Source organism: Hypomesus nipponensis, chromosome 13 (assembly GCF_054491055.1).
Source record: "Hypomesus nipponensis isolate SF chromosome 13, ASM5449105v1, whole genome shotgun sequence".
NCBI lineage: Eukaryota > Metazoa > Chordata > Actinopteri > Osmeriformes > Osmeridae > Hypomesus > Hypomesus nipponensis.
In genome coordinates, this window is record NC_140373.1 from 17,907,544 (window position 1) to 17,979,632 (window position 72,089).

Genomic DNA, 72,089 nt, shown 5'->3' on the forward strand with positions numbered 1-72,089 from the left:
CCAATGAAACCTCATTTAAGAAAAACGGTCTCATGGTTCAAAATGTATGGGCGTAAACGCACCTCCAACTTTGATGCCTTGGTGGCGCTATAGTGCTTCAGGGATCGACATTAAACTTGGTGACGATAATCAGGAGACCGTTCCAAATCTGTGTGCCAAATTTCAAAACTTTGCACCAATCGGTTCTATAGACTGCCATGACTCCTAGTCCTAAGTATAATAATAAATATAGCTGCAAGCAGCGATGCGGGTTCCTCCACAAAATATTATAAACATGTACACTTTAGAAGATCGAAAGTTGGACAACAAAAGAGCAAAACTACTTCATGTTTGGCCAACAACAAGCTGAATGGGGATTTGAACTCATGAGCATAAGGTTACAAGTCAGTCTCTCTATCCTCTCTGCTACACACCAACTGTTGAGATTGTATGAATAGAAAGGGCAGAGTATTAGCTTTGGTCAGCTTTGGGATAAAGGTTAAGAAACGGTTAACATTTCAAGGTGAAATTGCATGAAATTGTGCATGGTATTTCAGAATGATGTCATCCTATTGAACTAAACAGATAATCAAAATGATAACAGGCCAAAAGATAATGGCTGGATTCCAACCTACTACCTTATACTTCACAGGTCACCATCCCAGCCCATTGAGCTATTCTCAGTGTTGAATATTGTCATGTTCAGTTACTGTATTAAAAAGTAAGCTGTTTCTCCTGTGGTAAGCGTTGTTAGATTCAGCCAAAGTTGAAACTGCTTACATTTCCTATGAAAATGGGACAACGGGATGACTGGGTTGCTGCTGTAAAGAATAACGTTTTTTTAAAAGGTTGTTTGGAGTGCCATAACTTGTCATGGAAGGGAATTTAAAATCATGCCTAGCATCAGTGGGGATGTGTCCTGGCTTAGGTTACTGAAATGAATTTGTGCAACAGACAAGGGATCCACCTGAACACTCAATTTACTTCATTAGAGATAACCATTAGGGTTATCTCTACCATGCGTAGACTACAAGTAACTAGCTACTGTGGTGAACCTGACTTGTTTTGCAGTGGTTTACATAGTCACACTAAATAGATGATTGGAGTGTTGTGATGGGCTCAACTAAACACGCATTGCTATGTTTTACAACCGGAGGATTTATCTGAAGACTAGAAACCGTTTTGTCAGAATAAAAAATAAAAAACTATGCCTCTGACTGGTTTTGAACCTACAACATCTCAGCCAATTGAGCCATTCCCAGGCATGGAATACACAAAGTTCAATAACTGGATAATTAAAAAAAGCTGTTTCTCCAATGGCGAGCATTGGCAGAGTTGGTCCAAACAGCTGTAATTCAGTCATATTTTGACATATCAAGATGAAACTTTGCATGGTACTTCAGACGCATGTCACCTTAAAGCTTATTAGGTTTGAACCATCCTTCAAAAATACATTTGATTTAGTGACACAGACATATTGAGGAAATGTGGACATTTACATAAATACACCCATTTCAGCCATTTTGTACTTGATTCAATTGCCTTAAGTAACGTTTTTAAATACGTCAATGATACATATCTGTACCAAATTTCAAGTCAATTTCACCTTTAGTTCAAGAGAAGAGGAATTTTGAAGGTTTTCCCAAATTATCACAGTACAGGAAAATCCATCATGACGGACCTTATGGGTCCTTGAGGCTTTTTTGTTCCTCATGAAAAATGAGGCATGCACACCAAGTTTCAGAAGAATTGGAGCAATGGGGTGGAAATGCCATCACTTTGAAAATTGGACTTTTGGGCGTGGCCTGTGGCGCCCCCTATGGTCCGATGTGGCCCATATTTGGTGTGGGGGTACGCACTTGGATGTAGTATCGATGTGCCAAATTAGAATATTTATGACCGGGGACTTTTTGAGATATTGGGGCGCAAGGAGAAGAAAAATAATAATAAGAATACCAACAATAACAATAGGTTCCCTCCTACCGGAGGAACCTAATAAAACTGACAATTCCAATAGGTGCCACAAACTAACTAACTAACAAAAACAATAGGTTTCCTCCTACCGGAGAAACAAACATTAAATACTAAATATTGATGAAAATAAAACAAATAGATGTAATTGAAAAACCATATGCCTGCTAGCATCTCTAAAGTTCCAACATTCCACACGAAAGGTTCTCTAGCAAAAGCAATGTCCAATGCCTTTGTCTAGTAGTTATTCACCTCCTAATTAACACCGGTGAGGCCATACCAATTAATCATTCCAGGTGTCAATAATCAGTTCTGCCAGCAGGGTCATAGGCTCAACCTTTAATTCAAAGAAAATCTATCTAAAGTACAAATGGCTCCTACACAACCAAAGCTAGTTTTTGTATCCTTCCTGGTTGCTGCAAAGGGATGGAAAACGAGGATGTTCCCATTACTGTTACACTCATTTCTGTTCATTTTTAGCCCTTAGGGGAGAGAGAGAGATATGAGGAGATGAGGAGGGAGGAGAACTCTGTACACCCAGACAGATCAGAGGGTCCTAGCACTGTTAGCTGTGTTTGCCCCAGAGCCACTGAATGAACATCTAACATCAACATCTACTCACACACAAACACACACACTCCAACACACACTCATTCTAGCAGAATTGTGTGTGTGTCTGAAAGTATATGAAGACAGTTTGATGTGCTGCAGGTGAGCTTTAATTGGCCCTGTGTCTTTTTTGTCAGCTGATTAGATGTGTGTTTAAGAAAGGCAGATGAAATAGACAGTTGATTCTAGCGACCTGTCACATCCCCAGCAGGCTTGGAGAGGGGGGCTTAAGGAAGGAGGGTGGGGGCCGGCTGATGTGATTGAGCTAATAAGCTCTAATAAAGATGTGGAGATGTCTGTCTGTCTGTCAGCCAGCCAGTATGTTCAAAGTGGGTATCAAAGTTCACATGGCCTGCGCCCAGTTATTTATTTTAAGAAGCTATTATGCTGATATATTTAAATACATTCATAATTAGACAACCTCAGTTTAGTGTGGACTGTGGCTCACACATCATGTTTTGCAGATTCCAGTTGTACCAACAGAAAGAGCGGATCAACAGTAAAAGTAGACAGCAGTGGCTTCTTAGCAGAGTGTATGAATCAAACACTGCACTTCTGTCGAGCCATTATGCCTGAAAGGGAGCAAGCTTTGAGTGATAGTTGAAACCGTATATTGGTTAGAGTATAGCGAAATGAGGGCAAGAGTTCACAAGATACTGTACATCTAGAACAGTAATACACCCACGCGCACGCGCACGCACACTCACAAACACACAGACATGGTGAAATCCCTCCTGGACTATAGAGCCACTCCTCCACTCCCATTTCATTTCATTTGCAGCCCTGCCCTGTCCTGCCTTGAGGGGTTTGAGGACAGAGAGGAGATGGGAGGAGATATGTCAGGTATGTGGAGCGTGACGCTATTTAAATGGTGCAGAGTCTTCCATACAGCCCTAACCAAGACCATCAGACAGAATGCGGGGGAAGTTGCATGGAACTCTTTTTTGTCATATTACACATCTACCCCCTTTAGCAACCACAACTGCAGCCTCCGCGCTCCAGATACACACACACATCTGAACACAAACACAGAAGCAGTGTATTCCCACTATGGTAACAACACTGGAATAAGAAGATTGTCAGGATGCATACACACATTTAAATACCAGGAATCTATGTCTGTCTGTATTAGTGATTTGTTCATTCTGAACGAATCTTTATTATGACTCGGGAGTAACGAGTAGTCTCAGAGAGTGATTTGTTCATTTTCCCGTGGCCGCACATCAGGACTGTTGAGGCTCAGGCCCTCATGTGCGTACACTTGCAAACGTAGCGTTATCAGCACCATGGCCAACCCGGAGAAAGCGCACGCTGTGATACTTCAGCTTATGGGCCCTATCTTGCACCCAGCGCAATTGACTTAGTCAACGACGCAAGTGTCATTCCTAGTTTGCACTCGACGCAAAGCCGACTTTTCCCTCCACAGACGCACATCGAAATGACTTTGCGCTCCCGTGGGCGGTTCAGCGAAAAAGGAGCCGTGTTCCGGCGCAAACGTTCCCTGGTGCTATCTTGCAGTTTCCGAAAAACAATTCCGCTACTGACCAGGAAAAATGTTGTCTAAAGTCCATGGCACATTATTCAGATGCTATTTTAAGGGCGCAAGCTTGGTCCGTGCGCACGGCTGGCGAGGCCAGGGTCTTCTTTCTGCGAAGCTATGTTACATTGTTTTGATTTATGGCGTGTTACATTTCTTCAATGATTATAAAAAGATTTTCATAAGAAATGTCTATGTATGTGAACTTTATTTGTAACAACTGTGGCAATTTCCTCCCGTGACTGTTTAACCGAAGCTAATTAGGTTAGATTTCTTCTCCCATGCCCATCAGAATCCGGTTTATTCGCCATGAAGCTTATGTTACACAAATACTCGATTTACTGTGGCAGGAAGGTGCAAACAATAAACGGGTATAAATTAAGTACATTAGTTAAACTAATTCTAAGAACTCAACAATTTAAAAATATAACAATTAAAAAAATAAAATATGTGTAAAAATAATAATAATAATTTGAATGAACAGCATGAGCTGGCAATTTAGTGCAATGAGAAAACTGCTCTGCCTTTCCCATACAATGTCATTTCTCTATCTTTTACGGCTCTGACGAGAACGTCGGTCTCCTCCTGTGAACCTCCTGGTGTGCCCCTGCCAATCCGCCGTTATAATAGCAAATCGTCATGGAGCAAGCGCTGCTCTTTAAGGGGAATGTGAGATTATGCTCTGATGGGTTTATTGCACGTTACGCCCAAACCACACCCATTAGTAATGTACTTCAGACCAACCCTTTTTAGATTTGCGCCAGGCGCAAAGTCATTTATCCCGCGGGCAAAATAACAACCAAGCTGAAGTCACGCCCACAAAGTTACTTGCGCTTTGCGTTTTGATACTTGCGTTTCAGATCGTCAAAATAGGGGGGTATGTCGTATTTACCAAACCTGCAGTTCATCGGGTAAGCAGTGCCTTTCTCCGCCCACTATAACGTAAATTGCGAACATTTAAACGTGCAACTGATTTGGACTCCTCTCTTTCTATCATGGATCAGCCACCAAAACAGCGAAAACAAAGATTTTGTAATACCTAGTCTTGTCTGTTAAAACGCGCTATTAACGACGTTAACGCAAACCCATTTTAACTTTAATTTTTAATTTTTTTATCGTGAGATGAAGTTTCTTTTTGGCCAAGCAAACTTTGTAGTTTTTTTTTCACATGCTGTTGCAACAAACTACAACACCACACGGGATCTAACTAGACCGGAAACAAAACAACAGGCGCCGCACAAACTTGTTTGGGCTTGCCAGCCGGCCAAAGAGTAGTATCAGAGCCTGTTTAATATTAGACATTCTCTGATAGTAGGCTAACGTTACTTTTTGAGTGGATGGTGAGCGCGAGACGCCAAAATGGATGCCAATAAGATTCTGAATGGAAAGGTTACTTAAAAAAAGTTGCCAAATGGTTCCATTGACAAGACCAAAGTCATCTGTGTGTTCTGTCGTTGTGAACTGAGCTATCATCACAGCACATCCAGTCTGAAATACCACTTGATGGCCAAGCAGAAATCAATGTTGTTTTCAATTTAAAAAAAAACATTTGCACCAAGCAATCCGATACACTTTTCCATGTTGATAAGAGCATTAATGAGAAAAAATAATGGGACAAAAAGAATTGCAATTAATCGCAAGTTAACTATGACATTAATGCGATTAATCGCGATTAAATATTTTAATGGCCCTTTGCTAAATGAAGTATCATACTGTGCTTGTATAACACAGGGATCACTGAGTACAATTCAGGCAATTAAAAGATACTAAAGCATTTCCATGTTACGGTCCCTCGCTTCTTTCTGCTCCATCTGTGCTGCCTTAGGTTTCTTCAGTCAGGTTTCTCAAATCAGCAAGAAGACATGTTCCTGAGCAACCCAGCACATCGGAGATGAAAACTGGGATACCTGTCAGTCTAGCCCTGGGTTCCTACCCCTGGGTTCCCTCCACCCCCTCTCTCTCTCTGCCACCCTCTCCCTCCCTCCCTCCCTCCCTCCCTCCCTCCCTCCCTCCCTCCCTCCCTCCCTCCCTCCCTCCCTCCCTCCCTCCCTCCCTCCCTCCCTCCCTCCCTCCCTCCCTCCCTCCCCCTTTTCTTCACTTCCTCTTGCTCCTACTCCTCGACCTCCTCTCTTTCCCCTCCCTCTCGCTCCCGTCTCTCTTCCCCTATGCCTCTCCTCCCTCCCCTTTACTCTCTCTCCATTCCCCTGTCCCTCCCTCACTCTTTCTCCTCCCTCCTCCCCTCTCTCCCCTCCCTCTTCCCCTCTCCCTCCTCCCTCCCTCTTCCTATCTCTCTTCCTCGTGTGTAAGTCTCCTCTCCTGGTCTCTCATTATTTGGAAGTCCCAGGGTTGGGCTTCCTTTCATTTAGTTCACTCCATGTGTGTGTCTATCTCGTTCTCTGTCTTTCTGTCTGGCTCCCCCCTTCCTCCTGACTCTCACTTGACATGTAACATGGACTGCAAATGGCTCACCATCCTGAACTCTGACAATTATGCTAAGACCTGTTTCCTGTGCCCCACAAATAAAGAAACCAGAAATATTACATTAGATTGAGTGAGAAATAGAAAATGAGAGCGAAAGAAAGAGACAGGGAGGGTATTAAGCAGTTTCACTCCGGAGAATGTGATCCTGCCTCTTAGGGTTAGTGGTGGTTAGTGAGGGCAGCTGCGATAGGTGGTGGGTTGTATTTATTCATTTAGCAGGTGCTTTCGGTCTCTCAGCTTTACAATCTGGGTTCACCATTGTGAGAACTTGATGACCTTCAGCCTAAATGTAGGCCTCTGTGGGAACAATAGCAATACAAATGTTAGAGAAATGAAAACTGATGCAAAGATGAAGTGTAATTGTGGACACAAGCGTAAAGAAAATCCCAGATATGTTTAAAGTAGCACAGTAAATAATAAGTATGCTTCCTATGTCAACCACACATCATGCCATGATTTATTAGGACATAAATATTGATCCACTGAAAATGCCCAATCGTGTGCGTGTGTGTAGGTGTACGCGTGTGTGCGTGTGTATTTGGGTGAATGAAGTCTGAAGGTCAGAGAGTCCCAGTCCACACTGGGTTGTGATCGTTTCTCTGATTGGAAAGGAGATTTTCACTGGCTGCTTCCATCATACTGATTTCCTCTGGGGTTAGAACTAACCTGGACTCATCTTGGGGTGTACTCTGGGTGTGTCCTATCACCCTGCTGATGCTGAGGCGAATCAGAGCTGCACCAATATAAGGTTTTAGCTGTTGTTATGCTCGGATTCACATTATGAGGCCATTGTTATTGTTTTTGCAGAACCCACACAGGGTCAACATATCTAATTTAGCTCTAATAACTGTGAGACTGTACGTGTGGACTCCCCAGGTCCGGCAGGATGAGAAGAAGAAGCAGCTCATTTGGACAGGCGAGAGAGGAGCTGGAGAGAGAGGAGCTGGAGAGAGGAGCTGGAGAGAGAGGAGCTGGAGAGAGAGGAGCTGGAGAGAGGAGCTGGAGAGAGGAGCTGGAGAGAGAGGAGCTGGAGAGAGGAGCTGGAGAGAGAGGAGCTGGAGAGAGAGGAGCTGGAGAGAGAGGAGCTGGAGAGAGAGGAGCTGGAGAGAGAGGAGCTGGAGAGAGGAGCTGGAGAGAGAGGAGCTGGAGAGAGAGGAGCTGGAGAGAGAGGAGCTGGAGAGAGGAGCTGGAGAGAGGAGCTGGAGAGAGGAGCTGGAGAGAGGAGCTGGAGAGAGAGGAGCTGGAGAGAGTGGAGCTGGAGAGAGAGGAGCTGGAGAGAGAGGAGCTGGAGAGAGAGGAGCTGGAGAGAGGAGCTGGAGAGAGAGGAGCTGGAGAGAGGAGCTGGAGAGAGAGGAGCTGGAGAGAGAGGAGCTGGAGAGAGGAGTTTCAGAGAGAGAGGAGCTGGAGAGAGGACTTTCAGAGAGAGAGGAGCTGGAGAGAGAAGTTTCAGAGAGAGGTTAGAGAGAAAGGAGTTGGAGAGAAAGGAGTTGGAGAGAGAGGAGAGACTGTCTGGCTGTTACGTGATACTGTAAGTCGGATTTGATTGGCTACTCAGTTGGGGAGCCATATTGGGGGGTGAGACTGGTTAATTAGAGGGCTATGGGCTTGGCTCTATCAGGCTACTGACTACAGCTTTATAGGTGAGAGTGTCTTATTGTCAGGCTGTGCCCCGGTGGTAAAGCTGGCCTTGGCCCTTGTCTGTGTGTTTGTGTGTGTGTGTACATTCAGGCACATGGACAATATGTGTGTGTCTGTGTGTGTGTCCATGCATGTACGTGTGCCCATGCGTGTGTGTGTGTGAATCTGTGTGTGTTTGTGTCAGTGTGTGTGTGCATGTATGTCAATCTGTGTGCTGTTTATGTCTATGCATGGGTGTGTCCATGCGTGTTTGAGTCTGTGTGTGTGTGTCCGTGTGTGTGTGCCGGCCCTGTGACAGGGAGGTGTGGGCTTTGTTAATTTGCTGAGCTGATCAGTGCCAGATCCCCTCAGGTGCTCCTTGTCACCTTGGAAGGACAAGGAGACAAGTGACAGTGTGTGTGTGTATTAGAGGCTCTAACACAACACAATCCTCATATCTACTCTGTTGTTTCCATGAGGTTTGGAGGCGTTCCGTGAGCAGAGCTGCTGTGGTGTTCTGCGTCCCTGACAGCACTCATGATGTATGGCCCGTGGCCGCGCCGAGGTATGGAGCCCACAAAACGCAGAAGCACGGCTCAAATTGGTCCTGAAACTCATTCAGAAACTGGTGAGCCACAGAATTGAATCCCTTGGCCTAATATGTGATCGGTGACAGTCTGAGAGAGATTAAATATCTTAGGTTGCTGTTGGTTGTGTGTCTGGAAAATATCAGATCAGAGTCAGCAGAACGTCATAATCCTTCGAAACATCTACATTCCGTGGGATTCACAAAGGTAAAAATGGTCATTTTGCATGAAGTATTAGATAAAATGGCATCTGAAATGAGAAGACAAATTCAAAACTCCATTTACCACCACAAGCAGTGTAGTTTCACAAGTTGTGTTGATCTGTCTCATTATGTAAAATACTTTCTTAGGCTGCGTTCACACTTGACTCCTTTTTTCTGAAAAAAGCGCTGCCTTCAGCGCCTTTTGAGTGCCTTTTGAGCGTCTTTTGAGGGCCTTTGAGCGCCTTTTGAACGCCTTTTCAGAAAAGCGCTTGGTGACATCAAGCGCCTTTTTCTAACGAGAATTTTGTAACCTGAACGGGAATCATATAGTCTAGCGATACATTATTATCCGTTATTTTCCGTTGGTTACTTATCGACAGCTAGCTACTATGGCCAATAAAATGCCGTTACTTGCTTTAGCTTTGGCGTTTGAGGAGCCGTAGCCCTAGCCATAGCCTGATAACTTAGGTAGGATACTCGGGAAGGTACACTCGTACCTACTCTCCACGTCCTGATTGGTCAGCTGTCAAAAAGGCGCTTGACGTCACCCAGCTTTTTTCTGAAAAGTTGAGAAAATTGAACTCAAAAAGGCGTAGGGCTCAGCGCTTTTTTGGAAGTTTTTAAAAGGCAGCCGCTTTAAAAAAAGGTGTCTGCCTTTTTCGTTTGCCCATAGGGTTGCATGTAAAAAGGCGCTGAACAGCGCTTTTTTCTAAAAAAAAGAAGTCAAGTGTGAACGTGGCCTTAGTTAGTTTGATGTAGCCTGAAAACCAGAACTCTAAACTTTGCAAAGTCTGAGAAGTAAGTTCTTAATTCTTAGTTCTTACTTGAAGTTTCATGTGTGCAGCATGCTGGTCTCCCCAACTATGGTTGGACCCTTTTGATCCTAATATACACAGAAACCAGATTCAGATCTAAGTCTTGAAATCTTCACAAATGGAATAATGAACTCATTCTCATTCCTGCTGTTGGGACAATTGAGAGACAGTCTGGAGGTTGCCAAGGTAATTAGCGTTCCCACAGGCAGATCCAATCAGGAAAGACATGGATTGGATTCTCAGGGTTCTTTCAACAATTCGTTTGGTGGTGTTTTGGAATGTTTCTGCTTGCACACCTGCAATCACAGCCCCCCTTCTGTGATGCAGTGGTTGTTTTTTTATCTTGTATTATTTCTTGTCTTTATCTTTACTTGATTAAAAAAAGTAATATTCCGTCCGATTCACTTTGTGACAAGGAAGGTTTATATCAGTTAAAAATAAACGACAGACTCATTTACTTGTATCCCCACCTTTGTGTGCTCCTGAGCTACCTGCATTCAGCAAAGTCTAATCCTCTCCATCTCTCCTCCTTCCCCTTCATATCTCCATATCCTTTCCTCCCACCTGCTCTCTCCTTCCATCCTAGAATATCTGAGGAGCTCATCTAGCTCCCTCCTACTCACCCATCTCCTACATCTTCCCTCTCTCAAACCTCACTCCACCTCTCTGTTCTCATCCTTCCTCCGTCAATCACCCCCCGTACCCCCCCATTCCCCTCTCATCTTTGTCTCAAGGTGACTCTGAGCGTCTGGAGCCGTTTTACGACATGGGCCGCAATTTATTCACAGCCAGGAGTGTGATGAGACTGGACTATGCACCTCAGATGACAATTGTGTGTCTGTGTTGTGTGTGAAAGGGTATAGATGTAACCTGAGAGGTTCACTGTGTTCCAGGTTATACAAATTTGAGCATGATGATTGATAAAATGTATAAACAATTATATTTAAGGTGTGACACGTTTAGTGTGACAGAGGTGTGTGTTTGTATGTGCGTGACTATATCGCTCTGCATGATTGACATGCCTGCTTCCTGGGTGGTCCTGACTAGTTTAATGACTATTTAACCCTGATTGGGACACAGGCACTCTAAACAAGTCTTATCCCTTTCTCTCCCTCCATGTTTCCCCTCTTTCCTTGTTCCGTCCATTTGGCCCTCTCCTTCATCATCCCATATTCTACTCCTATCTTTACACCCTAATGTGCTCCTGGGCTGTTATGTGACCCGTGTCTGCGTGTGCGCGTGTGTGTATGTGTGCATGTATGTACTTGTTTGTGTGTGTGTATGCATGTGTGTACGTGTGTGTGATTGTGTGTGTTTGTAACTGGTCCCAGGTGCTCCATTGATGTATTCATATGCACCAGTCCTATCATTCATCATCCTGCTAGACAGCTCTGCCACTTCATCAATCTCCCACCTCCCCATACACGCCAAACACACACACATTGATACTATATACACTAACAAATTTGTTTTTTTTCACACCATTTTTTGTAAAGAGAAAGTATTGAGACTAAAGTAGGAAAATGACTCAGGCCCTCGTATGTAAATTTGCAAACGTAGCGTTATCAGTGTCATGGCCAACCCACCGATAGCGTACACTGTGATACTTTAGTTTACGTCGTATTTACCAAACCTGCAGTTCATCGGGTAAGCAGCACCTTTCTCTGCCCACTATAGCGTAAATTGCGAGCAATTAAACGCACAATTGAATGGACCTCCTTCTCTCTTTCTATCGTGGATCAGCCACCAAAGTCAAAACAGCGAAAACAAAGATTTAGTGATAACGAAATTGATGTGCTTATTCATGAGGTAACAGCAAATTTAAATATTATACAACTTTGACGAAAGATTCCGTTGATCTATTTTTGTTGGATGATAACGAAACCATTGATTCTACTCTTCTTCAAACTGACAAAAGTAAAGCCCAATTTATACTTAGGTTGCAGACACTTTTGAAAAGGTCGCCGACAGAAATGGCGTCAGGGTCGTCACTTTTAACCGTCGCTTGAAAGTGTCGCCTACCAGGAGAAATTTCTACTGGTGCTGATGTCGTCACATAGTGTCGCGCAAGTGTGATTGGATAGTTAGACGGCACGCGTGTTGACTGCATTGTTTTGAATTTTTAGTGAACGCTCAACAGCTGTTTAAGATGGAAGCAATATAGCAGAGATTGGCAGAGCAAGTTAGAACATATCCACACCTTTATAATGCCTCTCAAAATTAGCTACAGCCATTTTCTCCGATCGATCACCTAGGGTAAAGCATAAACAATGTAACCATAGCTACGAATGTAACAGTAAAATGATTCAGTTTACGTCACGCAAACCTTGAGCACAGGCGACTGTTTCCCGAAGTACAGTATAAATGCAGCAGCCTGAGCGACACTTTTTTTTTTCTTCGTCTGCGACCATTTCAAAAGTGTCGGCGACATAAGTATAAACTAGGCTTAACGATTGTGCGATTTGCAATAGTTCTTACTTGTGACATATTGTTATGTTGTGATCTAAATTGTTGATGTTTGATTTTAGTTTACAAATGATTTATTAACCTAACCCGCAGACTGCCTGTCGCGGAAACTGAAAATGGCAAATTGCGCTTTTTGTGTCATGCACATGCATTCACGGGAGGGTCAAGGGGGAAGTGGGAGTTTCCCATAAAGAGATGGGAGGGGATGCGTTAAGTGCGCCTAATTATGTATTCCGCGGTATGTACAAAAACCGCCTGCGAAAGCACACCTCTATTTTGCGATGAAAATTTTACACTTTATACAAGCAGGCGTAAACCAGGATGCGCATATGCCTCCTGGTGAAATCACACTTTTTGAATTGAGTGAACACAAAATCATTAAGTGTTACAGATTAAGCAGTCATGCAATATTACAGTTACTGGAAGAAATCAAAGATTACATCAAATCTCCGACTCAGCATTCACATTCCATTCCAGCAGTTGTTAAACTCCTCGCTACATTACAAATATTGGCTTCAGGATCATTTCAAACAGTCATGCTGTTTCGACTTTGGTGGCTGATCCATGATAGAAAGAGAGGAGGCCCTTTCAATTGTGCGTTTAAATGCTTGCAATTTGCGGTATAGTGGGCGGAGACAGGCGCTGATTACCCGATGACTTGCATGTTTTGTAAATACGACGTAAACTGAAGTATCACAGCGTGGGCAATCTTTGGTTGGGCATTGTGCTAATAACGCTACATTTGCGAATGTACGTTCATGAGGCCCTCTGTCTCTCTCTCCCTTCCCCTCCCCACGCGCTCTACACAGCCATTGTGTAGCTCGCTCTCATTAGAATCTAGGCCTACTGTACTAACCCATAACTTATCTGGTATTTGTTCATTAAAATTAAATTTTCTTAAATAAATAATTGTGTATTGTCATGGCTGACCGGTGAGGGAGTTGGACTATGAATCAGAAGGTTGTTAGTTCGATACCCGGCCGTGCCAAATGACATTGTGTCCTTGGGCAAGGCACTTCACCTTACTTGTCTCGGGGAGAATGTCCCTGTACTTCCTGTAAGTCGCTCTGGACAAGAGCGTCTGCTAAATGACTAAATGACTAAATGTGTATAATACTCGTGTATCTTTCACATTATCTCATCTGCTCTACTTTCATATAATTCACTACTTAAGATTAGACTGATTATTACGAAGGCAATTGTTCAATAAGGTTTCCTCAGTCCCTTTAAAACACATCCTGAGGTGGGGTCCTGTCAACTAAATACTTTATTATAGATTAAGTATTTCTTATCTTAAACGTGTAAACCCCGCTACATTTGCATAATTTCTTCCTTCAAACATTTCTTTCCGTCAACACATGTTGTACTCCCATCTCTCCACTCTGTTCTACCCAGCTAGTGTCCTACTTCATGATCATAAACATTCCCCCACCAGCCAAGTTTACAGGCTTGGTTCTGTTGGATAGATGGGTGAAAAAGAGAGAGAGGAGAGAGACACACACCAACTTATATTCGTCCAAAAGGCTCTTTAATTGGTCCAAGTGATTAATTACAGAGTGGAAGAACCAGGTAATACAGATACTAGAATAGCTTTCAATTACCTCCTTTAAAATCCAATCATTAAACAGGGAGGGCGGGGGGACGGAGGGAGGGAAAGGAAAAGAAGAGTAGAGAGAGAGAGATATTGATGAAGATAGAGGAAAGGAAGATCTAGAAATAATAGAGAATCAGAAGTAGACCTACTGTATAGTATATAGACAGAAACACCAAACGAGAGCTTGTGGCTCGACATCTCTGTCAGTTAGAAAAGAGGAAGCAGAGGCAGAAGAGAATACAAATATCACTCTGGAATAGATAAATATACTATAACACAGAAATCAACATCAAATGACACATCTAATCGATATATTCTCCATATATAGTATTTAGAATACATAGAAATATATTGTGAAGCCCTATATGACAATGTGCTGCTGTTCATGTATGACCACCTCCCTCACCAGGTCAGCCTCTACTGTAGGTAACCTGTCAGCCTCTACAGTAGGTAACCTGTCAGCCTCTACAGTAGGTAACCTGTCAGCCTCTACTGTAGGTAACCTGTCAGCCTCTACTGTAGGTAACCTGTCAGCCTCTTCTGTAGATAACCTGTCAGCCTCTACTGTAGGTAACCTGTCAGCCTCTACTGTAGGTAACCTGTCAGTCTCTACTGTAAGTAACCTGTCAGCCTCTACTGTAGGTAACCTGTCAGTCTCTACTGTAAGTAACCCGTCAGCCTCTACAGTAGGTAACCCGTCAGCCTCTACTGTAGGTAACCTGTCGGCCTCTACTGTAGGTAACTTGTCGGCCTCTACTGTAGGTAACCTCTCAGCCTCTACTGTAGGTAACCTGTCAGCCTCTACTGTAGGTAACTTGTCGGCCTCTACAGTAGGTAACCTGCCAGCCTCTACTGTAGGTAGCCTGGCAGTCTCTACTGTAGATAACCTGTCAGCCTCTACTGTAGGTAACTTGCCAGCCTCTACTGTAGGTAACCTGCCAGTCTCTACTGTAGATAACCTGCCAGCCTCTACTGTAGGTAACTTGTCGGCCTCTACTGTAGGTAACCCGTCAGCCTCTAGTGTAGGTAACCTGTCAGCCTCTACTGTAGGTAACCTGTCAGTCTCTACTGTAAGTAACCTGGGGGAGAACGTTTCAGTCAATCAGCTTTCCAAAGACACACACACCCCACAACTAGAACTGCTTTATTGCACTAAACAATATATCAATATATGACTCTATTCAAGTCCCAAGCTGTGAACTATCACAGTAGCTGCCCACATACACACACACTCTAACTCACACCCACTCTAACTCACACACACTCTAACTCACACACACTCTAACTCACACACACACACACACACACACACACACACACACACACACACACACACACACACACACACACACACACAAACACACACACAGGTTCAGACTGGAGAGGGGCTGCTCAGACAGCCCTCGTCTACAAACCAGACTTCTAAGATGTCTGTCTGGCATCATGACCATTGGAACATCACCATATTGCCATCGGATTGACTAGTAAATCTTGTGCACTTCATTGATAGAAAATACATGAACAAGTTTTTGTGTAAGCAGCAACAACACAATCTACTCTACAATCTTTTCACAAGTCCACTCCAGACTGAGGAAGTGTCCCACCGCGGGCTGGTCCTGCTGTCTCTCAGAATTCAGCCTGGGCTCCTGGTCTGGGCCCTTTGGTAGCAGACATCTCAGCGAGGTGACTGTGTGCGCAGTTATAAGGTGGAGTCAACAAACAGATCATCGCCCTCGATAAAGTCTTGTGTTTCCAGTGCCCCCCCCTCCCAAACACCCCCTTCCCAGAAGCCGTGATGTGTCATACATAAATAAGAGGTGTAGTGGTTGAGATGTTTTCCTTTAGTTAAACCTCAGACTCCAGACTGGAGACTCTGCCCCAAGACCTGAGCAGACAAGGACTGTCCTGGGGCCTCCCGGTCACCCCCTGCCCTGGCTGGGCCTCCAGTCCTGGCCTTGAGCCCTGGTAAACTCCATAGGCTCCATATAGGCTGTCCTGGTACAGCAGCCCTCGCTGGCCCCCACAGTGCCCACCTGCACATGCCAGCAGCTGGCACACCGGGCTGGAGCTGGGCTGGCCAGCGGGGGCCTGAGTGTGTGGCTGCAGGTCCAGGGGGCTGTGGTAGAGGGGTAGGCCAGGGTAGGAGCTCAAGTAGTGGGCGTACTGTCTGCTGAGCAGGCTGGTTGCTCTCTGGACCACCCCTAGGCCCTGTCCTGCCCCACCCCCCTGCCGTACTGCCTCCCCATAGGTGGGGAGGTGGGTGGAGTGGGAGTAGCGTAGCCTCTGAGCCTTGCGGCCCCGTCCGTTGCCCCGCCTCTGGTCCTGTCTTAAATGCAGGTAGGCGTGGTCTCGTGGGTAAAACAGGTTGTTGTGGTTGTGGGCGGGGCTATAGGTTTTCGTGGGTGTGGTTTGAGCCAGCATGCAAGGGAAAAGATCTGGTAGGGTGGAAGGTGATTGGCTTGAGGGGGACAGGGGGGAGGGGTCTCATGGTGCTGGTGGATGCGCTCGCTGCCCCAGGTAGCTCTCAGGAAGGAGGCCCGGCGGTGGAGCCTGCGTCTGCCAGCCAGCACCAAGTCCTCCATGGGCCAGGAGCTACAGCTCTCTCCCCCAGGACAGAGCACCTCTCCTGGGTAGATGAGGTCAGCACTGGGACCCGGGCTGTGGTTCTCAAAGAGGTGGTTGGCTCTGAGCTCGGCCAGACACACAGTGGACTTGGGGGATTTTTCCTTGTCCCGGTGCTTTTTCCTCTCCCTGCCCGGCTCCTCGGACTGGAAGCTTCTGGACCTCCGCTTCCTCCTGGAGGGCCCGTCTTGGAGAGGCAGGTGCTGGGGGGAGAGGGAGGAGGCATAGATGTCAGGCAGCTGCAGCTCACTGTAGGGCACGAAGGAGGAGCTTGGTGGGGGCTGGGCGTCCGCGTACAGCCTCCCTGTTGTCTGGTAGAGGTGGGGCTTGGGGTGGGGCGGGGGGTCTGGGGAGGCCAGGTGTGGGCTGCTGAGGCTGGACATGGGGAGCGTCCGGTTGTACAGGAAGGAGCTGGAGCGGGCAGGGAGGGTGTAGCGCAGGGGCGTGGGCCTGGCCAGCCCCCTCTGCTGCTTCAGGGAGGTCACGGTCGTTAGCGGCTGGGGGCTGGAGTAGGGCAAAGTCAGTGAATGCTGGGGGATGGGGGAAGGGTCCTCTGTGACGTAAGCAAACCCCCCTGGCACGGTCTCCGTGGTGACCTGGGGAACACGGAGGGGAATGCTGCTGCCGTGGCGACTCCAGTGTTCTATGGCCTTGGTGGCGTTGTCCAGTGAGTTCTCTACATTAGCTGTGGAGACCAGGTCCTTGGCAGTCCGAAGCATCTTTAGCATGTTAGCCTGGGCATAGTTGGCGGTGAGGTCGGGGTTGGGCAGGTTAGAAGAGTGACCTGGATCCTCCACTCCATTGAAACAACTGTAGACACCCTGAGAATGAAGGAGAGACCATCTTTCAGTTTAAACAATGAACCTTGCTGAATGTGTTGCTTTTAGGGCTATGAATACAATTCAAAAGTTACATTACAACTGAAGAAAACACATTCCTCACCTAAAAGCATGTTTTACTGTGTGTGCTCTAGCTAAACACAAACATCCCAGACAGAGAGACACAGAGGAAACGTTCTCTAACTCGTCAGACAAACAGAACTGGGTCCCCCGACTGTGTCACTCACGGATGGCTGAAAACCTGACAAAGCTAAATTTAATTTGGCCCATGGGGCCAACCATAAGGATTAATTATCAGATTGTCATTTAACTGCTAATCTGATAAGCAAGGCACAATGGTGTAATTACACAGGCTGAAGCAGGAGGATGGTAGGTGGGTAAATTGTGTTGTTGACTCTATATCCACTTCATTGGCCATGCAGGCAGTCTCTCCCCCCTCCTCTCTCCAACCACACACACCGCAAACAAATTGGGTGTTGATTTACGCTAATGTTGGACTGGAATTAGAATCTTCGCTCACACTCATTAAATGGCTGCTTTTTGCAGATTTTAATTCAGTCATCTAAATGATGTACTGGATAAACATCGATAGCTGTCTGTGCTTTTTAATTGGATGCATTTCGAAGTCAGACCTATAATTTAGGAATACAATGTAAATGACAAACAGTATCTTATTATTTTTATAATTATAAGAATATGATTGCATTTGCATTTACATAGACTTTCTAAGAATAAGATATTTTTTCATTTAACACTGTATTACTTGTTACAATCATAATTACTTGCAACACATTAAATAAATAAATAATGCAAATTATGAAGTTATTTAATGGATCATTATAACATATTATTTGAAGCCTGCTTGTACTACAATAAGTTTAACAGTGTCACTGGACTAGACATCATGCTAGGATATCAGGTTTAACTGTGTCACTACACCAGACATCATGCTAGGATATCAGGTTTAACTGTGTCACTAGACTAGACATCATGCTAGGATATCAGGTTTAACTGTGTCACTACACCAGACATCATGCTAGGATATCAGGTTTAACTGAGGACAGGCCGTCACTGGCAGGTTAACACGCAAGACAGAAACATCTTTTTATCTAACATCGTCTGATGGTATGGGTGACATACCAGTTTGATCACAGATATTATTTTGATCACAGATATACAGTTTGAAACCAAATCTATTCCGCTACTAAGATAGATAGACTAGAGGACATTTTCACCCTGGACCTCTCTTCCTGTGCAGAGTTTGAAAGACCTCTTTAGAAAGACCTCTCAGTGTGTTCATAAACCTTTTCTATCTTTCCACCTCCTTTGTCATGGTGACAAAAGAGACGAGAGGTTCAGATACTGTGTTAACATCAGTGTTATGTTTCTAAACCCTGACCATGTGTTTAATGTTGTGACCAATGACTGGGACCACAACAAACAAACGGAAAAGGAAAGATTGTGATGACAATGGCTACCAGCCAGCAAATGAAAACAATCACCCACTCAATCAATGAACCAATCAAGCTCTGTCAGCTCACCCTGCTGATAGCCAGTAGGACGTCTAGTTTGGGGGACTTGTGGAGGGAGTGTCGTAGTTTCCAGTAGAGCAGGTGCTCCCAGGAGAACACCAGCAGGCTGAGGCCCATGGCCACCAGCAGCATGTAGAACACTCCTGCCATGTTGTCGATGTCCAGCTTGCTGCTCATCACCTCGTTCTTCTCATTCTGACAGATCCCAGACAACCACACCGTCTCCAGGCGCTGTGTGTCTCCTGGGGGAGGGACAGGGGAGGGAGAGAGAGAGAGGGGAGAGAGAGAGAGAGAGAGAGAGAGAGAGAGAGAGAGAGAGAGAGAGAGAGAGAGAGAGAGAGAGAAAGAAGGAAAGGGGGAGGAGAGGAGGAGGAGAGACGAGATGCTGGGTGTGACAGACACAGGGCTTTGGACTCACATTCAGGTGGTCAAGTAGTTGTTATGAAAGTGTGTGTATTCCTTTCCTGCTGGGTCCTAGAGGAGGTGCAGCTGGCCTGGTGGACCTGACCTGCTGTGACAGGACTCCTCAGGGAGTCTGGCCATCACACATGAATCTAGCATAATACATCTGATTCAACCTTTATTTATACACGTTGTTCTCATTGAGAAAAATCTGATTTTGTGATACAAATTTTCATACAAATACATCATACATAGAGAAACACAAAATATCATTAGTAAAACAGCTGTGTCCTAAAGGCAGTGACATTCTTCTATGGTAGTAACATCGGTCAGCTGTTTAAATTCTACCAATGTCACCAGATCCTCCAGCTCTGTAGGTCACACAAGTAGATGATCTGACAATTTAAATTTATATTCAATAACTCATAAAAAATGATGTATTTAAACAATGAGTAACGGTGCAGACATTTAGATCAAAAGGATATTCACTTGATCCACATTGACTGTGCAATACGAGTGTGTGTGTGCATGTGTGTGTTTGAGTGTTCTCATATTCCTACCTGCTAACTACCTCCTGCTGGACTAGAGGATATTAACTATTCTGTAAGCTCCCTCCCCTGGTACTGCTGTCTACTATCTGGATCCAGTCCAGCTCATGGTGTGTGTGAGTATGTTAGTGTGTCTCAGCCCACCATCTCCTAGGAACTGCAGCAGGGCCAAATCTATGGGCCGTTTCCAGCGTGAGTCCTTCTGGAGTGCAATGCCGTAACCGGTGGTAGCGAAGACCTTTCCACTGCCTATGGTGACCAGCTTACAGCCCTCGTCCTTCCCAGCCATGTAGTTCAACACTGCTGCGTCATAGATGAAGGCATCCAGCTTCCTGGATGACAGAGGGAGGGGAGGTTTGACATGACAGCAACAACTTCAACTCAGCCCTGTCTGGGGTGTGGTGGTATCATGGAAGCTGATTGGGATTCAAGAAGTGTTACAGTGAATGTGGTGTTTAGTGTGGCCAGGTGTGTACCCTGTTTTAAGGCTGTTGAGGGCCTCCTCCACCCCCTTCTGGTTGTACTTGACCATGTGTGTGTGCATGTCTGGGTAGTTACTGCGGATATTCCTCTCTGTGCTCCCGTTAGGCACCGTTCCAAACCGGAACGGAGGATAATGTTCCTGCGGCTTCTGGAACTGGAACATTCAACAAAGAAGATCCCATGAATTAGACACTTTCAAACTAATGTAACTAAACTGCTTTAATCCATTCAGTTTAATTTAACCGAATGGCAATCAACTCAGTTCAATTTGATTCCATTTGCTTTTGGTTGTGAATGTCAAGCCATTTTTAACAATCATGTACCTTTCAATTATGTCAATGTAGTTGAAGTCATGACCACATGAAACAGTCCATAGTCATGTACATGTAGAGAGCTGAGAAGGAAATCTTTAAAGAGAAGCACTGAATCTTGAAAATCAATTTAACTGTAAATAAATGCAAATGTTTCTTGCTTCCAGTATTGACCTTTAAAGCCCATCAGGATGAACATGGGTGAGTGGGTGTTTAGAGCACATGTCCACACACGCAGTTCATCACAGAAATGATCCATGTTTTTAAACAAATCGAATCGTAAAGAATCCTATTGGACCCAAGGTTGTGTTTCTGCTTGAAGGAGGGTGTTTTTAGCCAACATATCAATAGATTTCCAGTTCAGTTCCTGTTGGCTCAGAAAGCCCTGAGTCGGAGTTGATACAGTTCTGACACTAATCCAGCCATTCTGGTTTGGAGGGTTTGGAAATCCTTGCCTAAGTTATGTTCAAGGTCAGCGAATAATGAGATGCTTGTTTTGTAAGGTATTTCAGTGAGTGTGGAGAGAATGTGTTCAAAAAACAAAATACCTAATGTACATGTTATATGTATGACAACCCCACCGTCAAGGTTATGGTTAGGGCTGGGGCTAGGAGGCAGGAAGATTAAAAGTACATTTCCAATATAACAACAAAGCAATCACACAGAGCACTCTTACTTCCTACTTGAGTGTATTTTAAACAGTCAGTGAGTTTGGCCATGTTTGTAATGGACTAAAAAGTTGAGAAAAGCTTTTGTAACCTTGCAGACAGCTGGATTTGTGAGATCACGACCACATGAGAATCCATCCTGCCAAGCTCTTCTCTGGTTCAAACCAGTCAGCGTCCTCTAAGAATCTACTGGCATCTACGGGCGACGTTGAAGTTAACCCGTGATAGACGGTGATAGACAGATGGTTCATCCAATCACACCACAAGTATTTTTTTTTAAGTGCCTGCCTTTTCACAAACGTTTTCCAAGGACGACTTCCCAGATATATGTGTAAGAAACCATATGGCGAGTTAGGTCAAAACCTTTGGGTCCATATGGATGATTAAGACCAGTCAGAGCACAGATATTTCCAAACTGTTTCCCAGCAGCCTATCAGTGTGATCTGTATTCAGTACTTCACATCACATATGCAAAGATCTTCTGGCAAGAGTGCAAACAAAACCCCGGGAAAACAGAAGCACAAAGCTTTCACTTCTCACTGCTGCTCACACTCAAATCACTTTTTTAATTAAAGCCAAATTAATGAGTAATGGAAAGGCAATTGGACAATCACATTGCAGTTTTCTGCATGCTTCTGAATGGTTGCACAAAAGGAATACATCTTATTTTAGTGAGCTGGTCTGTGGTCCATTGCAAAGCTACTTGTTTCAGTCACAAAACACAGAGAATTTGATTGGTTGCATCATAGTTACATCGTTAATGCTAATGATTGTGGAAGCTAGTTGTTGTTTTGTTATGTTCTATATCTTAATATGATGACTGACACTCAAGGAACATGGGGGAGAGCAGGAGAAAACAAAACACAAGGCTCAAAAAGGGCACAGTTGCCATCTACACAATTATCTGAAAATTAACATTGCATAACTAGTTGTGTGTATTCCAGTTTCAAGCTACCTCAACATCTAGGCACTCATGAATATATAGTTCACACTGGATTTCTTACCTTCTTGTCAGAGAGTCCTGACACTGTGTCTATGTACTGTTCCTGGATCATGAAGGCGGCAAGGTTGGCGGTGTAGGAAGCCAGGAAGATGACAGCGAAGAAGGCCCAGACCAGCACCATGATCTTACTGGTGGTGCCCTTGGGGTTCTCTATGGGCACAGAGTTGTTGAACACGATGCCCCACAGTAGCCATACCGACTTGCCAATGGTGAAGGTGGGGCCATCAGGAGCTGGGAGGGGAGGAGGTTCACAATAACCTGAAATACTGTAGTGGCTCAGCACATGAAACCTAAGATTAAATATTCTGCTAAACATAACAAGTTATCTCTCTTTCTTTAGCCTATTATTAGTTATTATTCTCCCAATTGTAAAAGCTGTTCGTCAACAAAAACTTCTGTCAGCTTTACAGCTTGTGGCCTGTTTCTGCTTCTTTTTGTGGTGTGCTATATCAGAGAGCCATCAATCACAATCTGATCTGACTAGCTACTGGCGCTACAGTAATTAAAACTGGGGAAGTGACCTTTCAGACACGGAGATGTGGCTTGCTCGTGCTGCATGGCATGCTGGGATTGATTAGCTTCATCTGCTGGAAATTGTTCTGGAACTCTTTGATTGTCACAGGAGCAGTGGTAACATTGGAGCCAAAACATATTTCATTCTGACCTTCTGAGAGTTTATTCAAGAACTCCTACAAGCGAAAAGTAAATGTCTGTGGACATGACCTTGTGTTAGTGAGAGGACATCAGCCAGGGTGTGTAGAATAGAGGGTTCACTCTCACCACCAGCTAGACAGCCTGGAGCACCAAAGTAAGCCACCTCTACCAGGCCAGACAGAAAGCAGACAGGTGCAAGACTCACCTTTGGCACTGACCAGACTACGGTTGTAGCCCACGGGACTGCAGTACTCAAACACGAACACAGTCACAGCCACGACGGTCAGACACATAACGAACATCATGACCCAGACTGCAGGGCTGTAGGGCTCTGCAAGGAACATGACGTAACAGGGGATGGAGTTAAGCCAGCTCTGATATACTCAGGCACATAATACATCATTTGAGAAACAAAGGTTATTCTTAAACTGTGCCTGATCAATTGTAGTTGGTATTCTGGTAAGAAAGTAAGGTAACACTTAAGATCCAAGTGTTTTTTAACCTTATATGTTAATAGTAGTACTAAGGCTACGACTAAGGCCGAATACCAATACTGTTACCCCTTACCCCTAGTCCTTAATTTTGCACGTTCACGTGACAGTAAGTGGTGTCTCTTTTTGATACTCTTTTTGATTTTTTCTTTTTGATTGAGGGGTAGGGCTAAGACATACACCCCTTCAAGACAGAAAGAATGAAAGTTGTACTTGAACCATTTGGAGTACATGCATGATTGTGGTCTCTTTTGAAAGGTGACACTCTGAAGTTCTTTACCCTGTTGTCAGGACCCCTGTCAGTCCTACTGGTGTTGAGTAATAAAAGCTTGAACACAAGGAAATTGAAAGTTTCTATTTCCGCCTAGATTTTGTTTTGAAAACAGAGGACTGAAGAGGCCCAGAAATGGTAGATATTAGCTGGAAGACAGAATTGGACCACAGTTTGAAGCCTTACCCAATTCAAGTCAAAAGTCAAACATAATCCCACAATATATTCATATTTGACACATGTTTTTATAAGAGTACATCCAGGCGTTTTCTAAAAGGGCCTTTTGGAGACTCCAAAATGACCCTTTGTAACCAAGGTCAAATACTTCAGATAAAAAGTAGGGCTGTCAAAGTTTGCGTTAGTTTAACGTGACGGCTCGGTTGACAAAACGAAGGCTGTGTGTACTGATTGTCAGGCTGAGTTTCAATATCACCGGAGTACTTCCAGCCTAAACTATCGCATGCAAGCAAAGCACACAGCTAGCAGCTGCGGTAGCGGTAGCATCAGCAGCAGCAGGGTTCGCTCCGGTAATATATGGCAATATAACACTCGCAAAAGAAGCGAGCAGCTGACTGGGTTCAACAAGATAGAAACTGTGTTCAATATTAAGGTCAATCTGTGGTTTCTTAAGTATATTAAGTATGTTTGAGTGAGATTTGAATATTATGGAGCAGGATATCATAGTAGGCTACCTATGGGCTAACACGTCTTAAATGTATTTTATATTCCAGAATAAGTCAAATTTTGTGGATGTTTATTATACAGCAGTATAGTTTGTGAGTGAATAAAACTCCCTCACAATTTAAGTTGTGTTCCATCTGAACTTGGACATTATCATCCAGTTAGGCCTATCTGAAGTTAAGTACACCCTTTTAATGTTATTTCCACTAAAACATAATTTATTGGGGTAACATTTTAACAGATTAAATATAATTAATAATTTTGCGATTAATTGCAATTAATCATATGAAAATGCGATAAATCACGATTCAATATTTTAATCGCTTGACAGCCCAAATAAAAAGGTATTATTTTTCATAATTGTTATCTCTAATGAAAGGTGGTACTTAGAACTATCATATAATATAGCTAAATCCCCCATTAGTATTGCCGAAACACAAAAACTGAAGCATGAACACTTTGGAGTGCTTTATCTGATTTAGCAGGATTGACGCACAAAAAACCCTACTTGTGTCATCCATATGGTGCCTGGGATTTTATTTTGAAGGGTCCACAGATACCAAGCATGTTGGGTATTAGCATTTGCAACATTTTCTTAGCTACAAGGCTAATAAGCTCATTTCAGAGCCAGTCAAAGCCAGTTTGATAAATGTGTTTAGAACGAGTGTGTGTGTGGGGGGGGCTTTAGAGGGCTGTCAACAGGGCATGGAAGCCCCTATTGAGTCAAACAAGGTGTCAATCGAAAGGGCAGAGTGTAGCGGCCATCTTGACACCCTGCAATCGTAAATATTCGAATAATCTCTTTCCATGAGCGATAGTGTGTGAGAGAGTGCAAACATGTAATAGGCGAAAGCAGACTGAAGCAACAACATTGTGGCTATGTGTGGATATAATTAATTGTTTTGGAAGAACTACTCAACATGGTTAGATAGTTTGGACCGTTGGGAATGTAACCAGACCATGTTTTTTGGGATCTTTTGCATACCTACCACGCTGAACCTTTTAGGGCGAGTAGAGTCGCTTTTGCTTTGTTTACATATTTGTGACTGGATAAAGACGTTCGTTAAACTTGCTGTTGCGTCTTGATCTTGAAATGGATTACAGCAATGCAAGCACGAGAATCGTAGCTTTCCAATGATGTACAGCATTTGTAGCAGTCTAAAAATATATTTTTTTGTATTGAGTGCACAGTAACTGTCGGTACTGGCACGCGGGCCTCTCAGGAACGGCCACAGGTTAAAACCAAGTGTTTTCGGAAGCTTACTTGAAACCAAGGGGTATGTGAATACTGCGCAACCTGCAACAATGGCTTCCAGATCAGCCAGAGACTCCCATAAATGTAACATTTTAAGCTTAAATAATTGATTAAAAAATTACGACAGTCTTGTTTTGTGTTCTACACAATCAGTCCTGTACATATATATTTGCAACCACGTTTTTTAAAAACCCTAATTTGCTACGTTAACGTTACATTGCTGATTTGCCCAACAGTCCCGCATTTTTCTGATTAGCCTTGAATGGACTCCATGCATGTCGACAGTTTTAACTAAACTCCATCAGCGAATTATGTTTGATATCAGTGCATAACACTACTTGCTTTGGAGACATTGACGTAACCGTAACCAAGTGGTGTCTCATTTCATAGGGCTAGCCCTTACCTCTCTCAATACAATTAAACGACATGGCAGTTCCAATGTACAATACTATGTAGTTACATAGTAGTAATGCAATCTTAATGTAAAGTGTTGTTACATTTGAGAGTTGACATGCTTAACTCTGTCTGTTAGCATGTTTAGGAGGGGAATCCAATATACATTTTTTGTGAATGGTTCTGGATGAGTGATTTAAACCAGCATGTCTGCAAATCCCCCCCAAAATAATATAATATTTGCAAAGGACAATTTTGAAAGAGGACATTTTACCCATCTGTTCCTCAAAATTGTCCTTGTCAACCTTTTATTTAAAAAGGAGAGGAAAAGGTGCAGTGGTCAATTTTCTTTCCAGAGTTGTATATCTCTAATCTGTCAACTTGAACAATAGATAAATAGTAATATATATATATATATATATATATATATATATATATATATATATTACTATTAGTGCTGTCAAACGATAAAAATATCGGGATTATTCGCATAGTTAACTCACAATTAATTGCAATTAATTGCACATTTTAATCTATTCTAAATGTCCATTTATTTATTTTTGTCCTATAATTTTTTCTCATTTTGATGCTCTTATCAACATGGAAAAGTGAATCGGATTGCTTAGTGCAAATGTTTTTTTTAAATTGAAAACAACGTTGCAATCGCCTTTGACGAGGGGGCAGAGAATTCGCATCAGCTGCGTGCTTGGCCAGCAAGTGGTATTTCAGACTGGACTTGCTGCGATGACAGCTCAGTTCACAACAACAAAACACACAGATCACTATGGTCTTGTCAATGGAACCATTTGGCAACTTTTTAAAAGTAAATGTTCCATTCAGAATTTTGTTGGCATCCATTTCGCCGTCTTGCCATCCACTCAAAACATAATGTTAGCCTACTACTCTTTAGCGGCTCGCAAGCACAAACAAGTGTGTGCTGCGTGCCTGCTGTTTTGTTTCTGGTCTAGCTAGATCCGGTGTGGTGTTGTAGTTTTTCTAACGTCAGTAGTTGCTGCAACAGCATGTGATAAAAACAACAAAGTTTGCTTGGCCAAAAGGAACGTTAATCGCGTGATAAAAAAAATTACGCAGTTAAAATCGGTTTGCGTTAACGCCGTTAATAACGCGTTAAACTGACAGCATTAGTGCTGTCAAACGATTAAAATATTTAATCGCGATTAATCGCATTAATGTCATAGTTAACTCGCGATTAATCTCAATTAATCACACATTTTTATCTATTCTAAATGTCCCTTGATTTCTTCTTGTCCCATAATTTTTTTTCATTTTAATGCCCTTATCAACATGGAAAAGTGGATCGGATTGCTTGGTGCAAATGTTTTTTTTAATTAAAAACAACATTGCAATCGCTTGGCTTTGATGAGGGTAAATTCGCATCAGCTGTATGCTTGGCCATCAAGTGGTATTTCAGACTCGACGTGCTGCAATGATAGCTCAGTTCACAACAACAAAACACACAGATAATTTTGGTCTTGTCAATGGAACCGTTTGGCATCTTAAAAAGTAACCTTTCCATTCAGAATCTTATTGGCATCCAGTTTGACGTCTTGCGCTCGCCATCCACTCAAAACATAATGTTAGCCTACTACTCAAGCCGACTCGCAATAGCCCAAACAAGTCTGTGTGGTCGGCCTGTTGTTTTGTTTCTGGTCTAGCTAGATAGGGAGTCAGATGGCTGAGCGGTTAGGGAATAGGGCTAGTAATCAGAAGGTTGCTGGTTTGATTCCCAGCGGTGAAAAAATGACGTTGCGTCTATGAGAAAGTCACTTCACCATACTGGCCTCGGGGTAGGTCCCTGTACTTACTGTAAGTCGCTCTGGATAAGAGCGTCGGCTAAATGCATAAATGTAAATGTTTAACTGACAGAACTAATTCATATTATTTGTTTTCTTTTTTTTCCCACCCCTAAGGATTCCTTAATATTTGGACCACATAGACAACGTCAGTGTCAAAAGATTTGTTGCTTGTATTGGGATTTAAGTTCTGTTGCATGGTTTAGGCTTGAATTATGTTTTTGTGGCAAAAAGTGCCTTGTGTGCACCAGGGGACCTCAGTGCTAGCCTTAAGTCACAACATCAGAACATATTAGCAACGACGCATAGATACGCCGTTCTTTTCGTGAGCAAATAGTTATTTAGCACTAGCATTGCTTCCTGCATATACCTACAGCTGGCAGCTGTGCTCTGTTTTGCTCCTAGATTCAGACCTAACCCCTGAAAATTGTAGAGCTAGGTAACTACTGACTTTTGCTGCGTGGGAATCGCAGGAGCTGTAGGTCATGTAGCGAGGCCCCACTAAGAGTGAATATAGCACTCGAGCCCAGACTCTTAGGAGACAGTAAGAGAGGAAAACATGTACGAATAGGGACTTACATATGAGTAACGACTTGTTCACCTGTTATACGTTCTAATGTATCAGTGCACTGACCATTGAGACCCGTTAAGGAATCAATTCTGTGCATTCTATATCTGTACTGTCCAGCTACTGTTTTTTAGCATGAGTCTTCACTCATGCTATCATATTCATATTATCATGAACTGATTGTGTGATCCGGGCAGCTCGACTAATAAACCCAAAGTCAACTCCTTTCCATTGTCGTGCCTACTTCCAACCTCCTCTCTGACAGAGAATTTAACCAATCACAGTCGAAGCACTTACAAAAAATACAGGGTGTTGATATTCACAGCCTGGAAACATACCCACCTGCAACCGATGCAAGCCCACCCCGCAATCCCCACAAATTGCACCCTCTCTAGTTTTTCTTGAACTTGCTGTCAGGTTTTTGTGTTTTCTCATTCAATTGAGTTGTTCAAAATGTTGTTCTGACAGGGGATTTAGTTGTTATCTGTCTACCCTGGGATGAAACTTTAATCAGAACTTTCCTGGAGCGTCTCTGGACCACAGAGACAGAGCTGCTTAGTAAAGTAGGCCACAAGACTGGAGAGGCCCAGGGAGGCTCGCTCTCCTCGGAGTCTGCAGGGAGGTCTGTATGGCTGAGAGGCTGGGCCCCTGCAGGTAGACGCCAGCCTAGCGCACACCTGAAACCTGAAACCCGACCCTCCCAAGGGAGAGGCTCACCTGATCTCAGAGCCACGGATGGGGGACATGTGAGGACAAAGAAAGACAGAAGGAGGTTTTCGTACCAAGAAAGGCAGAAGGGGACACTGTGCCGTTGCTACGGGCGACCATCACGCTGATGCCAGTCTCCACAAAGGGCACAGAAAAGTCAATGATCTCAGAGCGCTCTTCGTTGATGGTGAGAGAGCCGATGGCCATGTCCGCCCGCCTGTAAAACACCTGATGAGGCAAGACGGACGGAGAAAACAGAAATGGAGGATTATGAAGAGGAAGGCAGGAAAATTGCCATTTTCATTTCCCTCTCTAGCACATCTAAGAACATGAGGAGATACTTGTAACACCTTATGTTTTTCCAATTTTACTGCAGTCTGTCTTTGTGTGGCAGATTTTGGGAACATTTGCTTCTGAATAGACACACACAAACACACACACACTTGCAAGCACACCCACACCCACAGAGAAGAGCCTCTGGGCTGGACTGCAGGCAGACAGAGTTAGTCTCCAGAGGAGAACCTGCACTGGGCCCTGTGGACGCAGCTGTGTTTCATGTGTGTCTGTGTTAGTGTGAGCTTCCACAATGTGTGCAGGCATGTCCCACATACTGCTACAGTAATCTAGTCAGAGCCCGGAACCTGCTGCCCTGTTTTGCTGCTGCCACCGTGCTCCTCACCTCTCCTATCATGCCGTTCCAGGTTCCCCTGACCATCTTGCCGTGCTTGCCGTTGGTGACCAGGTAGAGGTCGTAGGAGAACTTGATGGTCTTGGAGAGCTTCTTCAGGGTGTCGATGCAGAAGCCTTTACAGCAGAGCTTAGTGTAGGGTTCAGAGTGACCCACGATACTGTAGGGAGGGACAAATACACACACACACACACACTTTACAGCAGAGCTTAGTGTAGGGTTCAGAGTGACCCACGATACTGTAGGGAGGGACAAACACACACACACACACACACTTTACAGCAGAGCTTAGTGTAGGGTTCAGAGTGACCCACGATACTGTAGGGAGGGACAAACACACACACACACACACACTATCATAGTTCTGTGTCTGCAACCAATGCTAGATTGTTTTGAAGAACAGGCATCGCCAGGATGCCTGAGGACGTAGTTCCTGTGCAGCGTTAGGTGGAACAGCACGGGCCGTTGGTTAGGAACAGGAAAGAACAGCTACAGAAACAATGTGTGGGGATCCACCCCACTGACTGAGGAGGTGTAGGGCCACAACACAGTCAACAGGCATGAGGAGAGAGATACAGTGATTGTGAAACAGGAAGAGCAGAGAGAGATGTAGAAGGTGGGGTGGAGCTTGAAAGAAAAGAGAAATGGCTACTGACAAGAGATAGACTAGCTCTGAAGGAGACAGACAGGCAGTAGAAAACGAGGAAGGAAACAATTCTGGAGAGAAAGAAAGAGACAGAGAGAGGGAGAGAAAGAGAGAGAAAAAGGAGAGACGGAGAGAGAGATACAAAGAGCGACAGAGAGAGGGAGAGAGAGAGACGGTTATATTGTTGAGAGTGAAAACGAGTCCCATCCTCCCTCGTCTCACCAGCTGTGAGATTGTGTGGAGGGTTAAGAGCTTTCAGTCATCTGTGAGGGACTGAGCATACACACATGCATAGAAGCACACACGCATACACTGCCATTTAGTAGCAACACCAGTCAGTTGACGGAAAGTGTTTTTCTGCAATTCATTACAGCATGCAAAGAGACACAATGTAACCACCATGGCAACATCATAGACACTTCATAGACAAGGCACCAAGAGGAGAACACACACACATGCTTGCACCCCTGAGGGTTCGCAGCGACTGTGACACCACATGTTCCTCCAAACATCCAAGAAGCAGAGCAGCATGGAGGGACAGGTCCTGAGGGAGTCACGGATGAGGAGAGACAGAGTCACTCTGGAGCGAGAACAACGCCAGCTAACGACAGGAAACATCAACAAGCCAACAAGTCAAAGGTTTTGGATTGGATTGTTTTTAGGGGAAAATTATCACACAATATTCTGTTGAAAATGACCCCGTAGAAATAATGGAAGTAGTAATGATGTCTGCTGAGCAATCAGCCCATCTGGCCCACCCCGGTCCTTTTCCCAGTCAGCCAGTGGGTGCTGCTAGGAATGAGTCCTGCCTGGTGCTCCAGTCTCTGGCTTCAGAGGTCTTCCCATGTCCACAGAGCAGTTTAAACGAGCAGGGCAAAAATTGTTCCATTACGCTAAACATCTGCTTCATGGAGAAACTGTATAGCTAAAACTGACAGATTCAATTTGAAGTTTGTTCACTCTCTGCCTGCTCACTCTCACCCTTTCCCCTCTTCTCTTTAGGTTGCTTCTCTCTCTCCTCCTACCTGATCTTTCTCTCTCAGTTTGCTGGGGTTGCAGGACCGAGTGATGAGAGGAATAAAGTAAAAAGAGAGGGGGGGGGGGGGTGGAGTGTACGCTGTTTCTATCTTGACATGATATATGTGCCAGAGTTGGAGATATAAATCTTATTTACAAGCAATCAATGTCCCGTCGCACTCAACAACAACACACGTCGTTGTCTGTGATTAATATGCCAACCGTGTCATTTGCTGTATAAAGAGGGTGCATTAACCATGAACACACACACACATGTCCCCAGTACAGACGTAGACAAGCCATGCTCTGTAAATCAATGCATGATATAATGCCCCAGATATGTATTTAGCAGCACGTGTTTTGACAGGATAATTGTGAAATGATTATTTTCGTCTTAATGGCTGTGAGGTGTGTGACGCAGCAGGTGTGTTATGAGAGTGTGTTTAGAGGGTCAAACGGCAGCTTCTGAAACTGTTCAGTCTGCGCAGTACCAGCAGATCAATGTGCCCTGCCTCTACATCAAAATGACATTGTTTACTTGTTAAAATGCAAACAAGTGTTTGTGTGTTTGAGTCCTATTATGGGCCTCTTTGTGGCCCACATAAAAAAAATGTGTGTGTGTGTATGAGAGTGGGTGTCTCTGTGTCTGAGTGAGTGTGTGTCTGCGAGAAAGTGTGTGTGTGTATGAGAGTGAGTCTGTGTATGCGAGTGGGTGTAAATTGGCTGCATTTCTATTACCTTAGCGGCACTCAAAGCGCTTCACATTTTTGCTTTCATTCACCCATTCACACTCACACTTACACATACTGAGGGCAGCGAGCTGCCGTGCAAGGCGCCGCTCTGCCCATCGGGAGCAACTTGCTCAAGGATACTTTGGCACATGGCCTGGGAGGAGTCGGGGATCGAACCGCCAAGCTTGTGATTAACAGACAACCCTCTGTACCCCCTGAGCCACAGCCACCCTGGTATGTGTCTGAGAGAGTGTGTGTGTGCCTGAGAGAGAGAGTGTGTGTGTGTGTGTGTATGAGAGTGTGTGGTGTGTCTGAGAGAGAGAGTGTGTGTGTGTGCGTGTGTGTGTATGAGATGTGTGTGTGTATGAGAGTGTGTGTGTCTGAGAGTGTGTGTGTGTCTGACAGAGTGTGTGTCTCAGAGAAAGATTTTGTGTATGAGAAAGAGAATGTTTGTGTATGAGAGTGTGTGTGTGTTTGCGAGAGAGTGTGTGTGTGTATGAGAGTGTGTATGTGTATGAGAGAGACATTGTGCATGTGTGAGAGTGTGTGTGTGTGTTTGAGAGAGTGTGTGTGTGTGTATGAAAGAGTCTTTGTGCGTCTGAGAGAGATATTGTGAGTGTGTGAGTGTGTGTGTGTGTGTGTTTGAGAGAGTGTGTGTTTGAGAGAGTGTGTGTGCGTATGATACCTCTCTGTGCGGTTAGACTGGCGTCGGCAGGGTACGGTGTTGCGTACGCAGGTGCCAGTGTCGGGGTCCACGTTCTCCACGATGACGAAGGGCCGCTCCTCCAGAGTGGCGACTGTCAGGTGCCGGTCATCCGACACGGGCTCCAGAAAGCTGCCGTAGCGCGGCCACACAGGGTAGCGCACCTGGAGGATGCCCCGGGAGTACGTCCCCACCTGCAGAAGAACAAGGGGGGGTTACTGACCCAGAGAGGGTGATTGTCCCAGGGAATTACTGACCCATGGAGTGACTGACCCAGAGAGTGACTGACCCAGAGAGTGACTGACCCAGAGAGGGTGACTGAGGACTGTGGGAGGGGGGGTATGGAATGAATCATCCCACCCATAAAGTAACAGGAAGAAATAGAACAACAGAGAGAGTAAGAGAGCGGGGTGAGACAGAGGAAGAGAAGAGAGATGGGAAAAGAAAGAAAGACAGGGGGAGAGGAGTGAGAGAGGAAAAGAATGGAAGAGACAGAAAGAGGAGTGAGAGAGGAAAAGAATGGAAGAGACAGAAAGAGGAGTGAGAGAGAGAAAGAATGGAAGAGACAGAAAGAGGAGTGACAGAGGAAAAGAATGGAAGAGACAGAAAGAGGAGTGAGAGAGAGAAAGAATGGAAGAGACAGAAAGAGGAGTGAGAGAGAGAAAGAGAGGGTGGGGGGGGCAGGCCTGAAGAGCAGGGGATGGAGAAATAACAGAAGACATTGGGTGCCAATGTGAGTGTGTGTGAAACAGACAGCGCTCCAGGAGGAGGTGGAGGTAAGGGGGGGAGGAGGGCCATGGATGAAAGGTGGGAACCAGAGGGACACAACATCCTGCTGAGTCACCCCAGCGCTCAGACTCAGACGCCGGCTGATCCAGCTAATCCTCCCGCAGCTTGTGGGAGCGAGGTGGCTGCTCCCTCCCAGCCTGGCTGGGCCTCTCCCTGCAGCGCTGTCTGACTGCACTACCCTCGACGCACTGGGATGAAAACAACACACAACCATGTCAGCCACCCAGGGCTCTGGGAGGCTCAGGGCTCCGAAGCTGGTCCCTGTTGAAATCCAGTTTACACTTCTCCTGAAGACTATGTGATGATGCTCTGATGATTGACACCATCCATAAACTGTTTGCAGAATGTCAAGTACAGCTTCTGATATATTCAATAACTGGTGAGGGTGAGTGGGTGGGTTAATTGATATGTAATTTACAATTTGTTGATAGTTTGAGTGTACTTCGAGCATTCATAGATAATCTCCAGATTGACTTCAAATAAAAGAAATACCAACATTGACTGTTCTTATTAAAATCCAGGATTTGTTATCTTCTCCTCCCTCTCTAACCCTTTTTCCCTCCCCTCCCTTCCATCTCTGTCATCATCCTCTCTCTTCTCTCCTTCACCTCTCTAAGAGGAGATCCATTGAATTCCCTCTGCTGGTGTAGGAAGAAAGAGATTTGAGAGAGAACTCCGATAAGGAAAACCATGTTGAACTGTCAAAGTGTCGCTGGGGGAGAAGGACTTTGAAAAGAGCACGCCACAGCACAACCGATCTGCCTAATGAATGAGCTAGACACAGGCAGGTGGGGCAGGAGGAGGTGGGGGAGATGAGGAGAGGTGGGGGAGATGAGGGAGATGAGGGGAGGTGGGGGGAGAGATGGGGGGAGGTGGGGGGAGAGATGGGGGGAGGTGGGGGGAGAGATGGGGGGAGGTGGGGGGAGAGATGGGGGGAGGTGGGGGGGAGATGGGGGGAGGTGGGGGAGAGATGGGGGGAGGTGGGGGGAGAGATGGGGGGAGGTGGGGGGAGGTGGGGGGAGAGATGGGGGGAGGTGGGGGGAGAGATGGGGGGAGGTGGGGGGAGGTGGGGGGAGAGATGGGGGGAGGTGGGGGGAGAGATGGGGGGAGGTGGGGGGAGAGATGGGGGGAGGTGGGGGAGATGGGGGAGAGGAACAAAGAGAAGGTGATAACAGAGAGAGAAAGAGGATAGACAAGAAGAAAGGAGACAGAGACTTCATCTGGTCAGAAACTGTTAAACTGAGCCAAGTCTCTCTCGTCAACTGTGTCACGTCCACTGACCCCTGTCCCAGTCTGGAACACACTGTCAACTCTGCAACATGACAACATCAAACTGACCCACAGAAGTCAAGATGGAGTTTTGTGGTCCTTGTCTGCAGAATTTAAAGAAACTTCACAAAGAGAATAAGCATGCACACCATAACACCACACACACACACACACACACACACACACACACACACACACCTGCCAGGCAGTTCTAGTGATAAAGTAGCCTAGCTGTGTGAGGGCAGGAATAAATGAGTTCAATAGAAGCAGTGAGATTAGGCTCCAGCCTTCCTCTGTAGGATCACACTTCAACATACCCTTGGGTGTGTATGTGTGTTTATTTGTGTGTGTGAGAGAGAGAGAGTTTGTGTGTGTACGTATCTTGGGAGCTTTTGTCCTTACTACAAGGGCAAAAGGGTGAACAAGACAGAGGTGGAGAGACCATAAGATAAGATTAACCACTTGTTACAACAGACAGACCACAACAATTATGTTATCCTCTTTTCACACCAGGCTAACAACACAGATAAACACAGGAGAGCCTTTGGTTCGATTAGGTTCAACTGATGTGAGGTATTAAATGGCTTGAAAAGACAAAGTAGTTCAAGAGACTTCAACATGTCACAGACACTGCTCTGCTGTCACAGACACTGCTCTGCTGTAACAGACACTGCTCTGCTGTCACAGACACTGCTCTGCTGTAACAGACACTGCTCTGCCGTCACAGACACTGCTCTGCTGTAACAGACACTGCTCTGCTGTCACAGACACTGCTCTGCTGTAACAGACACTGCTCTGCCGTCACAGACACTGCTCTGCTGTAACAGACACTGCTCTGCTGTCACAGACACTGCTCTGCTGTAACAGACACTGCTCTGCTGTCACAGACACTGCTCTGCTGTAACAGACACTGCGCTGCTGTCACAGACACTGCTCTGCTGTAACAGACACTGCTCTGTTGTCACAGACACTGCTCTGCTGTCACAGACACTGCTCTGCTGTAACAGACACTGCTCTGTTGTCACAGACACTGCTCTGCTGTCACAGACACTGCTCTGCTGTCACAGACACTGCTCTGTTGTCACAGACACTGCTCTGCTGTCACAGACACTGCTCTGCTGTCACAGACACTGCTCTGTTGTCACAGACACTGCTCTGCTGTCACAGACACTGCTCTGTTGTCACAGACACTGCTCTGCTGTCACACATACTGCTCTGTGGAACACTGTGGGAATCCTTCACAATTAGTTTCTTGTTTGTAGGCATGATGGCGGAAGTGCATAAACCTTGAAATCAATTGATCTCAGTTGGTCCCAATATCACGCAACATTGCACACGCAGCATCACACACGCAGCATCGTACAAAACCCATGAAAATGACATTTTTTCACAATTGTTTTCTTGTGACAGTCATCCTTTTTTCAAAACTGTAAACACAAAACCAAATCTTCAATCCGCTAATTAACACTAGGGCGGAGTAACACTCAAACTAAGGGCGGAAGAGGCCGATTGCCCAACGAGGATCTGGTCAAAAATGAACGTCATATAATAAACGCCGTAGCATTAATTCGAAATACGATATCAGAGGAAGGAAGTTTTATGTTAGTTTAGGAGAACATATGTCTAAGACATGAAAACTGCTACGGGGTTGCTCAAGAAAGCTGCTCAGGTCCATTACTTTTTTCTCTTTATATGTTACCACTCGGCGACATAATCAGAGAACATAACACAGATTTCCATAGCTATGCGGCAAGGGTGTAGCCAGAATAATATTTTTGGGTAGGCCTACAAAAATATGGATAGGTATCTTTTCAGTTTTTTCTTCTTATTGGGTGTGCTCACCAGTGATGTGTCGTTCGTGAACAATTCGTTCATTTTGAACGAATCATTAGTACGTCTCGGGAGTAACGAGTAGGCCTAGTCTCAGAGAGCGATTCGTTCATTTTCTTGTGGCCAAGAAAAAAAAAGTAAAAATAACTTAACCTATAATTATTACTTGTAAACGGATATCATTTACGTCTTACTAAATCTAGTCACGCAAAAGTGAAGGAGGTAAACAAATCCTTTCTGTTTCCTCTTCTGAGCCTATGCAGGTCACATGAAAAATTATCCAAAGAACTGGATCTGAAGACCCAGTCAAAATGAACGAATCGTTTCTGTTTTTGCAAGCGACCAGTACTATGCAGGTCACGTGAAAAATGATCCGAAGACTCCGGCAGATGAACGAATCATTGATCCGAAGACCCGGCTATCAGAAGAACGAAACATTAGGTGCATTCGACATGGACTGCGGCTGCATGAAACGACCCGCGAGAGTAGCCGCTTGCAGTCGGGTAGGAGTTGAAAACGGCTCTGTGAAGTCGGACATTCCAGCTTCTCGTGGTTTGCTGAGTTGATGTCAGTCATGGCCGATCAAGCGCTGTTTGCTTACCTTATTTTATTTATAATTAAACTTAGTCTTTCCGTTAGTGAAGAGGATGACTAAAACCTTTTTCTTCAACACATTTTTAATTCAATTAACTTTTTTGAGCGTTAGCGAAACTGAAGGTGTCCGAATATTACAAAACACGCGTCAAAGTTGTCGTGTGAGTCTGGCCAATCATGAAATAGCTGTGTCGTCACTTGAAACCGTGCAGTTGCTCTTGAGAAAATTCGCTCGGCTACACAGCCGGCAGTTCTGGTATCAATCTCACGGTACTTTGATGGCGACGTCACAGTGACGTATCCTCTGCGCCGTCTCAAGTTGGACAAAAGTCGAACCAGAATTCACTGTCTCAAGTCAGCCGCCTGCAACCGGCTGCAGCGCCGCATGAAGTCGGGTCATGTCGAATCTATTCGGTGACGTGAATGATATTCGTTCACAAGTAATAATTACAGGTTTTGTTATTTTCACTTTTTTTGTCCTTTACTTATATTTCAGTGCAGCGTAATTGTTTTCCGTGATAATTAAATGCTAGTGTGATAATAAATTACCATTTAAAATCATACAAACTGTCATGATACATTATTTTAAGAGCGCATTTTCCTGTATGTATGTATGTATGTACCCTATTCAATGACAGCAGTGATCCAAGCAAGGCACGGACAATTTTTTTCCAAGGGTGTGTTCTTCATGTTCGTATGCTTCATCTTTTGGTTAACCGCTACCCCCAATGTTTTTGGTGCTAACTGTTAATGATCATTGACCTATACACACTTTTGTAAATCTCCTCTTGGAAGTCGCTTTCGATAAAAGCGTCTGCTAAATGAATACCTGTAAATGTAAATATTCTGCCCTGTAATGTGTTCAGGTTTGTTGTTACTTCATGCACGTCACTACATTTAAGCTTGTGCTTTCTTTTTCCCGTAAGAAGATCCATGACAGATACATGCGGGCCCATTGTTTGCTCTTTTACAGGCGCGCTAATTACACTAATAGGCGGAGTATATGCGCTGATTGCCTGATGAGTTTCAGGTTTGATAAATACTATGCAAAATGAGGAACCATAGCGGGCGCTATTACCAAATCTCAAAAACACAGGCAGCGTAAACTGCGCCGTTGTTAGTAAATGAGGGCCTGTGTGTTTTGATTCTCTTGAAGACTGCGGCTTGTATTTTGTTGAGTTACATTGTTTTTTTGTTTTTTTAAATTACTTTTATCACTTGGGATAACAGGGATAAAAACACCAGACACCAAACATACACACACTGTTTGTGACATTCTCTTTCAGTCATGCACGCATTCATACACAAATAGGTACCATACACTACCTTGTCCCACTGTCTTTCTCTGTCCAGAGCGATGACGACCATGGATGGGTTGGCGAGGAAGCCGTGATTGTTAAATGACAGGTCTTTTCTCTCCCAAGTTACGTTCAGCATGTGTCTGTAAGACACCCACAGACAGACACACCCATGGTGAACTGAGCATCCTGTAATTAAGGTGGCAGAGATCCCCTGGGAGTCTGATATAACCTGGAAACGTCTGGAAGCTCATTAGCACATGACAGAACAGTTGACTGATAGCAAGGAGGTAGTTCCTAGAGACAAAAAGAGAGAGGAAGAGAGCGAGGAAGAAAGAGGGAAAGAGAGGAAGAAAGAGTAAGAGAGAAAGGGCTGTCTCTCAGATGTGTGATGGCAGGAAGAAGTAATATAGGTCACATGATTCAGATTTCACAACTGATGGAATAGAGTACGGTGTCAAGTATTCAAATGATTGTCTCTGAGCTGTGTTTTGTGTTCTCAGCAAGAGCCAACATGAACAGTGTGTATGTGTGCTGTACGTGCACTTTCACACACTCACCTGAAAAGTGTGTTGTTGTTGGTGTGTTTGGTTACTTTGTTACAGTCACTGTGGCCCTCAGCCACAACTCCTTGCTGCTTCCTGAAGCTCTCTGCCCCTTTGACCACGATGGCCACGCCTTCCCTGACCCTCTGCCGCAGACTTTTCCTCCAGTTGTCGGTGATGACGCCAATCACCCCCACTGGGAAGCTTATTGGTGGAAGTCTGTCAGGGTTGCCCACAGCCAAGCTGGGCAGGATCCAGATGTAGCCAGGACCCAGGAGGCCCACCTCCCCAGCCTGGAAGAACAGGTACTGGGCCTCCTCGTAGGAGCAGTAGGCCAGCAGGACCTGGGAGTCCACCTGCAGTAGACACCGTCACAACCTCATTCAGACCCAAAGACCCACATGCAGACCTGTAGCCTGAACCTCAAACCATCACAACCATATACATACTTATAGATCAATGTACATACTCAAAGCCTGAACCCAGTGTTTCCCCAATATGTATCTGAAATGTGACAACTGCTGCTGAATAGCAGGCTTCATTTGATTTCTAACATTTCTTAAATACAACTCTATTAATGTATTACTAACGTTATTACTTTTGCATATTCAGGTCAAATCACACACCTGTGATTTGGAATACAGTTACACACGCAGCCGATATATGCCAGCCGGCAATCGCTGATACTGAAGAGGCTACTGTGACAGGACACATTTCACAAGTGTAAATAACCCTATCATAAATAAAATAGTCCTATCCCAATTGTATAAAACACCAACCAAATAGGATGTAATTTAAAACTACTGTAAATAATAATAAGAAAGACAGACATTTTCTCTGCTCATTCTTGAACACAAATATAGCCTACTGTATGTACTGTATGTGCCCAATGGCAGTGTTTCAAGAAACACCAAGGGTATGGCATTATTCTCTCTGGTCATACAAGAACAGCATTTCCTAGTAACAGAACCATAAAACCATATTATATCTAAACAAAATATATTCAAAAAACTCCACCATTAAAGAATGCAGTCCACAGACTTACAGACAACAACAATACAAAAGCAATAAGGGAGTAGGTTTGATTTCAGCTTGGGTTGGGGCAGTCAATAGTTACAAAAGTGCAAATACTGTTTTATTTTGCTTTATGTAATATAAACATTACATTGGACTCATTGTTATTCTGTGCAGTCAGACCTCAGTTTGTAAATTTGCTTTGTTTACTGTGCAATTCAGTGGGCAAGTGAGCTGTGATATTTGACAGAGTTAAAGCATTAGACTGCTTGATGCTAACTAAAACTCACAGTAAACATTAAAATAGCATTTAAAAAAAACCCACATCTTGCCTTTTGTCACAGTGCAGTTTTTATTCCATAGTAATAGTGTAACTTTTGCAATAATGTACAGGCCTCCATCTGGGTAGAGGATTGAGGGTAGGTGAGATTGTTATTGGATTTTATATGCTCATGTGATTTTAAAAAAAACTTTTACTTTCCCAAAACACCAGTAAAGAACTACATTACCCCTAATCCTGAAGCGGGATCCAATCAGAGAAGTCACAGTTAAGATTGTAACAGCAGTGCTCATCATGAGACCTCCCGCGACCATGAATTGTCCCTATTAAGAACATTCCAATAATCATTTCTGTTCTTCAAAAATACAAATATGATCTCTAACGAGCATCATCATGAGCTGTTTATATGCCCTGTTTTGTCTGAACACCAGGGTATGGTGATACTACAGATACTAGAGGCCACAGTCTGCTCTGCCCTTCACTCCGCCCCCCTGCTAAGGATGGCATGAGAGAAGGGCAGAGCCGCCCCCCTGCTTTCTGGTTCCGGTGTCCTATAATGTTTTGCTACCCATCAGAACATACTACCACCAGGTATTGTGCTCTGATGTTAGGATCCTCCCCCCCCCGGCCGAAACAAAGTGCTAACCCTTACCCCATATTTCGGAGCAGGTTAATGTAATAGTCTAATAGCTAATGTAATATTGCTCATATTTTTGTCCTATTTCCCCTACATAAATACAGTTAGGCTACTTAATGACACCTTACAGTCATAAAGTAGGTTCTAAATGGAATAAAGGCTGCCAATTAATAATTGACGTAACAACTTATTGTAAATGGTCAGTAGTCTAGCCTATCGATTAAGGGGCCACTCGAAAGTATGTACACTGCCTGCTTCATTTGCTTTTGATAGGCTAAGGATTTCAGTAGCTAATAATAACAATATACCCATTATTTATTAATTTACACTACTTCAGCATAATAATGCACTTAAAATACAAACGTGAGCAAGGGTAGCAATTGCTATCGAATTGACATGTGCAATTTCGCTAGGACGGGAAAAATAGCCTACAAACAACGAAAATCACCAGTTAACTTATTTTAGCACATTTGGCGTCCTCGGCGCCATGTATGAACAGCAACCCCCCCCCCCCCCCCCCCCCCCCCCGGGGCGCCTCCCAACCGCAACACGGATATGTGACTTGGCGCCCTCTGCTGGTGGTGCGGGACGATTAATTATTGGATGAACTTTGGAATTTGCCGCCCCCCTCTTGATGCCCCCATGGACTAATACAATAACAGCCTTAAATTATCTGACAACATAAGTTATACGACTTAGCTCTACAGTTCTCAAGGACGCACACGCGCAAGCTCAACTGCGCTGTGAAGCGCGTGTCTGTGCTATCCTCCGATACACTCAAATTTTGTACATCCCTATTTCTGATACCGTGGCGGCAGAAATTTAGCCGTGGCGGGCTGCCACGGAAAAATAAACATAGCGGAAACACTGGCAGCACAATCTGATGAGGAAGCAACAAATGAAACCTGCAGGCGTGGCCTGGAGTGCATGAAAACACACCAACAACATTAGTACAAAGCCTTGGTTACTACAACTCCATCTTAGGGGGAAGACTGCTGAACCTCAAACTTTCACAACCATAGAGAGTACACACCCATAGCCTGAACCTCAGACCATCAGAGCCATAGAGAGTACACACCCATAGCCTGAACCTCAGACCATCAGAGCCATAGAGAGTACACACCCATAGCCTGAACCTCAGACCATCAGAGCCATACACTTACTCAGCTTTTGATAATGATAACCAAACAAGAGAGGTAAGCGGTATGATGAGAGAAGCTAGCCAGATAAGTCAAAGCTGAACAAATTATTAGTTAACCATGAAGTTAGACCCTTTTTACATTTATGGCAACAAGAAGGCAATAAACATGTGAGTTTGAGTAACCAGACATGAGTTTGAGTAACCAGACGTGAGTTTGAGTAGCCAGACATGTGGTACAGAATGCAGCCTACCTGCTGGAGCATGCGCTTGGTCCGCAGGTCGTTGGCACCTACAGACATCTCCAGGGTCAGGACGTCCTGCAACTCCCACAGGAAGTAGGAAGTGTCCGTGTAGGAGCGTACATAATCCACAAAGGTGTCGTATCCCGGCAACAGGCTGGTGATCACCACAAACTGGCCCCAGTCGTACTCTTCCATCACCTTCAACAGAAGAACACCATGACACTGATCGCATTGAAAGTGTGCTAAAACTTAATAGTTTAAACGTAATAGCGTAATAGTTTGATAACGTAATAGTTACGTAATAGTAATAGTTTAATGTAAAGGTGCATATTCTGATTAACTCATGTGCTTGTGATAATCATAATGAGCAAAGTGGCCAATTTAATTGTCGCCACAGGCAACACATTTCAGTGTAGCAGTGACTGGACCGTGTCCTACACAAGGGCCCTGTGTGAAAACCTACTGGACCTCCCACGCAACAGGGATTCTATCACATTTGAATAGGTATGGAACTCTCCAGTCGTGGTCATGTAGCAGTACTCTACCTTACACTACTAACCTGACCTTCCCTGTGACACAGACTGTTCCTTGGCATTAAGCACAGGAACACTGTTCCAACTGTCCCTTACGGTCCTTGATTATCTGTAGCTTACTATAGGCATTTTTGTATGTTGTTTTGGATAAAAAGTATTTACTGAATGTAGAAATGTATATGTATTTTAGGTTTTTCTTTTTTTAGATCTTTTGTCATTAGGCATGCAATTTTTTGTCCAAAAGTCTTTGTCCAAAACCATCTTTTTCTCAACGTTGCACTTTTATGTAGCCGCAAAAATGCAGCAGACAAACATTTTGACAATATTCATGAAAATTCTTGAGTGCCTAAGACTTTTGAACATATACTGTGAATCAATTTGTTTCCAAACCATATTTTAAAATCACCTTTAAATACCCAAGTCTGCAGATGCAGATGACTGAACTGAAATGGTGCTATGGTCAACCTGACGTGGTCCAGAGTGGGTGGCTGAAGCCTCCCACACACTTCAATTCAATCTCTCACATGGGGACACTGTTTCCCCTCGTATATATTATCTCCCCTACATGATTGTTGGGTATTCTTATATGCAATCATCTCGACTAGAGTTATTTTGACATACATGTGGATTAATGATCAGGCCTTCAGGATATAGCTGTAGACTTGCTGTAAATGTGAGTCGATCTCGGATGAGATGCCTCCAGGATTCACACACGACCTGAAGGCTACACACAGCCATGTTTAAACTGCACGGCAGCTGCCCCACAGCTACACTAGCGACACTGCACTTAATCCAACAAGTGAGGGATGCAAGGAGGTAGAGAGTAGATGTGGGGGCACCTTGAACATGCAGGTGATCTGCTGCTCCAGGGAGGCTCCCATCTGCAGGAACGTGGATCCTTCAGCCTGAGGAGAGACCAGGAAGAGGCAGACAGGGTTGAGGGAGAGACCAGGAGGAGGGAGACAGGGTTGGAGGAGAGACCAGGAGGAAGGAGACAGGGTTAGAGGAGACACCAGGAGGAGGGAGACAGAGTTAAGGGGAGGGACCAGGAGGAGACAGACAGGGTTGAGGGAGAGACCAGGAGGAGGGAGACAGGGTTGAGGGAGAGACCAGGAGGAGGGAGACAGGGTTGAGGGAGAGACCAGGAGGAGGGAGACAGGGTTGGAGGAGAGACCAGGAGGAGGGAGACAGGGTTGGAGGAGAGACCAGGAGGAGGGAGACAGGGTTGGAGGAGAGACCAGGAGGAAGGAGACAGGGTTGGAGGAGAGACCAGGAGGAGGGAGACAGGGTTGAGGGAGAGACCAGGAGGAGGGAGACAGGGTTGGAGGAAAGACCAGGAGGAGGGAGACAGGGTTGGGGGAGAGACCAGGAGGAGACAGACAGGGTTGGAGGAGAGACCAGGAGGAGACAGACAGGGTTGGAGGAGAGACCAGGAGGAGGGAGACAGGGTTGGAGGAGAGACCAGGAGGAGGGTAACAGGGTTGAGGGAGAGACCAGGAGGAGGGAGACAGGGTTGGAGGAGAGACCAGGAGGAGACAGACAGGGTTGAGGGAGAGACCAGGAGGAGGGAGACAGAGTTGAGGGTGAGACCAGGAGGAGGGAGACAGTGTTGGAGGAGAGACCAGGAGGAGACAGACAGGGTTGAGGGAGAGACCAGGAGGAGGGAGACAGGGTTGGAGGAGAGACCAGGAGGAGGGAGACAGGGTTGGAGGAGAGACCAGGAGGAGGGAGACAGGGTTGAGGGAGAGACCAGGAGGAGGGAGACAGGGTTGGAGGAGAGACCAGGAGGAGGGAGACAGAGTTGGGGGATGGACAGAAGAGGTGGTCAAAAGCAGATATAATATGATAACATCTAAGTGGTATGGGTTTTAAGATTCTGGAGCAGCAGTGCTCATACTCAACAAGATACTTCTGCTAAAGTCTGCTACACATACTGCACACTATAGGAGATATAGACTATATACTCCACACTGTAGGAGAAATAGACAATACACTGCACACTAAAAGGGATATAGACTATAAACTCCACCCTACAGGAGATATAGACTATATACTCCACCCTACAGGAGATATAGACTATATACTCCACCCTACAGGAGATATAGACTATATACTCCACCCTACAGGAGATATAGACTATATACTCCACCCTACAGGAGATTTAGACTATATACTCCACCCTACAGGAGATATAGACTATATACTCCACCCTACAGGAGATATAGACTATATACTCCACCCTACAGGAGATATAGACTATATACTCCACCCTACAGGAGATATAGACTATATACTCCACCCTACAGGAGATATAGACTATATACTCCACCCTACAGGAGATATAGACTATATACTCCACCCTACAGGAGATATAGACTATATACTCCACCCTACAGGAGATATAGACTATATACTCCACACCCCATCACACAGATCCTCTTCTGTTGGTTTCTTCACTGGGAGACACATCAATGCTCAAGTACTGCTAACCCTTTTACTTTTGTGATTGTGTGTGTGTGTTTTTTGTATTTCGAAAATAACTAGAAATAACAATGTATTGAGCATGACAGACAGAGCTATGAGCTGAACTTGTGTCCTTGAAATAACCTGCAAGAATCAAAGTAGGCTAAGGGCAAAAATAAGCACAGAAAAACTGACACAGAGAGAAGGAAAGGAGAGGAGGACATCAGAGATGGAGAAAGAGAAACAGAAAGGAATACAAAGGGGGGCAGGGGAGGTACTCTGGGATGTTTTCCCAGTCTGGAGTCTAGACACCTCCAGAGACCTATCCCAGTCTGGAGTCTAGACACCTCCAGAGACCTATCCCAGTCTGGAGTCTAGACACCTCCAGAGACCTATCCCAGTCTGGAGTCTAGACACCTCCAGAGACCTGCATGACACAAGAGCACCACAGCAACCTCTCACTTTCTCTCTCTCGATTCTTTTCAGTCTTTCTTTCTCTCTCTCACTCTGTTTCTCTCTCTCTCATGCTTTTCTCTCTCAATCCTTTCATTCTCTTTTTCTCTCTCATTCAGCAGCACGGACATACACTTTTTTGTCTGAACTGTCTCTTTACTATTGCTGCTGAGCGGGCATTACCAGCCAGTAGCATCTCGACCAGCTCTTTACCACTGTTGAATAGCAAGCTTTATAAGCTTGTTAAATGTCTCTTGGGTTCTATAATGCTGTTTGTGTCCTATAGTGTTTCAGGTAATTTAGGCCCATTTAGGCATGTAAGTATAGGCCTCAAACCAATATTTTGCTTTAAAATGCTTAGGGCCTCATTTACTAAGAGGATTACGCCCATTTCAGTCGTGAAATAGCGGGTAAAGACATAACACCGTATTTACAAAGGCAGCACACTTGAGTAAAAACGCAGATTACCGCTGCTGGAAGGGTATAAGGGAAAGGGGGTGTAGCTCCTGTTCACTTTTTCTTTTCTTTTCCTCAAATCACCCATGGTGGCAGTAACATCATGCGCGCAGATGGCACTGGGGACGGGGGGACATGTCCCCCCCAGATTCCTAGTGACCCCGATCCGTCCCCACCACTCTCCTTACGTAAGGCCACAAGCATCAGGTAATAACTGCGCAATAAAGGCGATATTAGCGATATATTAGCGTGTGTAACATTGTTAGCGTGCATTAGCGTGTGTAAGGTTGTTAGCATGTATTAGCAGGTAGAGGCACTTGTAAGGTTTCTGATGGTGGTGCCCATATCTTCTGCGGAGGCAGAGCACAGTTTCAGTGCGTTGCGCAGATTGAAAACATGGTTGCAATCAACCATGACACAAAAAAAGCTCAATGGCATTGCTGTGTGCCATATTCTCCAAGTCGTAGCCTACTTGACAAACTGGACAGACAAGATATTGCCCAGCAATATCTTCAGGGAAATGAAAGGAGGAGAGATGTTTTTGGGACCTACTGAGTTGCTTCTAGAGAGTACATTTGTTTGGCAGCAGAGAGATTTTTTTTAAATCAATTTTGTTTATTATTGGAAAACATTTACAATGAAAAGTCATACTTGCAGAGGGAATTCCGAATATTTAATTTGAAGTTTACATTCTATTTCACATTTCATGGTATGTAGGCTATACTTATTTGTATTTATTTAAATCTGTTTAAGTGTTTATACTTCCGTGTTCATACACATTGTTATATTTGTAATCATTTACATCCTGGTTAGATCAGCAAATGTTTAAATAAACCTTTGCAGAGGGCAGTTTTGGTGCGTGATTGACAAACTAATGTTTATTGCAGCTTCAGTATATATACATATATATTACACAAAATTGAGTTGGAACCATTTGCTGACAGCTTGGTCCCCCCCAGTTCAAAAATTCCATCTGTACCCCTGAGTAACATGCAGGCAATTTTTCCTGCCGTAACGGCGCGCTAATTAACTCTAAAGGTCGCTGATTGCCCGACGAGGATCTGGTTTGATAAATACCACGCAAAATGCGGAAAAACGCTGTCCGCTATTTGCTGTTGGGCAAAGGCGCAAATTAAGCTGCGGTCGCAATGTTAGTAAATGAGGCCCTTTGTGTGTGTTTTTTATGTATATACTCTTAATGCACACAATATTGGTCTTTATTTTATTTATTCATTTTTGGATAATGTATTATGTTTCTTATGATGTAGAATTCATCCATGTGTGTGCTTTATAATATGTTGGCACTTCACATTCTCCAGGAGTGTGCTGGATCGTCTCATTTCAGAGAGGTCAGGGAAGAATTTTACAGTACTCCTATATTGGCCCAAATGGGTGATCTGGTGGTTTGCTTCCCTCTGGAAAATAAGTGTCAAACATCAGTGTTTATATCCCCTCCCCCTTCTTCCCCTCTGTGTTGTGTTGAATATCTGTCTCAGTCCTTTTCATTTTGTCTCTCTCTCTCTCCCTTTCTCGATCCCTTTAATTCTCTTTCTGCCTTTCCTATCCTGTCACTTACTCGTTCCCATAGGAGTAATCTACACACTCACAAATAATCTCACAAGGGCATACATTTGCTATGAACATTGATGGAACACTTTTCAGCCTTTTCACTTTAAGTGAATGTTTAAGAGGCATTTGAAGATTGATTTGTTTTGGTACAGAAAGACAATGTTAGCATCCACTTAGCCAACCTCCTGAAGAGCCAACCTCCCCACACCAAGCTTTACTTGTTTACATTTAAATGTAAAAGTTATTAAGGCAGCTGAAAAGTTAACGTAGCCTTGGTGTGAAGAGTTGCCTTCAGGTAAGACACTGGACCTTCCTATGTTCAGTAGCTCGCCTCACTCACTCAGCAAGCTGCAACAAAACTGAAACTCCTCCTACCTTCCCAATCAGAAGGAGCAGCAGAGCGTTCTTTGGTTCCTGATTGGTTCAAAGTGTGAGCAAACAGAAATATCACCCACTGATCAAGATAGTTGGGGACATCTCTCTCTGTCTCTCTTCTGTTTGGTTTCCCACAATTCAGTGAGCTTCATCTCCCTCCGCCCTAAAGCTGAGGCCCCAGAGGACACACGCTGCTCTGCTCCAGTGTCACTGCTCTCCTTCTCTTTACTCTCCCTCTCCCCAGGCCTTTGAAGTGTGACACACACAGACGTAATTAGCTGCCCCAGTGCAGGGGTGGGGATGTGACAGGATATGGTGGAGATGGTTACAGCTCACACACTCCTAAATCCCTCTATGGGCTAACCCACTCCAGAGAGATGGGAGCCTGGAGGAGGGTCACACACGTGTGCGCACACACACAATCACATAGGTTTGTTTTTCAATCCTAGTGGGGCCCGACTATTCACTCTAGATCTAAATCATGGCATCTCTAACCACTAACCCCTACCTAGCTGTAAAACTCCCTGAAACAAAGGGAAAAGGGCCCCACAAGGTCAAGTTGTTCATGTTTCACTATACCTAGGTAGGGTAGTTAAAGACAAGAACACACATTCAAAACCAAAAACAGTTCCATGTGGTCAAATAAGGTTTGTGAGAAGCCTCAAAAGGACATTCAAATAAATTGGGTGGGTAGATTATAATGACTGGGGTGTGTAAATTATGGTGACTGGGATGGGTAGATTATAATGAGTGGGGTGGGTATATTATAGTAACTGGGATAGGTAGATTACAATGACTGGGGTGGGTAGTTTATAGTGATTTGAGTGGTATATTATAGCGACTGGGGTGGGTAGATTACAGTGATTTGGGTGGTAGATTAAAGTGACTGAAGAGGAGAGATTATTGTAACTGGGGTGGGTATATTATAGTTACATAGGTGGGTAGATTACAGTAAGTGAGATGAGTAGATTACAGTAGAGATGTAGATATATTATATTTACTGGGTATGGGAAGATTACAGTGGAGATGTAGGTAGATTATTGAAGACATCTTTATCAGGGTTTTTCTTCATCTTTTGCTTCATCGTATCTGTTTATTTTGCTTTTGATCTTGAATCAACAACAGCTATGATATTTCGACTGGTTAGTAATTAATAGATGGCTGACAATAGCCATCTCCCCTTCCTTACTGATCATTAATATTTTAAAACTGATTATATTTTATCAGCTTCCTTAACCAATCCCAAAGTAATCTCTGAGCCATTGGAAATGAACTCTATATTTTACATGGTGGTCTGTGTCTGTACCACTGTAAATGGCAGATTGAAATGGGTAATTCTGTGATCGTTTGTGAAGACTTGCTTGATATTATCTCTATGGTTTTTGACCGGGATGTTTAGAGAGTTTTGGGAAATAAATTCCCACTGTGGGCTGTTGGTGACCTGGTTTGTGGAATTCTGGGTGTGATTTCTGGACTGTGTGGCCAAGCAAGGGAGAGGGAGAGGGAGAAACAGGTTGTGTGTGGACACAGCCTGACCCAGATACACACACTCACGGATCATTGGGCTTTCAGTTGGATCAGTTTATCTCATTGCATCACACACATATTTTATCAGACTCTGGGTTTATTAAATATCCCGATATTACAAAATGAGCCACAATGAAACCAAGCCACAAGCAACAATTTGGGGTTGGAATCATATCAAAATGAATCCACACAGAAACAGCATAATAATTGCTAGTGTACGGACGTTTCTCATGTGCACACAGTGAGTGTTCACTGGTTGTTCACTGTTGTGAGGATTCTCCCCTGTGGGAGGGAACTTTCCCTCAGTGCGTCCTGGTGTCGACCAGCATCAGTCCCATGGCACCACGTCTGCATACAGCACTGTCTAATGATCCCCCAGCAAACAGCCATGAGTCACTGCCAGCCATGTGCACAGGCACACAGACACACACAACATTACCTCGGAAAAAAGTACTTGTTTTTCCACTCGCTCTCATTTTCATTTGCTTGAAACGTCCATAACCTGATGTAAGATACACAGTTCCTTTTCTCTCCTCAACCTTTTCATCTTTGTGTCAACCTCCCATCCTTTCTCCTGTGAAGCACAGATCACTGACAGACACCATAAATAGGAACCTCAGATGTGCTTCAGCTTCCTTTTGAAAACACAGCATCAAACGTGCTCATCACATCATCAACATCATCACCATCTTCCTCCCTCCTCACCATCCTCATTCTCATCATCAGTCTATTGATAATCAAGCACTATTGAGGCCTTTCATCCTTTAATAGGAAGACACATGTTTCCCACTCCACGCTTTTAAACACCTAACAAAGGACCTAAGAGACAGAAGGTGAACTCAGAAAGGCTGAACTCATCGTGCCACATGGAGAACTGTCACTCCACAGTATTTTCATTTAGTTCAATTTATATTTACATTTTCATAAAAAATGACGGAAATCAAACAGTTTCTAAAGCCAAGGATGAGCTTATCCTCTCTGGCAGTTCGGCCTACTCTTCTTGTGCAAACAACAATCTCCCAGATTTTAAGACTGCTTTACAGTTCATTGTTGGTGCCTTCAGAACAGCCCAGTGATCTGTACTGAACCAGTGATCTGCCCTGAACCAGTGATCTGTACTGAACCAGTGATCTGTCCTGAACCAGTGATCTGTCCTGAACCAGTGATCTGTACTGAACCAGTGATCTGTCCTGAACCAGTGATCTGTACTGAACCAGTGATCTGTCCTGAACCAGTGATCTGCCCTGAACCAGTGATCTGTACTGAACCAGTGATCTGTCCTGAACCAGTGATCTGTCCTGAACCAGTGATCTGCCCTGAACCAGTGATCTGCCCTGAACCAGTGATCTGTACTGAACCAGTGATCTGTACTGAACCAGTGATCTGTCCTGAACCAGTGATCTGTACTGAACCAGTGATCTGTCCTGAACCAGTGATCTGTACTGAACCAGTGATCTGTCCTGAACCAGTGATCTGTACTGAACCAGTGATCTGTCCTGAACCAGTGATCTGCCCTGAACCAGTGATCTGTACTGAACCAGTGATCTGTCCTGAACCAGTGATCTGTACTGAACCAGTGATCTGTACTGAACCAGTGATCTGTCCTGAACCAGTGATCTGTACTGAACCAGTGATCTGTCCTGAACCAGTGATCTGCCCTGAACCAGTGATCTGTCCTGAACCAGTGATCTGTACTGAACCAGTGATCTGTCCTGAACCAGTGATCTGTACTGAACCAGTGATCTGTCCTGAACCAGTGATCTGTACTGAACCAGTGATCTGTCCTGAACCAGTGATCTGTACTGAACCAGTGATCTGTCCTGAACCAGTGATCTGCCCTGAACCAGTGATCTGCCCTGAACCAGTGATCTGTACTGAACCAGTGATCTGTCCTGAACCAGTGATCTGTCCTGAACCAGTGATCTGTCCTGAACCAGTGATCTGTACTGAACCAGTGATCTGTCCTGAACCAGTGATCTGTCCTGAACCAGTGATCTGTACTGAACCAGTGATCTGTCCTGAACCAGTGATCTGTCCTGAACCAGTGATCTGCCCTGAACCAGTGATCTGTACTGAACCAGTGATCTGTACTGAACCAGTGATCTGTACTGAACCAGTGATCTGTCCTGAACCAGTGATCTGTCCTGAACCAGTGATCTGTCCTGAACCAGTGATCTGTACTGAACCAGTGATCTGTCCTGAACCAGTGATCTGTACTGAACCAGTGATCTGTCCTGAACCAGTGATCTGTACTGAACCAGTGATCTGTCCTGAACCAGTGATCTGTACTGAACCAGTGATCTGCCCTGAACCAGTGATCTGTCCTGAACCAGTGATCTGCCCTGAACCAGTGATCTGTCCTGAACCAGTGATCTGTCCTGAACCAGTGATCTGTACTGAACCAGTGATCTGTCCTGAACCAGTGATCTGTCCTGAACCAGTGATCTGTACTGAACCAGTGATCTGTCCTGAACCAGTGATCTGTCCTGAACCAGTGATCTGTCCTGAACCAGTGATCTGTACTGAACCAGTGATCTGTCCTGAACCAGTGATCTGTACTGAACCAGTGATCTGCCCTGAACCAGTGATCTGTACTGAACCAGTGATCTGTCCTGAACCAGTGATCTGTCCTGAACCAGTGATCTGTCCTGAACCAGTGATCTGTACTGAACCAGTGATCTGTCCTGAACCAGTGATCTGTACTGAACCAGTGATCTGCCCTGAACCAGTGATCTGTCCTGAACCAGTGATCTGTCCTGAACCAGTGATCTGCCCTGAACCAGTGATCTGTCCTGAACCAGTGATCTGTCCTGAACCAGTGATCTGTCCTGAACCAGTGATCTGTCCTGAACCAGTGATCTGTCCTGAACCAGTGATCTGTCCTGAACCAGTGATCTGTCCTGAACCAGTGATCTGTCCTGAACCAGTGATCTGTCCTGAACCACTCATGGGGAATTCTGAAGTGTGTTTGTGGTCACGGTCTTCCTGGAAGACTCATTTCAACTCTCATGGAGACCAGCTGACACTAAGTTCAACCAGCTTCAACCCTACTGTGTTCATGTTCACCTCATCAGGCTCTGTGCCAAGCAGCCCAAATCTCCTAGCCTTGTGACCTCGTTGTTTGGCTGTTTGGAAGGTGTTTACTTTGAATACTTGGTTGTTTTCTGTTAACATAGCTCTTATTTGGTCACGTCTATTGTCTGGACATTCAACCCCTAATGTAGGTTTGTTCAAGTGTGTCATGACCAACAGCTGGCATCTTACAACTCAAACAGTCACACCTTGTGTAAGGTAACTCTGAATCTTTTTGGCAATCAATTCACTATTCGAGCCTCGAGAGGGACACAAACCCAAAATGTGGCCCTTGTCAATGAACACAGTAGACTTCAATGGAAAGTAGAGAAAATGACAGAAGGAGAGGAGAGTGAATGAGGAGAGGTCCCAGAGAGAGAGTTAAGTGCCTGAGTGATGGCTGCAGTGGGGAGTCGCTCTGTCCTCCAGGCTCTAATTAACAGTTTAATGGAGTCCTGGAGCTGAGAGGAAGCCATAGACGTCTCTTAGACACGTGTGCACGCAGACACACGCAGATACAACCCTGCTTTCTGCTCTCGGGGCCTGGGTCCACAGTAATGAATTCAGCCCTCTCACAATAGGACACAAAACTGTTCCAAAATGTGAAATAGATGGGGATGGAGATGAAGCTGGAGGAGGGTGGGAGGGAGGGAGGGGGATGGGACGGTGTAATAAAGAATGTTGAAAAGAAGAATAAGTGAAGGACCAGGTTTGTAACAAAGATGGCAGAATATGGTCATATATGGATGGAAGAGCGATAGGAAAAAGCAGAGGGTAAAAGAAAGATGGAAAATCAGTCAGAGCAACGGTCCTCTCAGATTTCTGTCTGAAAAAAGAGAGATGGTTCTGTGAGGAACATAAACTCAGCCTCCAGGCTCCTGTCAGTAGCACTTCATCTGAACGTATCTCTATCTCTCTCTGTGTCTCTCTCTATCTCTCTCTCTCTGTCTTTCTCAATCGCTCTCTCTCTCTCTCTCTCTCTCTCTCTCTCTCTCTCTCTCTCTCTCTCTCTCTCTCTCTCTCTCTCTCACACACACACACTTTACACTGACAGGCAAATCTGTCACCGCCTGTGGCTATATCTTACTCTTTTTGATCTCTATCATGAAACTTGCAGAGAGAATCCAGATGTAACAGGCAACATGAAATGGATCACATGGTTAACATTCTGTGGTGTAAGCAGATGCTACACTACCCAACCCACCGCTACCTGAAGGGGTGTGTATCATTCAGAAGTCTACCCTGAGAGCATGTGTGAAAGTGTGTGTCTGTGTGACTGCATGTGTGTCTGTCGGTGTGTGTGTGTGTGTGTGTGTGTGCATGCCTGTGTACTGTACTGTACACACGTGTTTGATAGAGAAAGCTTTCTGCCGGCTCCAGCTATAAATACAGGGTGTTGATGAAGGGAGTTACCACATTACATCCTCTACAGAGAGGGAGGGATGAGGTGCGGAGACTCACTCTCAATTCCAGAAAAAGACCTGATCACATCCATCACCTGACCTTGTTAGGTGCTAAATACACAGCTCAGTGCTCTCCATCTCCACTCTTTAGAGGGATACATTGTAAATCATTCAATCCAAATGTTTTCAAGCGTACAGGAAGGATTAGTTGAAGCCTTTCTGCTCTTGTGATTTCCATCTGTTGGTTTCTCAGCAGAACTTTCCCTGACTGCACTCTCATCTCTGCACTCACTACCCATGTTTCCTACTCGAGTTATGCTTGCCAAAGGACCTTTGAGTTCTACCTGAGGAATCTAAATGTTAGCTTTAGGATATACCATACATTGGAACCCACAATGCCTTCATTCATCTTTATGGGAACCATCAGGCTGGCTTTCCTTTCATTGGCTTTCCATTGTTAAGGGCTTTGAGAAAGCCAATCAGATTGTGACTGGTTTCTGCACCCTTATAAATCATCTGACAAATCTGCTGTGTTTCACTACAGGAGAGAGCATACCTTGTGAGGTATCACTACAGGAGAGAGCATACCTTGTGAGGTATCACTACAAGAGAGAGCGTACCTTGTGAGGTATCACTACAGGAGAGAGCGTACCTTGTGAGGTATCACTACAGGAGAGAGCGTACCTTGTGAGGTATCACTACAGGAGAGAGCGTACCTTGTGAGGTATCACTACAGGAGAGAGCGTACCTTGTGAGGTATCACTACAGGAGAGAGCGTACCTTGTGAGGTATCACTACAGGAGTGAGCGTACCTTATGAGGTATCACTACAGGAGAGAGCGTACCTTGTGAGGTATCACTACAGGAGAGAGCGTACCTTGTGAGGTATCACTACAGGAGAGAGCGTACCTTGTGAGGTATCACTACAGGAGAGAGCGTACCTTGTGAGGTATCACCACGGCGGAGCCTCCACTGACGCCCACGATGGGCAGGGCCGTCTGCGTGGACAGAAAGTCCAGGATCTGTGCCACCTCTGCCACCTGAGAGAGAACACACATCGTCAGCATGTCACACATGGTGGGCACCCACCCTATGTAACCCACCACACAGAACCAAGGAGCTGGCCGAGTCAAAGCAGTAAGCCTGCAGAAGTTATCTGTAGTCTAAAACAGCCCAGAGGGCAACAGCCCTGAAAAGGTTGAGGGCTGTTGTGACACCTGCAGTGGACCCTGGCTGTGTGTCACCTGAGGCCCCGCCCCCGAGCCCACGTCGTCCTCAAACACCACGCCGTGTAGCCGCTCCGTCGCCATGGTCTCACAGAGGCGCGTGAGGAGGTCGCGGGGGTTGGTGTCGTTGACGAGCACAGTGACAGGGTTGACCTCCAGGGGCAGGTCAGAGAAGTTCTCTTGGCTCACCCGACCTCTGACCTCACTCTGGTAAGTGGAGCCACTGAACACCACCGCCACGTTGATGGAGGGGTGGAGGGTCAGAGGGCGGGCCCGCACACAGGACGGGGAGGAGAGGAGGAGGAGGAGGAGGAAGAAAAGAGGAGGGTGAAGAGGCTGTCCCGGACGTGTGGCCATGTCAGCCCCCTACTTCCTGTAAAGATTGTTGGATGAGGGAGTTATGGAGAGAGAGTGGAAGTAGGGTGGGAGGGAGAGAGGGGGGACAAAAAGGTTAATTTTCCCTCCACTTTGTTCAGCTAGTCTCACATGCAAGGCAGCTTTCCTCTAAAGGTATTTATAACATAATGTGTGTGTTTGAGTCTGTGTGTGTGTTTGTGTGTGTGTGCTTAATCCCATATACTATAATCCTTACACCGGTGTCATGAATGTAATCACCTCTACTCAACTCACCCTCAGCTCACACACAATTACACAAACATGTGCACACACACAGGAGAGACAAGCTAACCAGACACACACAGGAGAGACAAGCTAACCAGACACACAGGAGAGACAAGCTAACCAGACACACAGGAGAGACAAGCTAACCAGACACACAGGAGAGACAAGCTAACCAGACACACAGGAGAGACAAACTAACCAGACACACACGGGTGATACAGGCTAACCAGACACACAGGAGAGACAAACTAACCAGACACACAGGAGAGACAAGCTAACCAGACACACACAGGAGAGACAAGCTAACCAGACACACACAGGAGAGACAAGCTAACCAGACACACAGGAGAGACAAACTAACCAGACACACAGGAGAGACAAACTAACCAGACACACAGGAGAGACAAGCTAACCAGACACACAGGAGAGACAAGCTAACCAGACACACACGGGTGATACAGGCTAACCAGACACACAGGAGAGACAAACTAACCAGACACACAGGAGAGACAAGCTAACCAGACACACACGGGTGATACAGGCTAACCAGACACACAGGAGAGACAAGCTAACCATAGTCAGGACATACTGAGTAGTTGGAAGCAGCTCTGAGATGTTGACCGCTAGATATCTAGTCTTTATATCTGAAATATAGTTTCGCTTTTCAATACTTAGAAATGTCCCCTAATAATCCCTCATTATGGACAGTGAGTATCAAACAGGTGGGCTTTGATGAAGGGTGAGCTTTGATGAGGCTTTCATGTGAATGGAAGGTGTCGTCTTCCAGGTACACATTCTGTGGCTGTTAGATGTTCTGTAGTGACCAGGTGGTTGATCTGTGTCTGGTCTGTGATCATCAGACACATCTTTCTGTACAGGACCACCAGCCCTCCTGCCTGCATGTTCTCATCTCTGGCATCAAACATGGCTGGCTCCTCCTCTCCTCTCAGACACCCAGCTGAGCCCGCAGCTGCAGAACCATGCTCTCAGTCCAGGTTTGAACTGGCGAGAGGCTGTATGGATCAGAGGGGATGACTGGTGTGATGTAGACCATATTACTGATCCTTCAGAGAAAGTCATTAAGGACCCCCTCTGGGACCATCCCTCTCAGAGGGACCATCCCTCTGTCTACCAACCAACATGTTTTTTCTACACGGTTATCTACAGGCGTGTACATGATGCTGAACCTGTCACAAATTCAGCTCACAGGTTGATTATGAGTAGAAGCCAGTTTGAGAGGAGCTGCCGAGGGGTTGTATTCGGTGTGAGAAAGTGACGTCAGTAGAGTGAAGAAGAAACAATACACCTCAGAGAGAAGAAGAGATGGAGGTACAGGAATGAGACAGGGGAATGGAGGAGGAAGAAGAGAGGGGATGCAGGAGGGAAGAAAGAGGGGGAATGGAGGAGGAAGAAGAGAGGGGATGCAGGAGGGAAGAAAGAGGGGGAATGGAGGAGAAGGAAAGAGGGGATGGAGGAGGAGGAAGGAGAGACGGGATGGAGGTGGGGAGGGAAGAAGAGGGGAATGAGAAAAGTAGCAAATAAGGCTAAAGAAACTAGAGATTAGAGGCTGATTTGAAAAGTGGAAAGCAGGTAAAATATGGTAACACTGTAATCTCAATGGAAGTTTACGTAATGTACCTCAGATAATGTGTGTGTGTTTGCACGCGCTGGCTACAGATTAGGTGCCTTACATTGTCCGAGACTAGGATTATACACAGTCGACTAGGAGATAAAAACCAGAGTCAAAGACATGCTGAACATAGCATTACAACAGCGCTGAGACTGGTCTGAATGAGCCAGGTTAGGAGCACTTTGAAAGGAGTTTTGTAAAAGGGTTTATGAGATGACCATCTGACTCTGAGTTTATAATCACGTTATAAAAACACTCCCACTCTCCGACGCTTCAAATCAATTACGCTGAAGCATTCTCCATAGAAGGTCTCTACAACACAAGCGTTTGCATCATATGTGTGGACATCTGTGTCCACCCAGGCCTTTGTGTTAGAATCTTTTTCAGTATTGCCATGGAAGTGAGTGGGTCCAGATGGCGAAGGCTCCGTAATGAGGGATAAAGATTCTTGTCTTGGGCTTTACCTGCGTCAGCGCACAGCCACACAGCCACACAGCCACACACACTCAGCCACACACACACAGTCACACAGCCACACAGCCACACAGCCACACAGCCACACACACTCAGCCACACACACTCAGCCACACACACACAGCCACACACACACAGTCACACAGCCACACACACACACACAGTCACACACACTCAGCCACACACACACAGTCACACACGCACACACAGCCACACACACACAGCCACACACACACACACAGCCACACACACACACACAGCCACACACACACAGCCACACACACACAGCCACACAGCCACACACACACACACACACACAGCCACACACACACAGCCACACACACACAGCCACACACACACAGTCACACACACAGTCACACACACACACAGCCACACAGCCACACACACAGTCACACACAGCCACACACACACACACACACAGCCACACACTCAGTCACACACACAGCCACACACACACACACACACAGCCACACACTCAGCCACACACACACACACACACACGCGTCCACACAGGCGTGTGCATACACACCCTCAGTATTTATCAGACAGATACATGCAGTACACCCTACATGCTGTGTGGGCCCATGTGTCTCTGAGTGTCTGAGGCTGGCGTCGCCCCGGGGGCCACTTCTGCTGAACGCCTCCAGCAGAACTCAACATGGCTGTGGAGGATCTTGCTCTTGAAGATTACTGGAGATCCATCAACACGTCAGTTTAAGGGAATCACAACTCGTACTCTGACATTGTCGACTCATGTCTCCCTCCTCCTCCCTCCTCCTTCATCCCCTCCTTCCAGACTTGTGGTAAAGTATCCGACAGTCAGTGGCAAGATTGGATTTGTAAACTTGAATGGTACATTGTTGGGCATATCAAGTGTGATGATGATATGATTGTTTACCCCAAACACTAAAACACACTAATCAAAACGTGTAGACACACACACACACTCAAACACACACACAGACAACACTCACACACACAGAGACACACATACACACGCAGACAGAGACCCACGCACAAACACACACAGACACACGTACATGCCCAGAACATACATACCCCACACTTAACACAAATTACACAACTCTCATAACACAGAAGCAGACACATGCGGAAAACTGTTAGGATACCAAACAACAGCACAGTAAGTTGCAATAAGCTTTCCCCTGTAAACACCAGAAAGCAATCTCTCCAGGAATCTATCTCTCCACAACTACGCTGCCGCCAGGTTTAACCAGTAACACACACACACACTCTCAGTGACTCCAAGCTCACAGTAGAGAGACAAGAAGAGAGAGAAAAGGGAGGGAACCAGGAGAAATAAGAGAGAGAAGAAAGAAAATATAAAGGGAGAAAGAGAGAATGAGGGTTTGGGGCAGAGAGAGAGAGAGACAAGGAGACAAGGAGACAGAGAGAGAGACAGAAAGAGTGTGAGAGAGAGAGAGAGAGAGAGAGAGAGAGAGAGAGAGATAGACTGTATTAGGGTTAGAGAGACTATGTTACCTGTGCCGACTGTCTTTGTTCAACTGTAGCTCCCTGCGTTTCATCCTCCTGGTGTTGGTCCTCCCTTCGTGTTTCACTGTTGAATCTCTCCTTCTGTTGGTGTCCTACCACCCTACCTCCTGTTGCAGCACTTGTAGGAATGATCTGGTGACCAAGAGAGCATTCTCGCATGTGTGTGTGCTTGTTTGCTTGTGTACATGTGTGTATTGTTGAAGTGATGGCTTGCATGCTCTTAAAATTTAAATCACAGAACTGTGCAAGCATAAGGACTTTGCATTTGTGTGTGTACGTGTGTAAGAATGCGCCTGTGTGTGTATGTGTATGTGCACGTCATTCCGTGTGTGTGGCTGAGGTGAGGACAGTGAGAATGAGAAGCCGAGATTTGGAGAGGAAAGTTGAGAGAGCGAGGGGCGAGGGCTGACAGGAGGAGGAGAGGGCTGTCCACACACCCCTGCGCAGACGGAAGGTGTGAAAACTCAGATGAGCAGCCAGATGTGTGTGTGCATGTGTCTGTGTGTGTGTGTGTGTGTGTGTATGTGTGTATGTGTGTTTTGGTAGAGTAGAATCACAGTTTATTTCTCTGTCTCACTTGGTCAATGTCCCAGCCCCCTGACAGCTGACAGACAAGAACGAAGGATAGGACCAGGGAAGGGAGAGCAGAGGTAAGACCAGTCATCATCCTGCTGCTGAAGTTTCTCCACCTCTGCTTCTCTCTCTCTCTCTCTCCAGCAGAAACAAAAACAATCCATGGAAAGTGGAGCTCAGTTTGTTCTCTTCGGCTGTTCTCCCTTCTTGCACCTCGTCAGGTTTGGTGTTGGGGTGCTCTGCTGGGGTCACGGTGTTCCCGGGCGTCCTGTAGGTGTGGGCTGAAGGAGCCCAGGGGACCAGGACCGACAGGAGCGTCAGCACACGAGGACAGGCTGCTGGGTCACGCAGCGCTACAGTAGCGGCTCCTCACCCTGTTGCATGGTAACAGATCTCCTGCTTGCACCAGGAGGATTCCGGTACAATGTCACTCTGCCAGAGCTAGCGGTAAGCAATTCGGCTTCTCCTATCCCTTTCCAACTCTCTCTCTCTCTCTCGATCTCTCTCTCTCTCTGCCTCCCTCTCGTTCTCTTTTTCTCCCTCCCTCCCTCCCTCCCTCCGTCCCTCTCTCTCTCTCTCCCTCTCTCTATCTCCCTCTCTCTCCCTTCCCCTGTAGGAGGGGCAGTGGTTCCTGATTATAATGGTGGTGTGATTTAGACTCTCTCTATCCCCTCCTTCTCTCGCTCTCTCTCTTCTATCTATCTGTCTCTATCCATCTCTCTAACCCTCCTCTCTCTTTTCTCTTTTTCTATTTCTCCATCCCTTTCTCTCTCTTTCATTCCCTCTCTCTCTCTCTCTCTCCTCTCTCTCCCTCTCTCTCTCTCTCCTCTCTCTTTCTCTCTCTCCCTCTTTCTCCACCTTCTCTCTCTCTCTCTCTCTCTCTCTCTCTCCCTTTCTCTCTCTCCCTCTCTCTCTCTCTTCTCTCTCTTTCTCTCTCTCCCTCTTTCTCCACCTTCTCTCTCTCTCTCTCTCTCCCTTTCTCTCTCTCCCTCTCTCTCTCTCTTTCTCTCTTTCTCTCTCTCCCTCTTTCTCCACCTTCTCTCTCCCTCCCCACACAGCTTCTCTCCTATCCACCTTCTTTCTCCCGCTTGCTCCTGGCATCATCCCACCTTTATCCCACCCCTTCGCTTAGGCCCCTCCTTCCTGCTCTCCGTTTATTCTGAGGGTTTATCTATTATATCTCTCCTCGTGTCTCTTCACCTCTACTATCATGTTGTCTGTTTTCCAGCCCTCTCATCTCTTGGGTGCAGAGACCACTCCTAATGATGGTCCAGGAAAATTACATGTCTGTAACCCCTTTCCATCTGCTTCTCTCTCTCTCTCTCTCTCTCTCTCTCTCTCTCTCTCCTCTCTCTCTCTCTCTCTCTCTCTCTCTCTCTCTCTCTCTCTCTCTCTCTCTCTCTTTCTCTCTGTCTTTCTCTCCCCCCTCTCTCTCTCTCACTCATTCTTCTCTCTCTCCTTCTCTCTGTTTCTGGTTTTGTTTCCAACTCCCTCTGCTGTTGACAGTCCAGAGACAGAATATTGACATGTGAAACATTGTGACTGAGGGGGCACACGGCAGGGCACTGTGTCATTCCTTTGTCTCTGCTGGTCTGTGGATGTAGGCTGGTCACAATCAGAGCTCTGCCCCCGACTGCTGCCAACCTCCTTCAAGGCTGAGAAATGCAGAGAAAACGATCCCTCGTCACATCTCACGCCCTCAACTCTGGAGCCAAGATGTGTATTTTTAAACAAGTGTGTCGACACGTCTGTCAGTGACGTTCTAGCGTGCATGCATGTGTGTGTGCTTGCTTGCATTTAACAGCCATCCGGCACCACTGTCTGATCCTATTTCTTTTCTTTTACATCTACTTGTAAAGACTTACGTTCCTTATGTCTTATTATTTCTTATGCTCTCCTCCCCTCTCAGCATTTTCTAGTTATCACACTGGACAGCCATTTCACAGGTTTAAGGACTTGAGTCTCCTCAGGTTAGCGTCACTTCTAAAAGATGTCTGTCGTTCGTCTCCATTGCTTTATCTGCAGACAGGCCTTTTTAACACAATGCTAAAAATACAGTGTTTAAAGTGTTTAAATAGACCAAATACAGAGAGAGAGAGAGAGAGAGAGAGAGAGAGAGAGAGAGAGAGAGAGAGAGAGAGAGAGAGAGAGAGAGAGAGAGAGAGAGAGAGAGAGAGAGAGGGAGAGGTGTGACTGTGGCACCTTGAATAGCTGTGACTGTTTACTGGTAGTAGATATGTCATGTTGTTGTGGACTCACTAGTTAGCTGTGGAGACAGCAGACTGGCATAAACATTCCAACACATTACCAACTGTATTCTGGGTTACATTGAACATGCAAAGAACATGGACTACATGAAACATGAAGAACTATGTTCAGCAGTCCGTACTTGATTGTCCTGGAAGGGTTAGTTAGAGGTAACATGGTGCTTGGTTGGAGAGCCTCTGGTCTGGGTCAAGCTCTCAGAGGAGTGAAACACGACCGTGACCACTTTTCTCATCTCCCACTCGGCCTGTCTGTGGGCCTGGCCTACATTGCCTTCCTACGACAGACACACTTTGAAAGCAAAAAATAACTTCAGAACAGAAACACACAAAACCTGTCAGGTGCATAAATAAATCTGGTCTTTGTGCTAGGGTTGACATTTCAGTGCCTACTGGGTATTAATAACCATTCCTTCCAACTCCAAAATGAGAGAGAGAGACAGAGACAGAGACAGAGACAGAGAGAGAGAGAGAGAGAGAGAGAGAGAGAGAGAGAGAGAGAGAGAGAGAGAGAGAGAGAGAAGGTAACTGTCCCCTGTGACATAGCTGTGTTTCTGTCTGAAGGTACTTCACCTGACATTCTGACATGGTCATAACCGACTACCCTCTGTATCTTTCAGAAATGCTTTGTGAAGTGAATATAGTATGTGTGTGTGTGTGTGTGTGTCTGTGTGTGTAGAGGGTGTCTGTCAACTTACTAATAGCGTATTGGATGATAAACAGTTCTAAATATCTTCAGATGAATACTTCAGGTTGGATTAATCTTGTAGGGATCAAAAGCCAGAGTGGTAAACCAAGGAATTACATTTATATTAGCATGTCAACTCACTGAGATCTTTTCTTTAGTCCTCACAAGTTCAAGTGATATTTCTAGGGGCCTTTAGGGGCTACAGGGTTAGAATTCCATGAAGGTTTGGGGTTAGATTTTAAGAATCATTTTAGAGTTAGGGTTTGAAGCTACAGTTAGGTTATGGTTAGGGTGAAGGAAAATAGACATTTTAATGGAGCTGAATTTTCCATCCCCACAAGAACGTCCACTCACACTTGTGTGTGTGTAACTTGACAAACTATGTGGGGATATTTCTTTCCCTGAGGTTATTATAGGGTTGTTTCAGCAGTGTATGGTATCAGCTTGGTCAAACGACGTGTAAAAGAAAGAAGAGATTAACAACAGGTGGGGTGGAGGAATGAGAAGAAGGAAAAGAAAAGTGGTTAGTAAATTCTCTCTCTCTCTCTCTCTCTCTCTCTCTCTCTCTCTCTCTATCTCTCTCTCTCTCTCTCTCTCTCTATCTCTCTCTCTCTCTCTCTCTCTCTCTCTCTCTCTCTATCTCTCTCTCTCTCTCTCTCTCTCTCTCTATCTCTCTCTCTATCTCTCTCTCTCTCTCTCTCTATCTCTCTCTCTCTCTCTCTCTCTCTCTCTCTCTCTCTCTCTCTCTCTCCCTCTCTCTCTCTTTCCTCTCTCTCTCTCTCTCTCTCTCTCTCTCCCTCTCTCTCCCTCTCTCTCTCTCTCTCTCTCTCTCTCTCTCTCTCTCTCTCTCTCTCTCTCTCTCTCTATCTCTCCCTCTCTCTCTCTTTCCTCTCTCTCTCTCTCTCTCTCTCTCTCTCTCTCTCTCTCTCTCTCACACACACACTTTACACTGACAGGCACATCTGTCAGTGCCTGTGGCTAACCGCTCAGCCGTCTGACTCCCCAAATTATGACAGGCCAAAAGACAGTGCCTGGATTTGAACCTGTGACTTTGCTCATAGCATTGAAGTGCTTCTCTTGCAAATGTTTTCACAGTTTTTCATTTGTTGCACACATTTTTCACACCCTTTGTCAAAACAGTTTCCACAGATCTCATTGAAAGCCCAAACTCTATTGGATTCACTGTGTTGAACAAAAGGAAAACATATATTCACAGCTGATAGAAATTACTTGCATAATTATAAATCTCTTTATCTTCAGGCAACAATTATTGACCATTTCATCAATCATGGCTTCTCCTTTAGAGAGGCTGGACAAAGGGTCCAGCCCATTCTGAGTCAAAGCATTGTGGCATCTATTGTCAGGCTTTTTCGGAATGAGAACAGGTACAGTCACAGTGTTACTGTAATGTATACCACTGTGTATTTCAGTTTTACTGTGTTGCCATGTTAGCAGAACAAACTGTGTCTACAGTAATGTAGATGTTTTATCAATCCCATTTATGTGACTAAGACTCAAACAGTAATGTCAATTTTGACATGCTTTTTGCTTTTACTTTATAGAATCCACACAGTACCACACACTGATGGCAGAGGAAAGATCTTTAGTGTTGAACAGGAGTCTGCCATTGTATATATGGTTGTGGCAAAGAATGCAATCAGACTGTGTGAAATCTAGGCAGCAGTAATTGCAGATCAGGGAGCATTTAAAAATGTAAACCGTGTGAGTTTGGCAACTATTGATAGAGTCCTTAAACGAAACCATGTCAGAATGAAGCAGCTATACACAGTTACATTCCAAAGAAACTCTGACGTCGTAAAGGAGGCAAGATTCCAGTTTGTGCAGGTACTGATGTTTTATTGTAATACCTTGTTTTACCATACAGTTACATGCAATTGGAATACTTTGCTTTATGAATTTGCCCTTTTTCTTAGAGAATAATGGAGCTTGACGCTGAAGGGGCACATCACAAATACATTTTTGTGGATGAAGCTTCAACCTCTGTAGAGTGAGGAGCCACAGGAGGAACATCATTGGGCTGAGGGTCGCTGTTACAGTGCCAGGTCAGAGGGCTGCTGTTACAGAGCCAGGTCAGAGGGTCGCTGTTACAGTGCCAGGTCAGAGGGCCACTGTTACAGTGCCAGGTCAGAGGGTCGCTGTTACAGTGCCAGGTCAGAGGGCCGCTGTTACAGTGCCAGGTCAGAGGGCTGCTGTTACAGTGCCAGGTCAGAGGGCCACTGTTACAGTGCCAGGTCAGAGGGCCACTGTTACAGTGCCAGGTCAGAGGGCCACTGTTACAGTGCCAGGTCAGAGGGCTGCTGTTACAGTGCCAGGTCAGAGGGCTGCTGTTACAGAGCCAGGTCAGAGGGTCGCTGTTACAGTGCCAGGTCAGAGGGCCACTGTTACAGTGCCAGGTCAGAGGGTCGCTGTTACAGTGCCAGGTCAGAGGGCCGCTGTTACAGTGCCAGGTCAGAGGGCTGCTGTTACAGTGCCAGGTCAGAGGGCCACTGTTACAGTGCCAGGTCAGAGGGCCACTGTTACAGTGCCAGGTCAGAGGGCCACTGTTACAGTGCCAGGTCAGAGGGCTGCTGTTACAGTGCCAGGTCAGAGGGTCGCTGTTACAGTGCCAGGTCAGAGGGCCGCTGTTACAGTGCCAGGTCAGAGGGCCACTGTTACAGTGCCAGGTCAGAGGGTCGCTGTTACAGTGCCAGGTCAGAGGGTCGCTGTTACAGTGCCAGGTCAGAGGGTCACTGTTACAGTGCCAGGTCAGAGGGTCGCTGTTACAGTGCCAGGTCAGAGGGCCACTGTTACAGTGCCAGGTCAGAGGGTCGCTGTTACAGTGCCAGGTCAGAGGGTCGCTGTTATAGTGCCAGGTCAGAGGGTCGCTGTTACAGTGCCAGGTCAGAGGGTCACTGTTACAGTGCCAGGTCAGAGGGTCGCTGTTACAGTGCCAGGTCAGAGGGCCGCTGTTACAGTGCCAGGTCAGAGGGCCGCTGTTACAGTGCCAGGTCAGAGGGCTGCTGTTACAGTGCCAGGTCAGAGGGCCACTGTTACAGTGCCAGGTCAGAGGGCCACTGTTACAGTGCCAGGTCAGAGGGCCACTGTTACAGTGCCAGGTCAGAGGGCTGCTGTTACAGTGCCAGGTCAGAGGGTCGCTGTTACAGTGCCAGGTCAGAGGGCTGCTGTTACAGTGCCAGGTCAGAGGGCCACTGTTACAGTGCCAGGTCAGAGGGCTGCTGTTACAGTGCCAGGTCAGAGGGCCACTGTTACAGTGCCAGGTCAGAGGGCTGCTGTTACAGTGCCAGGTCAGAGGGCCACTGTTACAGAGCCACGTAAGATTTGCTGTTTTTGCTAATGCTGAATTGTCTTTAGCATACATTACATTCATTACAAATGTAAAGTTAAACGTGTTAAAAGTTCACTTGGGGAAACTGACTTCACCTTCAGAGGCTCAAGGGCTGCTCAGTCGCTCCAGTCTTTGCCGGGATGCAGTGCCACCGCCCCAGACTTGCTGTGTGCAAGTCAGACTGTGAATGTCGCTCTGCACGTTTGATGCAGGGACGTAGCTAAGTATTTGAGGGCCAGGGGGCTAAGAATACACATAAAATGTAATTGTTAACTTTTGGCAAATGTATTGTTCAGTGCAATGTTTTGTGAAGCTTGTGGACATTAGTTAAGTGCCAGTTAGTTTTTACAAGTACAGTTTTTGGATCACCAGTTAGGGGGGTAGCTGGGGGGGCAAGGCTCTTTCCCCCCTGTAGATCTGCCCATGACTGCCAGGGATGGATGCGCCATGCAAGTATATTTCCCTCGGTGCATTGCAAGGGAAAACATTACAGTTTTTCACAATTGCTAAAACACTAAACCACATTATCTGAATCAAATGTTCAGTGAACTAAACCAATTTGTCAAATCAGACACTCGTTTGGCAAAACTCTAAACACATTCTCATTCACTAAACACATTTTGCACTGTGATGCACTTGTGCTGCAAAATGGTAACACGGGGCAAACAGTAAACACAACTACAACACTGTTGTCATCTGTAAAACACAATGACTCAAATCTAAATTGTCCACACTTGTTTCTAATGCTGGTTTGGGACAATGTCAGTTTTCACCGTGGTGTCCAAATACAAGAATAGTTCAACATCAACCAGCATTTTTTACTGTAAATGGTTGCCTTCCATCATACAGCCCTTTTCTCAACCCAAATGAAGAGTTTTTCTCTGTGTGACGGTGGAAGTTGTATGACTAAAACCCATATACCAGGGTAAATCTCCTACAGTCAATGGAATTGGCCTGTGGTGACATAGGTGTAGAGTGTTTTTTCTTTGTTCTTTGTTGACAGTACTCAGTTGTTATGGTTACTGTAATATTTTCAAATCAAACCAAATGTACAGTATTTGTATAGCCCTTTTTACAAGCAATGTTACAGAGGGCTTCACATACGCCGATAGAACTGCCCCTCAGCCAACCTCAACCCCCAAGGAAAACTCTCAGAACAACTCACTAGAGGAGAAAAAAATGGAAGAAACCTTGGGAGGAGCAATTCGGTGAGGGATCCCCTCCTCCAGAGACGGTTGGCAAAAGAGAGGTGCAGAACACAGGCTAAACATAGTCATACGTCAGGAAAGTGTCAATGGGTGTTGAAACACCAAAATTCAGTGTTTCAAAAATCCAAAATGCATTTTCTTTATAGCTACGTAAATGCATTTACTGTTTATACATGAACAAATTTGTCTTTACAAATAACTACATGGCCTGGCTTCTGTGTTCTCCATTTCTTTGTGTTGTGTCTAATGCTTGCTCCATAGTGTTTATATATTGATTGGTGGTGTTTATGATCTGAAAGCATAGTTTGATTTTGAAAACAGGTTACATGGTTTAGGAGCGAGTGTTTGATTTTGCCAGAAGAGTCAGAGATTTGGGAAATTTAGTTTGAATATTTGTTTTTGTGTTTACAGTTTTTAGAAAAGGATTGACTGTTTCAAGAAATGTGTTTTACCAATCGTGAAAAACTGTAAATGCGATGTTGATGAGAACCTGTGGCATGATCATCAAAAACAAATGGACTAAATGTGAAAGATATATATCTATATATTTTTTGGGCATTTCCACCCCTAAGTTTCTCTGTTGTAGACCACACTCACCTGAAGACCACACTCTGCTGTAGACCACACTCACCTGAAGACCACACTCACCTGAAGACCACACTCAGCTGTAGACCACACTCACCTGAAGACCACACTCACCTGAAGACCACACTCAGCTGTAGACCACACTCACCTGAAGACCACACTCAGCTGTAGACCACACTCACCTGAAGACCACACTCAGCTGTAGACTACACTCAGCTGAAGACCACACTCTGCTGTAGACCACACTCAGCTTTAGACCACACTCTGCTGTAGACCACACTCAGCTTTAGACCACACTCACTCAGATTCAGAATACATGGAGGACAAGGGAGAGGAAGACCAAGGGCGGTGTTCTTTGATGAGATAAGGGCCACAATTATGGTCAAATACAGGAGAGAGGGGGAACTAGAACCCTGAGTACTGTACAGCTTGAGTGATTATGCTATACTGTAATCTGTTGTGTTTTTGAAGTTATCATTGCAACTGTATTATCATTGATAATTAGTTTTGTTTGTTCCTTCTTTTTCTTTTTCGCAAGTACACAAATATATGTATTACATAATGGATACTGAAATAAATTGCTGTATTTCGGATTCATTATTGTATAGCCTTTAGTAGTCAAAGTGAAAACAAAATATTCTTGTTCTATCATGAAATATTGAAAAATAATTTCAACTTCAAAGATTTTTGTAATGCTCCCTGTAGTTAGTGTTTTTTAGGTTGGTATGTTATTGTTGACAATGTTTGCTTTCTTAGTGAGAATTATTGACAGTGTCATGTTCAAACAAGATCATTTTGAGACATGCACAAATTGTATGGGTGGTTTGAGTGAGTTTTGGAGGAAAGATCAACCGTTCCACCTGCATGTGGTCTACAGGTGACTGTGGTATATATGTGGTGAGTGTAGTCTTCAGCTGAGTGTGGTCTACAGCTGAGTGTGGTCTTCAGGTGAGTGTAGTCTTCAGGTGAGTGTGGTCTACAGGTGAGTGTGGTCTACAGCTGAGTGTAGTCTTCAGGTGAGTGTGGTCTTCAGGTGAGTGTGGTCTACAGCTGAGTGTGGTCTACAGCTGAGTGTGGTCTTCAGGTGAGTGTGGTCTACAGGTGAGTGTGGTCTACAGCTAAGTGTGGTCTTCAGGTGAGAGTGGTCTGCAGCAGAGTGTGGTCTTCAGGTGAGAGTGGTCTACAGCAGAGTGTGGTCTACAGCAGAGTGTGGTCTACAGCTGAGTGTGGTCTACAGCAGAGTGTGGTCTTCAGCTGAGTGTGGTCTACAGCTGAGTGTGGTCTTCAGGTGAGTGTGGTCTACAGCTGAGTGTGGTCTACAGCAGAGTGTGGTCTTCAGCTGAGTGTAGTCTACAGCTGAGTGTGGTCTACAGCAGAGTGTGGTCTACAGCTGAGTGTGGTCTACAGGTGAGTGTGGTCTTCAGGTGAGTGTGGTCTAAAGCTGAGTGTGGTTTACAGCAGAGTGTGGTCTAAAGCTGAGTGTGGTCTACAGCAGAGTGTGGTCTTCAGCTGAGTGTAGTCTACAGCTGAGTGTGGTCTTCAGGTGAGTGTGGTCTACAGCTGAGTGTGGTCTTCAGGTGAGTGTGGTCTACAGCTGAGTGTGGTCTTCAGGTGAGTGTGGTCTTCAGGTGAGTGTGGTCTACAGCTGAGTGTGGTCTTCAGGTGAGTGTGGTCTTCAGGTGAGTGTGGTCTACAGCAGAGTGTGGTCTACAGCAGAGTGTGGTCTACAACAGAGTGTGGTATATATGTAGTGTGTGTGGTCTTCAGGTGAGTGTGGTCTACAGCACAGTGTGGTATATATGTAGTGAGTGTGGTCTACAGCAGAGTGTGGTCTTCAGGTGAGTGTGGTCTACAGCAGAGTGTGGTATATATGTAGTGAGTGTGGTCTACAGCAGAGTGTGGTATATATGTAGTGAGTGTGGTCTACAGCAGAGTGTGGTCTACAGCAGAGTGTGGTATATATGTAGTGAGTGTGGTCTTCAGGTGAGTGTGGTCTACAGCAGAGTGTGGTATATATGTAGTGAGTGTGGTCTACAGCAGAGTGTGGTATATATGTAGTGAGTGTGGTCTACAGCAGAGTGTGGTATATATGTAGTGAGTGTGGTCTACAGCAGAGTGTGGTATATATGTAGTGAGTGTGGTCTTCAGGTGAGTGTGGTCTACAGCAGAGTGTGGTATATATGTAGTGAGTGTGGTCTACAGCAGAGTGTGGTATATATGTAGTGAGTGTGGTCTACAGCAGAGTGTGGTATATATGTAGTGAGTGTGGTCTTCAGGTGAGTGTGGTCTACAGCAGAGTGTGGTATATATGTAGTGAGTGTGGTCTACAGCAGAGTGTGGTATATATGTAGTGAGTGTGGTCTTCAGGTGAGTGTGGTCTACAGCAGAGTGTGGTATATATGTAGTGAGTGTGGTCTACAGCAGAGTGTGGTATATATGTAGTGAGTGTGGTCTTCAGGTGAGTGTGGTCTACAGCAGAGTGTGGTATATATGTAGTGAGTGTGGTCTACAGCAGAGTGTGGTCTACAGCAGAGTGTGGTATATATGTAGTGAGTGTGGTCTACAGCAGAGTGTGGTATATATGTAGTGAGTGTGGTCTACAGCAGAGTGTGGTATATATGTAGTGAGTGTGGTCTACAGCAGAGTGTGGTATATATGTAGTGAGTGTGGTCTTCAGGTGAGTGTGGTCTACAGCAGAGTGTGGTATATATGTAGTGAGTGTGGTCTACAGCAGAGTGTGGTCTTCAGGTGAGTGTGGTCTACAGCAGAGTGTGGTATATATGTAGTGAGTGTGGTCTACAGCAGAGTGTGGTATATATGTAGTGAGTGTGGTCTTCAGGTGAGTGTGGTCTACAGCAGAGTGTGGTATATATGTAGTGAGTGTGGTCTTCAGGTGAGTGTGGTCTACAGCAGAGTGTGGTATATATGTAGTGAGTGTGGTCTACAGCAGAGTGTGGTATATATGTAGTGAGTGTGGTCTTCAGGTGAGTGTGGTCTACAGCAGAGTGTGGTATATATGTAGTGAGTGTGGTCTACAGCAGAGTGTGGTCTACAGCAGAGTGTGGTATATATGTAGTGAGTGTGGTCTAAAGCAGAGTGTGGTATATATGTAGTGAGTGTGGTCTACAGCAGAGTGTGGTATATATGTAGTGAGTGTGGTCTACAGCAGAGTGTGGTATATATGTAGTGAGTGTGGTCTTCAGGTGAGTGTGGTCTACAGCAGAGTGTGGTATATATGTAGTGAGTGTGGTCTACAGCAGAGTGTGGTCTACAGCAGAGTGTGGTATATATGTAGTGAGTGTGGTCTACAGCAGAGTGTGGTATATATGTAGTGAGTGTGGTCTACAGCAGAGTGTGGTATATATGTAGTGAGTGTGGTCTTCAGGTGAGTGTGGTCTACAGCAGAGTGTGGTATATATGTAGTGAGTGTGGTCTACAGCAGAGTGTGGTATATATGTAGTGAGTGTGGTCTACAGCAGAGTGTGGTATATATGTAGTGAGTGTGGTCTTCAGGTGAGTGTGGTCTACAGCAGAGTGTGGTATATATGTAGTGAGTGTGGTC

General features: G+C 45.3%; 1 protein-coding gene across 1 annotated transcript; it reads right to left on the reverse strand.

Moving 5' to 3' along the window:
• Nucleotides 1-15,002: 15,002 nt before the first annotated feature.
• LOC146260502 (glutamate receptor ionotropic, NMDA 2C-like) lies at nucleotides 15,003-55,959 on the reverse strand. The gene is given in 16 exon segments (XM_084670564.1): nucleotides 15,003-16,343; nucleotides 16,346-17,302; nucleotides 18,862-19,094; nucleotides 19,947-20,134; nucleotides 20,279-20,439; nucleotides 22,269-22,498; nucleotides 23,127-23,252; nucleotides 29,177-29,330; nucleotides 29,782-29,950; nucleotides 32,870-33,081; nucleotides 38,696-38,810; nucleotides 39,228-39,568; nucleotides 42,536-42,724; nucleotides 43,899-43,964; nucleotides 55,318-55,416; nucleotides 55,621-55,959. Coding segments are annotated over 16 exon segments (4,218 nt in total). The 3' UTR covers nucleotides 15,003-15,704.
• Nucleotides 55,960-72,089: the final 16,130 nt, after the last annotated feature.